The sequence below is a fragment of the Myzus persicae genome, unplaced genomic scaffold (genome assembly GCF_001856785.1).
Source record: "Myzus persicae strain clone G006 unplaced genomic scaffold, MPER_G0061.0, whole genome shotgun sequence".
Lineage (NCBI taxonomy): Eukaryota > Metazoa > Arthropoda > Insecta > Hemiptera > Aphididae > Myzus > Myzus persicae.
The window spans coordinates 56,744-119,191 of NW_019104198.1; the positions used below are offsets into that span (position 1 = coordinate 56,744).

The following is a 62,448-nucleotide window of genomic DNA, read 5'->3' on the forward strand; positions in this document are numbered from 1 at the left end:
ATATTTAAGATGTACAATACTGTTGGAAAAATATTAAATTTTTAGTTATAATATTTTATTTTTTTCAAATTATATGATCCATCGGATACCGAATACTATAACATTTTGTTAATTTATGTTACCTAATAAAGTGGCCGATAAAGTCTAAAACTGTAAGCCACCATTACAGTATTTATAATTACCTATATGATTATAATGTGCATATATTATACATCAATATTTATTCAACATAAATTGTGGGGACACCGAGCATGCGGGTATTTTATTTATTCTATAATACAGTGGTCCCCATGTTTTTTTTTGGAGGTGCCCTTTTTTGCACTAATTTTGTATACGGTAGCCTGCCGAAAATAACTCGAAAAATATACATAGAAAACACTTATTTTCATTGATAATCAGTTTTTATAATTTTACTGAATATAAAGCATATACAGCCGACGAAAAATTAATACATCTTCGTACTTAAAAAAAATAATGAAAAATTTAGAAAAAAATGGAAACATTATTATAAACTCGAATAAAATAACATAACTAAAGAGATGTGTGTGGCTGTTTATGCTGGAAAAGTCTGACGATGTCCGGTTTTTTTTTGGGGATAACTGGAGTCGAAGATCAGGTTCTGCGTTTAGGGGGTCACGGTATTTTGTTTTGGTTTCGGTATAAGTCGAAAATCCTGATTCGCATAAATGTGTTGTGCCAAATGGTAACAGTAATGTTTTCGCTTAAAACCTTATAGCTATATCGTTTTTCAAACTTCGCCAGAATACGACTGGCATGATTAGGTTATGAAAGGACATGAAAGGTACGATCCGCAAGACTGTAAACATCACTTTATCCGTATGGCTGTATCTATTAATTTTCCAAGAAGATTATATAATATTATAAGATTCCGAGAAAATGTGTGTATTATATGGTATCGGAATTCGCTTGGTTATTATATGGAGTCTGAATCGGAATATACGAAATACATTTTTTTTTACAAGGTTCAATTTGAAGTCAATAAAATGAGCCGCTTATTTGTGACGCTTACGCCATATTTAAACTTAATAATATCTTGTAAAATATGTTGTCTATACTTGTTATGTTTTTTCTTGTAATTTTATGCAAACGTTTACGTCTATTTTGTATTTGTTCCAATTTTCGCGTACTTTGTAATTTCTTTAAACGGCCTTGGCCTGTTTATAATAATAAAATTAAAATAATAAAAGTAAATAAATAATAATTTAAAATTTCTCAAAAAAAGATCAAAATTATTATTACAACAGTTATCAACGTAATAATAAATTATATTATCAGTTTACATAAGTGTCATCGGTGGGTGGCTTCTTAGCTCATAATTTCATGTTTTTTATTGTCTCAGCTCATACTCGTATTGTGCCGATTGTGTACAGATTGTGTATTACAAATTTACAAATAAAGAAAAAAAAAAAAAAAAATTATCAGTTTGTATAGTAGTTAATATTATTATACGACGTACAATAATCATTCATACTGCATATTACTATTAAAAAGAAAAACAATAGAATTAGGCAACTTTATACTACCAACATTAGGCCCTGTACCTAACTTAATTAATTTGCTTTGGTGACAAAAAAAAATAATCAAGAATATTATTAGGGCATATATCATAGGGACCATATGGATCAAAAACAAGTACAAGATTGTTTTACCTTTTATAAAGATGTAAAGTTACCTATAACATTTTTAAATACTATCCTTACTAGGTATTGCGACATTATATTCACCAAGATAAGAACAAAAACATTCCTTTTTTCCCCAATTATTAATAAAATAACCGAGAATGTAATACGTTTGAATCTTCAAGGCTCCAGAGCACCAACTAAAGTTTCGTACTAGAAAATATATTCAAGTTAAAGATATTGAAGCATTCTTACATTCCGAAAAACAATAACAGACAAAAAACACACGCACACGCATCACTGTAAAATCAATACAATATTATATGTTTGGCTCCGTTTAGAACTCAAAATAGTCCTTTAAAAACATATCAATATTATGTATCCACTAGACGCTTATATTATAGTTGATTCTAAGATGTCAGATATGTTTTTTTTTTTTTACTAAAAATCTAGTCTGGTTCCCGCCACAGGTGCCGTTGTTTAGGTGTTGGCGTAACACATGCGATAAAAATAACACGCTAAGGATACGATGAATACCAATTATCACCAAAATCGTCAGCCATGGATCCGTTCATTATTTGTGTGTTTACTACACGGAATCGAGAAGCTCGGGCGTTGTTATTATAACATTCCGATCATGCGGCTTGTTGAGTGACGGCGCGTGTACGAAGGACCCAATTAACGATGGGAATAATATTATCTTGGACGGAATAGCATGTAGAAAGAAAACTGGTTTTACAAAATTATGAAAACTGACCTCTGAACACTAGCCCTCTAGAAAATGGTTGTTTGGTGGTTTACACGGCTACAACACGATTGAGTAATTTGCCGGCGTGTCAAAGGATATAGAAATACACAAGAAAACCTATACGATTGAGCGTAAAATCTCTGAGGTGTTTCTATCTTCAATTTTGAACTATATCATATAAAAAGTATGTACTTCAATAGTTATAATAATTGATAATTCAAAATATGGTACCTAGGTAAAAGATTATTTGTATTATTTATATCCATATTAAAGAAATAAACTGCGACTTTTTTAAACGCACAATGTGACACAAGTACACAACTGTAGATTGTCACAAACAATACATTAACTGAATTATTTTTATAATAATTTTGAAGTTGTTGCTTATTTTAATTATCTTCTATTTTCCCAAAAATACTAAATTACGTAAAACGTCGTATGTACCTATAGTGGTCAGTATATTACAGATAAAACTAATATTTATTGACTTGGAACTAATTAGTTAGGTAATTGATAACATTTTCGATAAAGCTGGGCTCGGCTTACGACTCGTTTAAGTTTGGTTTCATAATGCATGGTAATAATACTTGAAAATAAAAAATTACAAAATTTGGCAACATCGCATAACATTTTCTGTGCTCAATCGTGCTGCTAAAAAGGTACATGCTTAATCGTGCTCTACGAGTTGTGTTTCAAAAGGAGATTTTAAAAACCATAATCATCCTCTTTAGTAGGTGCTAATGCACAACCTATATTTATTAAAAACAGCCAAATACGAATTTCAGATACGTATAGGGACGCATGTAAACTCTGCCACAAGTAAGTACCTCTCTTAGTGTAAACTCCGCCAGGAAAAAAGAACAGATAAAATTAAGTTCATATAAACTTTGTCAGTGAAGAAAATCAAGTCACGGCATGAAATTAATATATAGGACAGATATCATTGATGTATACATTATTATAATATCCCAAAAAATATACAAAAATTAATAAAAATAATAATTGTCAGAACAAATCATCCATATTGTCATGTGTTGGTATTAATGTATTATCATGATGAATAATTGTAATAACCATAAAATATGTATCTAGCAACCTAGGTATGTTATGTTATGTTATACTGTGAACTAACATGATGAGATACAATTTGTAGATATTCTGACATCTCGGTGTAATATAAATCCATTATCACAACTATTTATAACGTTCTCTATAACACTATCATTTTGGATTTTTGAGCTTCTTTAGTTGAGATACATTATTAAGTTTTATATAAGCACTAGCAGAGTTTATATCACTATATTAGACCTTTTCATGACCTTTTTATCTAACCTGTATTCTGAGTTTACAATCGCCTACGCATAGTATAGTAATAATTTTACATTTATTTTATTGATACATAATATACATTAAATAAGAAATACTTTTAAATAGTAATAATGTATATGTATCTTATTAAATTATGTCATTATAGATTAAGAATTACATAAAAAAAACGAGTTTTTCAAAAATTTCTTTTGCGTACAAATTGCCATTTTATTCCCCGATGCTTTCGAAAACTACTAGGCATTTTCAAAAGTTTCTATTGAAAGTACCTACAAGTATTACTTTCCTATCAGAAAATAGGTTGAGGTCGAAAATAGGAGCATTTTTAGTTTTTACTACCACAAATGACAAACAAAAAAAAAACCACTCAATATCGTAAATACGATACTCTCAGAATCTAAAATACAATTTTTGAATTATTTAAGTAATCAAATTTAAAAATACACAAAATATTCAGCAATTTGTCATAGAAAACCACATTGAGCACATCAGTTAAAACATTTAACCCCCTTCCACACCCATTCCAGAAGAATAAGGGGTGCTCGATAAAATATATTTTTCTTCTTTCTGTTAGTTAATATATTTTATTTAACAAATCATATAAATTGTTACTAATTTATGTAGCTTAAATGAAAAATAATATACAATTTGTATAATAAACATTTAGTGACATATTTTTATTTAAACTATACAGAAGAGTTTACAGGTACTTTTACATTTTATTATTTCGGTTAATTACTTAAAGCACCTTTCCTTTATATACCTACCTATTGGCAGTAATTATAATAACATCAAAACTAAAAGTTTCTGTTATCATAGTTTTATACTTTTATTCATAGTAACTAAAAATCAAACTTGCAGAAACTATGGAATAAATAAAGTAAATGAGTACGTGAAAGTATTATTCATATAAATAATTATTTTTAGCTTAAACATTTAGATTTTGAGTTGCATAACCCCCCCCCCCCCTCTAATGGAAACTAAACCCACTGGATTTATCATCGTATTAATAACATTTTTGTAAAGAAAAGGCTGAAGCCCACCCCCTCCCCCTCCATTGACATTTCCTATTTGCGCATATATTGAGTTGTTACAATTAACAAATATTCCTATTCTATGAACTTATTTTTCACAAAATACATATTATTACACTCGGTAAATACCAGCTAAAGATTATGTGCACTTTTTTTTTATAAGCTTAGATAACTTGAGGTTGAAGAATATAATAACCATCAACTATGATATTGCAGGTGTTAATTTAAGATACACAAGCAAATAGAGAAAATCAATTTCAGTAAATATTTTTTGTGTGCCAAACAATAAATTTAGCTAAATATTTACCAACACTGTTGCCATGAAATGCATTCCATTACACACGATGCCGATAATCAAGCTTCAGCATCATTACCCAAACAATCCATTATATTACATACATTTATTAAACCCTAAAAATAATTTGAACGGTGAATTATATTAAATGCAATATTTTAAGAACAATTTTTTTTTATAATTTCTTACTGTGGATGCTATTTCCAACCATCTTTAATAGTTGGTCGTAGATTTTTATGTACTTCATATTCTAAAATGTCCTCCAATTATGGGTGTTTTCCAACTTCTTCTTGTAAACGTAGCCTGTAATCTGATATAACTACCTGCTTGTTGTGCTTTACATTGTCAGCATTGCAAACACAGGTTCGTCGTCGTAAACTCGTATAGTGAGCCAACGATCCCACTGTCCTTATCTTCTTCGTAACAAGCTGTAGTCGCACGTTGAGCAGTGAAAGTTGTACAAACATGTACACATGACACCTCAACCAAACGTTTGAAAAAATCAGACTGGACAAAATAAAAATAAAATTGTAAATCATTTTCAAACCCTCCATTGAAACATCCTGCATGTGCCGCTGAGGAAAGGATGCCTCAAGTAATTAATAACAGAAATAAATAATAATAAAATGTAAGCGTACCTGTAAACTCCTCTGTATAGTTAAAATAAGCCTATGCTATAAGTAGTTACGTAAACAAATTGTATGATGTTTTTTATTAGAACTACTTAAGTAAGTTGCGACTTGCGACTGATATGAATTGTTAAATATAATGTAGGTCTTAATTAACAGAACGAAGAAATAACTATTTTATGGAGCACCCCTTTTCTTGGAAAGGGTTCGGATGAAAGGTTAAATGTTTTTAGCATAAACTGAATGAGTTTTTTCTACAACAAATTACTTAATATTTTTTAAATTTGACGATCACTTAAATAATTCACAAATTATATTTTAGATTTTGCAATGAGCGATGAATGTATTGATTTTACAAAACTGTGTGTTATTTTTTTTGTCTGTGTACACTGTACATACGTGATATGTAGTCGAAATAATGCTTCGAATGCTTCGATTTTCTACTCAGTACATTTTCCGGTGGAAAAGTGAATCTAGTTGGTGTATCCGGGTGGTAAAAATTTTAAATTCTTATATAGTAGTTTTAAAAGTGCCAGGAAAAACAAAACAAAAATTAAGGAAAGAGGAAATTTCAACTTTAAATTGGTTTTCACTAAAATCGATTTTGGTTTTTGGTGTAACTCTTAAAAAAATTACTATAGATACATACAATTTTCACTGAATGTTTTTATTAGCATTTATTATACAACAAACAATTATAGAAATATTTTGACTCATATGCAGTGGCGTCAGAGATGGAGGGGGCTGAGGGGGCAATTGACCCCTCGGATATAATCCAAGGGGGAAAAAGTATACTTTTGCCCCTCCCCCTACTACATTAAAATTAAAGGGCATACAATCGTAAATTACGTTATACGTTTTACTTATTGAAAATTACTCTCATTTTCATGAATGTGCGCAATAATATTATCATTATTATTATTATCATCGATTTATTATTTATTATTATAACATAATACATGATAAACATTTTGAGTAAATCTTATAGACATTTTTGTCGGGTTGTTTTATCAACTTACATCGGGAAATTCTTCGACTCGCCACAATAGTGTTCTCACAACATACCATATCGTTTATTATTGGAATATCATTAAACTACGACTACCTATTTATAGGTTTTTACAGCTTACATAGGTCGTTTATGATTAGGTTCCGATTGGCGATTAGTGATTACTGATTACCACTATTAAATGAGTAAGTTGTCGACTGCCGTAGTGTCACCACAGTAATACAGTATAATAATTGTTTGTTGTAACTAAGTTTAATTGTTTAAATACGTTCCACTAACCTGCATTCTGCAATGGCTGTTCCCAATCCCCCGAAAATTATCAAAGATTTTTCAAACCGAAAACACCTGGGAATATTCAGGAACTTACGTCTTACACCTAACAAGGTAAGTTTAAGATATAGGTACTTTCAAATAAATTTGTTTTATTAATTACAACTAAGACGGGCAGTAAAATAAATTGTTATGAATATTAGTATAAGTAATAATGTAATAAATAATGATTACCTACAATCTACATATATACCTATAATATATTAATATTATGTTATTATGTATTTACATTATATAAACACACCCAAGATTATTAGGTATGCTTTTTTGATGATATTTTGTACCTAGTTGTCTAAATTTAAATAATTTCCAGTGCAATGTTTATTTTTTTCTGCTAAAATTAAAAAGAAGAAATATATACTTAACTAATAAAATTTATATTTTGAGTAGATTTCTGAGGAATTTCCCTGTTTTTTAAAAATATATTTCACTTACAATAGGTTTTTTCTTGTATAAAAAGGTATAGTAATGGTTACGTACATGGTATTATGGTATTGTAATTGATGGTTAAATTAAATTTAAATAAAAGTAAATTATCACTTTTAAATATTTTTAAGTCATATAATAATTACGACTGTTTTTTCATAGTTTCATTCTACTAACTATTGTGTATAAATTATAGACTAGAGTTAAATAAACAACGACAGACTACAGTATTAGTATTATAATGAATGCATGCATTTAAGTACTGTGTAAAAAGTACATTATATTGAAAAAGGCACTATTTTTTCCAGGAGTCAGAGATAAAACAAGATTTACAAAATAATGTCAGTGATGTTACACCAATAACTTCAATTTTAAAAAAAAGTAATCAACCCATTCTTGAATTCTTCCTATAATTGAAACAAAAAATCAACCATCAAATTATTCTATTTTTCCAAGATACAAAAAAAGATCATTTTGTATAAAGTGGTTTGAAACATTTACTTTTTTTTACTTCATGATGATGAATCTAAAGATCGAACATTTTGTTTTGATTATATTTCATATTATCATAAGACAAATATTAAATTAAATAACCATACAGAGTTATCTTTTATATTAGATGGTTTTAATAATTGGAAAAAAGCCTCTGAAAAATGCCGATTCAAATTTTGAAGTTCATGAAGTATTAACTGCTTTGTATAATACACCTGATAATAAAACATTAACATTTCTGGACACAATGAAAGATGTATTTACACGGTTTACTTTATCTACATCAAATTAAAGAGGCCACTGTTTTGATGGAATTGAAAATACGTCTGGGAAATTGAATGGGGTGAAAAAATTAATTGAAGATATTCAACCAAAAAGTTGTTTTGTACACTGTAATAATCATTCGTTGGATTTGGCATTACAAGAAGTTGCACGAAAAAATAATGCTATGTGTGATACCTCCACAATAGTCAGAGATATATCAAATGATATTCTTGAATCTGCTAAGAGAAAAAGTATTAACGAAAATAAAGTATAAAAGCTATGTTACAATTCCTCTGAATTGGGAAGTATAAAACAAAATCTACTTCCTTTTTATCCAACTAGATGGTCTGCCAGGGTTAAAAGTTAAACAAGATTTTTAGATAACTATAACAGAGTTCAAAAAACATTGGATGAAATGCTTTCAGAGAGTGTTTGTATTGCAGATGATAGAAAATCAACACTAAGAGGATATATGAAAAAATTTAAAAAATTAAAAACCATGTTTTTTTTTACTATTGCAATACATATCTTTGGTCAAGTAGAACAATTTTCAAAAGTGTTACAAAATCCTAAATTTTGTGCATCTGATTCAATTAAAGCTGCGGCTACATTGAAGAAAACATTACTATCATTCAGAACTAATAACAATTTTGAAAGATATTAAATACCGTGCATTTACATGCTGAAATATGTGTATTAGAACCACTTGACGACACTAGGCGCATCTAAAAATCACCAAAATGACTTCAATACACAAATAATCCTCCTACAAAATTATCACCAGTATGTGAATTGAAGAGAGATATGTTTGAAATAATTGACTATTTGATAAATGAAATTGATAAACGTTTTAATCAACAAGGTCTAAAAAACTTGGTCAAGTTAGAAAACCTACTTGTAGATCAAAACACAAAAACTCACCAAGAACTTACTAATTGTTTAAATAATATGAGTGAGGATTTTGACATAAATAAGCTTCATGCTTCATGTTCCATCTATAGTATTTATCACTAGTATTTCAGATATTATTAATAATTTAAGAAATTAATATTTAAATTTAAAAGATTCTTTATTTTCTGAAATCACAAAACTTATTAAATTAATTTTAACAATACCAACATCTTTCAGTGCTTTTAGTGCATTGAGAGGACTATAAACATATTTAAGGTTCACAATGACCCAAAAGAGATTAACTCCTATGATGATTTTACACGTTCATAAGTCTATGACAGCAAACAATGATTTGAAAGAATTTGTTTCCAGAACTTCACTAAGAAAATCAACATTTGGAAATTTTTACTAATCTTGGCAGTAACAATTAAAAAAATATATATATATTTCCAAATGTTTTTGTTAAGTTTATTTTATTGTATTTATATTTATACATATTTATTAAATATTTATTCATATACTGTTACTTAAGATTATAATTTAAGGTATAAAGTAGATACATTTTTTTATATTTCATTTAATATATTTATTTATATATTGTTAGGTACTTTTAAATTTAATTTTAGGTCTTAATTTATACATTTTTGTGGTTTGTTTCAATATATAAATGGATAATTATACAAGTAATCCATTCATATTTATATTATACTATAACTATATCAATATAATTGAATAATTCTTAAAATGTTTAATTGAAATAATCACAAGTTTCCTCGTAAGTAACTATTAGTCGAATTTACAAAAAAAGTTGAGCTTAAATCCACAATAATTTATTATGAGGGTCTAAATATCAAATTTTGACAAAATACATAAAAATCACTAAACTTTACAAAATTATTATGAATTAAAAATTTATAAAAATGTTTCTTTTTAAATCTAAGATTTTAAAATTCAATATAAGATTCCTTATAAGTTTTCTATCTTTATTAAAAAAAAAATGTCTACCGAAAAGTCTTATTAAGTGCTTATGAGCGTTTAAAGTTCAAATGTTTATAACATTGTATATTCACTTGATTTCTCATGAAACAATTTTCCTATTTTGTTGTTATTCAAAAACAAACAACTGTAGATTCATGAATTTTACAATAAATGTTTATTTTATTTTTTCCTATACTTAAATCAATTTTTAAAATCTTCTAACTCATTTCGAGCTGTTTACGAACGTTTTCAAAATGTTCAGTTTTTTTTCTTTTTTTTTTCTTGGGTGAAAAAGCTTAGAAATGTAATACAAGGCACCTGATATATTGTTACAATTGTGTCAATATATTTAATAAAATTATTACAAATATATAGTCACAAATTTTTTTATAAGGATTTAATGTTCAAATGTTGATAACATTTATCAAATTGAAAAATGAAAATGATTTTGTAGTTAAAAGTTTATAAAACTTTCAATTTTTATAGCTAAGGATTGAAATTTTAAAACAGGGTTCCTTTTAAGTAGTTAATTCTGTAAGCAAAAATTAAAAGAATATACAAACAGTTTTTTTATAGTTATTTTAAGTTCAATTTGGACAGAATCACAATATATTCAAACCAAGAATAATGATTTTAGTTATTTTGTTGTAATTTCAAAATATTATACGTGAGTACTTGAAACTTTTAAAGTATATTATGACATTATACAAATAAGATAATATACAAATATGCAAATATTACCTACCGGCTATAGTAGTAATAAGAACAATATAAATATAACTATTATAAAAATATATCCTTTGCCCACAAACCGCCTTCGTGCTGCTCAGAATCATTTTTCACGTACACTATACAATGACATTATATTGTTGAATTCAAATTCAACAAAATCCTTACTCAGTAGCAGATCCAATGACCTGATCTTCAAATATAATTCAAAAAAAGTATAGATGTAGTATAATTTTCAAGAAACATAACAAAAAATGCTACAGTTTTAATTAAGAAATTGTCTAGGTATGCCATGACTGTCATAACTCATAAGTTAGTATGATTAATATTAATCCAGAAAATATGTTTTTAAAAATTGTATTCTTGTGCACTGTATTAGATTCATGATTATACATATAATATTTGTCACAGTTTAAGTTTGAAACATATTTGTATAAATTTCTTTGGTTGAAAAGGATACTTTTTTATTCAACTTCCCGCAAAAAAGTATTGGTTTATTTAACCTTTACACTGCTACTAGTTATGCTCTGCAACCACCTGTGTATGCTACATAAAATAAAATATTTCAATTTTTAATAAAATAAATATATATTTTAATTTTTAGTTAAATAAGATAAAACTATTTAAATTTAAAATAATGTGAGCCAGGGTTTAGGGTTTCCTAAAATTATATCTTTACTGACTAATGATAATATTACCAAGTACCTACAAGAATGTAATAGTATGTCTGGAGCAGTGATGATTGGTGTAAATGTTTTGGACATAGTAGTACGTTTGAAGAAGTGAAAGAGTTAAGTAAAATATTTTTGGAATTTAGTTTAAGTATATATGTAGACTTGTAAATCAAAATTAGTTAACAACATATTTATTATGCCTCAGTTCACTAATTTTCTTTTTCAGATGTAATCCAACTAAATGGCTAACAGTTCAAAATTACATGTAAGATACAGATTGTTTCTTTTATATATTGTGGCCGTAAAATTGTAATCAAATGTTTTAAGTTGGTTTGTACAGTTCAATTGTAAGGACTTGTACCTTGACTTTTTCCATCTTGCTGAAGTTGTGTATGGCCGTAGACAATGATGACAATTATCCATCTTACACAATTGTTGAACTTACAGAATTAATTATTTTGGTTTAAAAGTTTCACTTAAGGCCACTTTAGGAACAATTGAGTATTAATTTTTAATGATAACTAAATTAAACTAAGATAATTTAGAAGGATTTATTTTAATTAAAATACCTAAACTAAAATCTAAATTTATTGTCTTGGACATAAACTCTTGTTTTCAAGATCATGATATCATATTATATAAAGCTATTTGCAACATATTTTTTAGAGATTCTTTTCAGTGGTGTTGAGTTAATGTAGATTTCAATAACTATCCAAATTTGGTTCAAACATTCAAATTAATTTGCTCTTATTCTTAAGAAAAATTACTTAAAAGATCAAATAAACAGGGGTTAAATTGTTGTCATCATTATTTAGTTTTAAAGACTTGAACACCCAAGAAGATAAATGTAACGATTTTGTCAAGCTATAGATAAAATAATAGGTCAGGGTCTCAGATCACCCTGATATAATGGATCTTTTGTCTTCCTATTATAAATTATAATCATGATTATGGTGGTTTAAGTATAGTCACAAATTATCCAATGACCAAGGCTAGACAAGTTAACAATTGTTTTAAACTGTTAAGTTAAGTTAATATAAGAAGAAGTAAGTTAAATTAAACTAAAAGTGAACTAATATTGTTTTTATAACTTTGTTGAGTCAAAAATGAATGGATAAAACAAATTAACATAACTAAAAATTTTAATATTTTCAATGTGGAAATCGCTTCAGTGCGTAACAGCCGGGGAATGTAGTTATGTTGGGGGGGGGGAATGAATATATTTATATAAATTATAATAATATGCCCAATGTCTTCATTAGAACTATGTTCATAATATATGGCTACGATTATAATATATCAATAGAAATTTATCATTAATCACAAACCAACAATTCTAAATTTCCTATGTATTATAAGTGTTAAGTTAAAAATTAGTTTAAAAAAAAAGTAACTGGTTATTAACGTAACATTTTAATTTTTTTTAACTTTTTAATGCACACCTTTTCAATGACCAGTATTATCAAATATTAAATGGAATGTAACTAGGGAGCAACTCAATTTACAGAGTGTCTAAATTGCCTCTCGTCCCTAATACCAAAAATATCTTATCCAAGAAAAATTTAATTTATAACAAAAATAATAACAGATGAAAATTTAATGAAAGACTATAGGTAAATATTGAAAATTTTATATGAAAATAAATATCAGATTGAATTAATTTTAAGTAGTCCTAGATACACCATTATTTTAAATAATCAATATTCAATTTTATTAAAATAGATTTTTGTATAAATCTGTAGTTTCCATAAAAAAAATTTGGGTATAAAATTATATGGCATAGTATTAATTGTTTATAAATTTAATTTAGAATAAAATAAGGAAAAAAATCACAAAATGCTTCTTATGTTACAATATGCACCACAATCCAACATATGCTACATATATGTGTCCACTTTTACATGCATACATCGGAGTTCTTACTCTCATGTTGTGGCATGTATCTTACAAAGTATAATACTCAATATTCTACAAATTGAAAGGGAAATAGAGGTAGACTTAATATTTTATCATATTAAAATAAAATAGATGAAACATTTCTACACATCTACATTTCTTTTATTAAAATTCAAAACAATTTATTTAGAATTAAGTTTTATGAAAAATATAGTATTTTACAACTTAAAAGATGGTAAATTAAAATAATAATAATTATTAAATGTTTATAAGTATAAGTTATATTATTTTATTTATGAATAGTTTGTTATTATATATTGTGACAAAGATTAAGTTGTTTGTATTATAAAGATTATTAAAATTTGATGAAGTGTAGAAAGTGTTGTATTTTTTTATTAAAGTAGGTACATCAGTAACCATTGTCATTTCATCTTTTTCTGGTTACCTTTTTGGTCTTTTCAACAGATTTATTGACATCATTTTTGGATATTGGTTGCTCATCACATTTGTGTGGTACTACTCTCAAGTTTTTTCTAGGTTTCATTCTAAACATAAAAAATTATATTACTAATTATACATTATATATTACCAATTTTTTTAATATTTAACTAAAATCAACGAAATTTGATACCTGGCAGAATTAATGACATCACTTTTGGGTATTGGTTGCTCGTCACATAGCTGTAGTACTATTCTCAAGTTCCAGTATCTTCTACATCTCATTCTAAACATAAAAAATAATTTTACCAATTATACATTATATATTACTAATAACCAATTTTTTTTTTTTAATATTTAACTAAAATCAACTAAACTTGATACCTGCCAGGTACCTTCCACACTCTCTCTCTAGTTATCAACTACCTAACGATTACCAAACAAGATATAACCAGATTCAAGGAATTGCTGTAAATGGATCTTATGAACAATTTTATTTTTTCATTCAACTGTGAAATGTGGGCAACCATTCTTTAAAACCTATTCAACTAATTCAACAAATTTTACTAGAACATCATCCATGATCCATACCGGTTTCTTGTTCAGTGGTTTTGAATGTTGTTAACTTATCCTGAAATAATGATATAACGGAGTACAGACACTAAAAAACATACTTTCTCAACTGACTTCTGAGACTGTAAAGGTAAATGTGAGAGACCTTCAGCATAAGAATTGCATTCAGCCATTTTTAAAACTTAATAGACCAACAGTGTATATGTACCGCAGACAATTGTAGAATACTTATTGGCAGATTAAATAATTGTTTTAATCGTTCAGATCTGTCACTAACTGAAAACTTAAAAAACAACCATAAATAAACTTATGAAATTTAAAAACACCAAAAATAATAGCCACCGCCTCTTCAGCCAACCTATTTCTCTGTATCTGATAAAGGATGCTTGCAAACATAATACTTGGATGTTCATCACTATCTATGATACCTAAGACTTAAAACTGCACCAATACCATATAAGCTTCTATAGGTTGCCACAAACAATGGAAAATCACTATTATAAAATACAAGACTAGACTTTTTTACTATTAAAGCCTTCGTATAAATAAATGCGATTTCACATTCCATGGTACACACACAGTTGGAGATGCTCATTGACTATGTGACATTTTTGTGATGTACTTTAACTTTCTAGTGCATTTAATTCTATTGTTACCTTATCTCTGATAGCATAGGGAACATCATACGTTTTACGAAAACAACAGTACTGCATTTTCTTTCATTACAACAAAAGCTTCAACAATTTCTAGCTCAATATTATAAGAAAATACTTAACTTTAAATTTTTCAACTAAATGATCATTCAACATCATACAACTAAAAACTTCTACTTGACTAGTACTAACAATCTGACTCCCCACTATAGATTAATTATGACTAATCAACTCTACCGAACAAAGGTTTTTTAAGACTTTCCATTTGCAGTGGTCCACTTTACTTCACAAGACTGAAGTGGAACATTAGACAATTTAATATTATAGACAATAATAGGTAGCAGAATGACAGCTGCTCCAGAATCAACCTCATAATCTAAAAAAGTATTATTATTAGCACTGTACTAGCATTAACTCATTACTAACAACATTATTAATACCTAAATTACTCACAGTCTTTTTATTTAATCTACACACACGAGAAGTGTGTCTCCTTTTAAAACAAACTCACGTATTTGTAATGCTGGATTTTTCATCAGCCACATCCTTCTTTTCCTGACGTTTGGCTTCCCTCGACATTTTCCTGATTGTTTTGGATGGAGGATTGGATTTGTTCTTACTCGAGGATTCCGATTTATCACGATTGCGTGAAGCGGCTTTACTTCTGGTTTCCATAGTAATTTTCAATGCAGACTCAAGCAATATTAAACGGTGAACTTACGTTAATCGGCGCTTATGAGTTATGCAAAGGCTTTCAAGACGAACGCACGAGGTCTATCAACAATCGACATACGACAACACTCAACAGTGCTGCCATACACAACAGTTTTAAATTGACCTTGTACCTACATTCGGGGCCACGGGTAAGCTCATTGACCTATAAACTAGTTTATAGGTCAATGGGTAAGCCGCTCTGAGCGTGGCGAGTGCCTGACCGGGGGTGACAGGGTGGTGAAGTCACAAAAATTTGTTACATGTAATATTATGTTTTATATTATAGTATACACTGTACAGTTGTAGTATACAGGTTATTCTAATATTTAATGCGCATGAGCTATATAATTCGGTACCACTCGAACAACGCACTCACGTCCAAGGTCGTAAGTAGGGGGAGGGACCAAAGGGGCCATTGTCGTTCCTGATAATTTTCAAGTTTTCAACTGCATGAATCTACGTGTGTATATCAATATCACTACAATTAATATTCAAATTATAATTGAACGAATTTGAGAAACGACGTAAGTCACAAAATATCAGAATTTGAGTTACTGAGGGCAATGTGTTATCGAATGATAAACGGATCATGTGTGAACATTTGCAAAAAAAATATTAAATTTTACCCCCGTAAATAATCAGTATGAAAAAGAAATACCCATGTATCACTGATAGCGTACAAACAGTTTTTTTCTTGTTTTTACTCAGAATTACCTTTTATGGACTTACGTCGTTTCTCAAACTGGTGGTTCAGACTTCAGTTTATAAGTAGGTGGTTATTTTCATCCTGCATTCCTGCCCCAAGTGGGAGTTTATCCTGCAGGCGCGCTCACTCACGTCTGACCGCCGGAACTACATCCACACTTCGTCTATTAGTATAAGGACACTATGTTCTCAGTCCATTATATCTTGGTCTGTGGTACATTGTAATCAGGAATTAAGATATTATAGGTATATCTGACAGTAAATAACTTTTTATCAAGGGGAGCGATTGCTGAGAACTCAGTTTGGTAGTCACCTTATCATATCCCGATCGCATCCCTCAAATCATCAGTGAAACCACGGATGTTAATACTATGATTGCCTATCGGCCTATGTTCAGTAATACCCACAAGCGGCTCCCAAGTTTCTCACTAAATCATAATAGCACTGATTAAATATTAATATAATTATTTAATACTATGCATATTTAATCAATGATAACACCACCTAGCGCTAGGTACCTAATAAATAGTTATTGAAACATCACAATTTATTAAAAACAGAAAACTCAGAATGATGATTAGGTGTCGGGTCATGAATATAGTGTAGTACACTTACTGATTCTGTGAACTCTATTTGAGACTCTGTTGTGATAATGTGAGCAGTATGTTAACAGGCAGACAATCCACCTGTTGTGGTTACCATCATAAAATGCAAATATAGTACATATGTATATTGTATAGGTATACTATATATTATAATTATATACATCTAGTAAATTCCATATGAACAACTTATATAAATAAAATAAAATTATGACTTTGATCATAAATTTAAATTATAATAGGTATATGCAACTTAAAAAATTAACAATTAGGAATACAAGACTAATATTTATTATTCAGTCTTACTTTAACTATGATCATAGATTTAAATTATAATATATGAAACTTAAAAATTAATAAAATTGTTTGAACTCATATAGGTTATGTAGGTACTTATATATATATTAATATAAATATAAACACTGTACCTTAACAACTTATGGAAAACAAATTATATTTTTTTTCTTATTACCTATTATTTAAAGAAACATGTCAATCTTACATTCTTACTTTGACTCTGACTACATTTAAATTATAAATAGGTATGTAGGAAAAAATTACCTACTTTATTACCTAGTTTTTCGTTAAAAGGATCGTCCCATTTTGCCATAATTAATAATTAAATTGATTAAAATATCATTGTTGTACGATATAACTAACATAATGCAATGAGATATGTGTCTCACTGAACACCAAAAATGTTGTCTCATTGAAGCCCATTTGATATTTTTACATTCTCATGGACAACTACATACACTAACGTTAACATAAAGATTCGTTTAATACATATTTAAAAATTAGACAAGTTACCAAATTAGAAAATATAGTTGATTTGTTTGTACACTATAATTGATTCTACAAAAAACTATGAACAATAAACAATTTACTTCAAGTCATCAAATACCGATTTCTATCGTTATTTCGACCTGTTATAATCAGAGGCCAATAAAAACACATTTATCCGTCGGAAGTAATAATTTAAAGAATAACCTCTAGATATCAAGCGTTATCTTTTAACAATAACAAAATTATATTTCACTTGTCTCATAATAAGCCGAACTGCCCCGCCAGCTACATATTCCATATTTCCATATTAGGTATACTACATATTATGTGCTTTAGGCTGGAAGAAAATATTTGTAGGTACCTATATAATTAGAATAAGTACTAAATGAACATTTCAAACTAACAATTCATTTTAAACAATTTTAGAGGTTTTGTTCATTTATTTTATAGTTAAATTATAAGTGTGTTTGAAATGTTTATATAATGAGCATATGTTAATATATATATGTGTGTGGCATTGTATTATTCTAAAGCCGTCTCAATGGCTTCGACACTATGGCTGTTCATCGTGGGATTATAAGATATATAACATCCAACGAAGTACTGAACGAGTTGGCAAAAAAAAGATTTAATAATATAATACAAATACTGTTATAAATAAAGTACTAATTAAAAAAATTGATATTACGCATAACTATAAATTATATTTTAATAATTATAAGTAATTCGTGTTAAAAAAATCAGCCGTAGCCCCCATGACCTTCACTGTTGCTAGTTCTGCGATTTAAGTTTGTTAGAAATTTTAAGCCCGATTGCTTAAACTAACCATGATGAACAAATACTTATCAAAAAACTCACTGTACAATTTTTCATTAATTTTCCGAACGAATCGAATTTGATCAAACACATAATTAGATGTACAAAAAGTTATGCGGTTGCATTAGCTATAGAAACCAGCGGGCTGCCGTGCTGTAAAACATGTTTGTAGATATATAGTTTAATTTTACTGATTTCAACCCTTTAAAATTTCGAAAAATTTGGAACTTGACATTATTATATTGATCTATCCTCAAAATTTCAATTCAGTAACTCGAAATGGGTTCGGCTCTGCGTTGATTATAGCAAAAGTACACTTTCTTTTATAGATAGAGAAGATCATACTAGTTATAAGTTTATAATTGTATAACACAAATATTCATATTTCATAATGTAATCTGATTCCCAGTACCAACGAATTTGAAATGTATGTATACATTTGTAGTTACTAGAAATTAGATACTTCCCGACAGCGAGGTATATCTTTCGGATGACATGACAACTTGGATGCTGTATCCCACTCAAACGCGGCGAGTGCGATTTCTATCGTGACCAATGATCATGCTGTTCCGTCGAAATATGATGCGTCCGATGCGACGAAATACAAACATGTATTTTGTTTTTCGTTGCATTATTGTTGGTTTCGAGTAGGACAAGATGTGAAGTATCTCTAATGAATCTCCGCCGATGGGCAACCATCGTGTATATAGCCGTGACCGGACCTATAGCTGCAGATAATTATTCTTTTATAATTTACCTCCAGTCTCGTGGCAATCATGTTGTCATACAATTTTGATTTTAAGTGTTTTTTTTTCAAATTTATACTTTAAATATGTTATGTATTTATAAATTTATAGTAAATAATTTTATATTTTATACACTAACACTCATCAATTATTTTAACTAGGACATTATTATTACAGAAATGTTACACTTGAACACCACAGTAACTAAGACACATTGTATTGATCAAATTTAAATTTTTATTTTTTTACAAAATGCATATTACCTACAATAAAATTAAATTTTTAAAGACAAAAACGATATATAACTGCAATATTAGGTAAGTATGTGATAATTTCACAAATTAAAATTTTTCGACAAAAATGAATGAAACTACTACATTTTATTAGTATATTGATGCCTATATTATACAGTAAAATAAATTATATTAATCACAAAATTATCATCAAGTATTGCAGAGTATACCTATACTTAGAAATATAATTGGTTGACAGACCTATCGATGTATATTAAACGGTCTACCTTCTCTCAGAATCGTTTTCTGTATACATTGAATTTATATCATTGAATTCAAATTTAACACCTCCATTTCAGACACTCCCTAGACGCCTAATGTACAGCAGAGCGTTGTACCAACTTACCCCTTTTTTTATTTTAAAAATACCAACAGGCTAGTGACATATTTTACTGAGAACAAATTTTAAATTACAACCAGTTTAGTAATAAAAATACAGTTTTTCCCATATTCTGAACAATAATTTATTTAAATTTATAAATAATTGTAGTAAGTACCTAACTGTTTCACATAATTTTCAATTTCTTTCCCTTGAGAGTCGAGAGGTTAGGTTAGGATGGGTTATAATATTAACTATTACAGAGTTGACAGGAAAAAATTTAAACGGATTTAAACTACCTACTAATCGGTATTATAATATTAATCCGAATTACAAAGCGTTTTGAAACAATTATTATTTTATTGACAATTTTATAAATCTATTCCATAATAGATCCCGGTATTGTATATTCATATTATACAGATAATAATGACAAAATAACTGATTATTTCAAAACCAGTGCAGTCGGATTAGATCCGAAATCCTAATCGATGGACTGAATCCGAAATTTGGACTAAATAATTGTAATCAATTATCCGGATTGAATTAAAATAATGCTTAGCACTGCTTTCAATAGTTCAAGCTTCAGATGTTGCACTGTTCAAGGTTCAACTAAATTAATACACAAAATATAATTGTGGACGCACCATAGCTCCGCATGAATAAAAATATTTTGTGAATCCGTAACTCCGCATGCACCGTATCTCCGCACGGTCGAAAATACAAACGCACCGTAACTCCGCATTCTAAAAATATTTTAACCCAAAGATGCACGAATTAAAAAAATTATTACATACTTAGAAAAAACATACATAACAAACGATGCAACATTTCCACCCAGTATTTGGGCCAAAAAAGAAGCGACGTTGGAGAGAACTACAAACAATAATATACAATTTATAAATAAAAAAAATCGAATTATATAATAACAACCAAATAGATAGATATAGTTTTGTAAAAAGTTTGGCTTCGTTTAATAATATTTTATTTTAACTTATTTTAACTTACATTATAATTTTAACGATTTTTCGTTGTATGCATTAATTATTATAATTTTTGTTAGATACATTTTATACCGACAATGACGATTTTTTTTGTATGCATTAATTATTATTAATTTTATATTTTATAATTACGTAGTATTACCTGCAGTCTAATATTATTTTTATTTAACTTTAATAATATGTATTGTATTTTGTATATTTTAAACATTAAAAAAAATATGTGCGGAGTTACAGTGTCAAAAAAAATCTTTTATGCGGAGTTAGGGTGTTTAAAAAAAACTTCGTATGCGGAGTTAAGGTGTCGAAAAAAAACCTTGTATGCGGAGTTAAGGTGATATATTATAAAATGGCGACGATCCGTGCGGAGTTACGGCGCACCGATAATTGTAGGTATCTTCTTTTTAATATTATAGTACCTATGCAGTTTTTGTTTATTAATGAAGAGTTATCTATTACGTGGATCCTAAATTGTGCCCGTTTTATCTATTGGTGTAAATTTATTATAGATACGACTACCTTTATACAATCTTACATGTTCTTATAGTTATTTTCCTATTTTCTCGGACGCCCCATTGGCCATTGATGCTTCTAAATTATCTAAATGGCACTGTACACATAATACAGTAGGTACACACCCTAACATTACAGTAATGCACGATTCATATGGACATTATATTCTATCATTTATTATAAATAAATCATTGGGTATGATTGGGTATACAGTCCATACAATAAATAAATAACCCATAATATAATAGGTAATTATGTTGGTTAGTTTAGCCTTTTTATTCAATGTTTATAATTTTCGACGTGTATAATAATATCATAGTATTGGGTTTTGGGCACCATCTTAAGCCCTTAAACATTGAGCAGCAATTGAGCTATAACTATTTACTAATGACTATCGTAACTACTAACCACTTAAACCGACTATCGACCTACTATCGTTGATGTGTATATTGTATTGTTTTTATTATGATGCATGTTTTTTTTCAGTCTATTATCAACTGTTGAGGTAGTAAAAATGATTCGATTTATGACCTAAGCATCAATCCTGATAGGGAAATGAATCTAGTTAGCAATTTAGTGTATTCGGAAGGTTTAAATTGAAATTTCTCAGTAATTATTGAAGCGTCGGAAAAAACCATTAAAAAAAAAAAAATTAATTTAGTTTTTGGTGTAACAAAAAAGCTAAAAACCGTAGGCAGTTGAAATTTCCACAAATGTTTTGCTTGAGAATTGAATGGAAGGTAATAGTAATAATAATAATATGATAATAATATCCGTAAGTATCCTTGATAACAGTTCATAAACATTTAAGATAGGTACATAGACACGGTTATTTTTCATAATATTATGGATTTAAAGATCAAATTTTAACAACATTTTAGAAGTTAAAAATTATTAACTGTGTTTCTTTTTTAGATTTAACATGAGGAATGTTAATAGAAAATTCCGCACAAGTTTTTTCACCTTGAACAAAAATAAAGTTAATAGAAAAGTGAGGCTATTTATATCCATGAGATGTTTTTGATTTTAAATTCTGAGCGGAGCGATGAATGTATTGATTTTACAATGATAATGTGTGTTTATTTATTTATTTATTTATTTTTGTATCTGTCATTACGGGTTAGGACAGTAAAAGTGCTTAAATTTTCTTCAATAGCAATTTTTCTGGTAGGAAAGTGAATCTAGTTGTTGCATTCGGGAGGTCAAAATTTAAAATTTCCAAGAAACAAACAAAAAATTAAGGAAAAACAGGAATATTTACGCAAAATTAGTTTTCGAAAAAATCGACTTTGGTTTTTAGTGTATATCTAAAAAAAATTACGGCAAATACATGATGAAATCTTGACTGAATGTTTGTGTTAGCATTTTCTATACACCATACAATTTTCAAAATATTTTGACTGATGTTGAACTATTTATAGGCATATTAAATATTCGATTATTATTAGTTTTTTTTCGTCAGCTTGGTCAAAAAACTTGAAAATATAACACAAGGTTGATCATAAGTTGTTGTAAATTAAAAAAAAGTTGAACTTAAGTCCACAATAATTATTTGTGAGGGTCTGAATTTCAAATTTCGACAAAATACGTAAACATCACGGTACCTATTCTTAGTAATAAATTCATAGCAAATTTTCTTTTCATATTTAAGATTTAACAATGTAGTACAAGATTCCACAAAGGTTTGTCTACATAAAATAAAAATCTACCAGAAAGTCAAATTACACTTTTATGAGTGTTTTAAGTTTAAATGTTTACAACATTGTACATTCACTCGATTTATCATGTAGCGATTTTCTTATTTTGCTGTAGTACAAAAATAAATAATTATTGTAGACACTTGCAATTTACACCATATGTTAATTTTATCTATTCGTACGCTTGAAACATTTTTCAAAATATTTTTACTCGTTTTAAGCTTTAGACGGACATTTTTGATTTTCATTTTTTTCCATTTTTTTTTCTATAAATGTCAATAAAATTTTATTGGTTGGGTCAAAAAGCATAAAAATTTAATACAAGACTCTTGATATATTGTTACAATAGCAGTTGAAAAATATTAAAGATACTTAAGTACGATTTTTTTTTATAAAGATTTAAATTTCAAATTTTGACAATATTTATCAAATTGAAAATTAAAAATGATTTTGCAGTTAAAAATTTATTAAATGTTCAATTTTATCGCTAAAGATTGAAAGTTTAAAACAAGGTTCCTTTTAAGCAGTTTTTTTCGTAACTAAATATATAAAACATATATAAATACTGCAGTTATTTATAATAATCGTATTATTTTATAATTTATAATAATAATATAAAATATACTGGACTGACATACCACTACCGCCTCCGCTCAGAATCTTTTTTAGTATAGAAATAGAATGATATATCATTGAATTCAAATTTAATACGATCCATTACAGCGACATTCTAGACAGCAGAGCAACAAAGTGTTGATCTGTTAAGTTAGGTTGTTGAGTGTTATAAAATGTACACAAATCAAAAGGAATTTAATTCGGATAAAAAATGGATATATTTTATTATTTCAAAATTTGCATATGATTTTTTTGTATTATGCTATTTTAAAAATGTTAGTGCATTTGAATGCATATTTCCGAATATTTTGGAGTATGCATGCTAATTTATACATTTTTTAGTGCTTGAACTTATGTGCCCTGGTACAAAATTAACCAACTATTAGTACAGTACCTTACACCACTGCAACAGTCCCTACTCTCTAGATTCCATAAAGACGCTAACGAAATAAGAATTAATAAATAATTAATTGTAAATGTATGAATATTATATTATATGTTGTATGATGGATGATCATAATTATTACTTTAAAAATAGTCCAATAATACTAATTAATAATACCCATAAAGCTTGTTCTGTTCCACAGTGTTCAAATAGGTAGGCAAATATTACAATTATTTACACTTAATTTTTGGCCAAGTATTTATTTTGTAGTATTTATTTTTAAAATTGTTTTTTTAGATACAAAGGATAATATATAAATTCATTTATTTCCTAAATACACGCGTTAAGGAAAACATGGGAGGTATCTACTATAAAAGATTACAAAAAATCTATAAATATGACTGTTGTTTATAGTGAACATTTCCCTTCATCAGGTCATTCTTAGAGTGGAACATTTTTCAACGTTGAATCTAATATAACGCCAAGTACCTATTAATTTCTTATTCAAACATGTAAAAGAAATAGATTATCAAGCCATCACTATACTGTTGAATTGTCTAAACATAATAGAATTACTATAAATATACAATATGTCTGTATTATTTGGTAATATAATATTTTTGAGGTCAACTACTTAAAAAGATTTCTGAAATAGGCAACCACCACGATTGGGGGGAGGGGGGGATACCAATGACAACAACCATTTTAGCATTGACTGTCGCGTAATGATATCTAATATAATTTATAAACAAACTGATACATATTTTATTTATTTGTGTGTTATTTTCAAATATTGGCAATACAACTTGCTTAATAGATAACATTCTATACTTGGTATAAGGATAAATATTATAAATATATAATTATTCAATGTAATACTATTAAGGTAATTTTAAGAAATAGGTTGGTGTCATCATTTTATATTGAAGGGACTACAGTCATGGATACCATTGGACATCATAACACTTGTACAAATATATTTGTAATTTAATAATGATCACCCTCATCAGGTGAAGTATACAATTTGATATTACATTGGTAGATTACATTAATACTTATTGTTATTTTATACATTTGTAAATAAATACATTTCTTCATATATTTATATAATATAGGTGTAAAAGGACTATATTTTTTGTGAGACAGTGTTGACAGCAATTTAATTATAAAATATATTATTAAAATCCTAATTCTAAGGATTGCTTGTAAAACACAATACTACAATAAGGTTAATCAATATTATGCTGAATTGTAATTGTATGAGCTTAATACAAAATGAGGTATATTTATGAATAATTGTGGGCACATAATATTTTAATAGGAATTCCATAACAAATGGTTTTTATTCATTTTGTATTATGTATATATAAATTCAACTTATCAAATGTTAGTTTATACAATTAAAAAATAATTTATTAGGATAAATACATTTAAATTAGTAATAATAATTAATTTACATATTTTTCCTAATTTTAAAAATGCTGCTTAGATTTCTAAAATATACTACTGTTTTTAAGTTAACAATAAGAACTAATTTTGTAAATATCCTCTAAAATTAAAACTAGGAACTAATTTTTTTTCCTGTTAATAAAAACAGAAATGTTTACCACGATACTGCCACAGTGCCACCAGGTCCCGTATTGAAACTATACTACATAAAATCGCATCATTCATGACGCGGAAAAAGCGATTGTTCTCTTTTGGGACAGAGTATAATAACTACCTATAATTTCTTCTATAAAGTAACCTTAAAATTGTTTTTTAAATTTTTCTCTGATTAAAATTTAGCATATTATTATAAAACTTAATTTTATACTCTGGCTTTTTACTAATGCCATTCTATTAACTGTTTAATTGCAGGTACTGATCCAGGGAAGGGTGACTAAGGTTAGGTTTACTAAGTGACTACATCCCTATTTGGATATGTTATATAAAAAATATATTTTTTTGTATAATAAATATTTCAAATGTCTTAAAGTCCAACAATTTAAGTTATAAATCAAATTGTTAATATTGTCATTACTTCTAATTTTTATAGTTATCTATAATCTATTATGAAATTATCTACTTACCAAAATTATTATTGTATTTTTTCTGATAAAAAGTGTAGCCCCCTGTTTTCAGTTTTGTGAATGATTAATTATCATTGTTCAGAAATTGATACTTTTGTATAAAACCTACTTGGCTATTTAACTGCAAATCATATAGATGAAGAAAATGATGAAAAATCACTTTTTAATAAGTTGTGATTACAAATTACAAGCCTCTCATTTTTTTCCCAATATAATCAAACATATCCTCTGGAGAATCTAAATATTCTGATAGAATAACAACTCCAGTACAAAGGTAAGTGTTAAGATCAAGATCCGTCAGATCTTTCACTGCGTCTCTTATACATTCTTCCATGTCGACGAGTTCTCTTGCTGTAAATTTTTCAGGTACTCTGCCATTCACATTATTCAAATGTTCTGTTAAAGTTATGTACACTTTGCCCGGTTTATCATTTGAATAATGAATATCTTCTTGGATATCTTTTAGAAGTTCATAAAAGAAGAATTGCTCCTTGTTGTATCTGTGAATGTTCTCCATGATATCTGTAACATTTGAAACATTCAATATCATTAATCACAAATGTATTTATTTGGCATGAGATAACTGCCTATAAAGTATCAGTTTGACTGAAAATAAACTCATGGGTTACTAAAATGTGATATAAATATTTTATATTTCTCAACTGTTATTATGTAGTCATATTAATCTATATTTGATATCAATTATATGTAGATAAATACGTCCATAAATAAAATATTTCTATCGTCAATAGAAAACAAGAATGCCCATAAATGTTATTTTGTTATTTTTTTGAAAAAGATCTAATATATTCTATAATTAATTATTTATTATACATTTTTACTAGATATATTACAAAGCACTGTTATGAAAGTGAAGGGTACGTTTTGTAGAAATTTGATACTACAAAACTAATAATGGATATAAATATAATAAGAAAGATTTAAGTAATATGTACATTTAGTTCTGAGTAGTTATTAGTTAAGACATCAATCAAATATTTATTCTTACCTAGTTTCAATTTCTTAAAGAAATATCAATAATACAAATTGGCGATGTATCTGTACTTCTGGTTGGCAGAAATGAAACAATATCTTCTACGCTTGAACTACATGAAAAAATAAAACACCATTATTATTTTTAATTTAAAACTATTATATTCACCAAGGTTATACATCAAATGTTAGACCTTCCAATTGTGTTAATGTGTTATTGTTAGTCTCCCGTATCGGTAGTAACCTCTTAGTTATTAATTAGTTTTGCAGAATGTAAGACAACACTGTCAGAAAATTAGCCATGTCTTGCTCAATTGTTAACAAGATCATGTTTGGATTAAACATTATGTATGTGTTTTGCATAAAAACATGAAAAACTGGTACTACTGTGTTACAATGTTTTCAGGATTGAGCAAGGTACTTAGATACCACAATAATAGTATCTCGTTATAAAGTATAGAGTACATTAAGTATCTAAATACAACTTTCAAGATACTAACCGTACAAAGATATTTGAAATGTTTAATGAGCTTGTTTAAGTTAGGCTATACTTAAAAACAACTTATTGTTTAATATATAGTCAGGGTTTGGCAGTATCTTACAAGTATTTTAGGTAAAATTGAATCTTGTGTCTTGAGTCCCGGTACAGTTATAAGTAGTAACTAGTATTTTGTATTGCAATACATTAAAGCTATAGTTTGAAAAATAAATTTTTTAACAACTATTGCACCTATACTCGGGTAAGGTATATAATGCTTCTATAGCCACGCTACTTTAGAGGTTTAGCCTACATGGGGGGTATTTAATTGTATATGATAAAATTAATTTTTTAAATATACATGGTAATTATCACATTGTTAAATTATTTTTTTTTTCGATTCATTATTCGGTTATATAAATAATCCTACAATGAACAGATTGCATGATATTACTTTTGTAAAAGTATAATTATTAAAAGAAAATGTGTTATATACAAAATAAAGTAAATGGATAACCTAGACTATTATTATTGTTCATTGTAATTGAACATTATAAAATACCAAAATTACTATAATTCAATATCCATTACCTAAAGTAGTATTATAATAAATCTTGTAAAAGATACTTTTTAAAGGTATTCAAGTATGGATACTTATTTTGTAAAATATTTTTTACCTCCTCTTAAAGTAATCAACTATTTAAAATAATTATATAATATATATAAATATAAGTTTTAGAAAACTCATGGTTAATTTTCTTGATGACTAGGTATCAAGTATTGTGTACCTACTACCTAGTATCATAATACTCTATAGACAAGTATCTAGTACCGTAATACTTCAAAGACAAATATCTAGTTTCTAGTATTATAATTTGCAATACTGCTTTTTAAGTATCTTGCCCATCACTGAATATAGTAATATATTACACAAGTAACTAGTAAGTAAAAGCTACCCAGTTAATAGCTACACAATTAATCAAGCATACATTTAAGTCAAACACTGTTAACACTTTTAAATTGATCACCTGTGATCAATTCATACTTCATAGAAAGTAAGTTAAAATCAAACAATACATACCAACTCTTAACCATCAATGTTTATTCATTATGGAAATTGAACAACATTATTATGATACTGAAAATAATAATCAGTTTTAAATTATATTTTTGTTTTAATATCATAATATCTATTCTGTTTACATAATTATAATTTATAGGTATAAGAACATTTTATTTACATATTATTTTCAAAAATATATTTGATTTCCATAGGCTGTATTTGTTTATAAATAAAGTTTGAATCTTATAGCTCTATAAAACAATAAAAAAAGCACCTAAACTATTTTTAATAAGCACACTAAAGTTGTATAATAGACTCGTACCTATTAATCTTGTTTTTTTATTATTTAATAATATATGAGTTTATAACTATACCTATAACAAGTTATAGTTAATTTAATATTCTGAATTGTAATTAAATACATAAAAATATATGTAAAAAATATTAAAAAGTTGATGGACACGGCCAGCAGACCTAGGGGGACAATGGATAAATGAAAATCACTGTTAATCAAACTATATATGTACATTTCCAAGATACACATGGGTACATTGTTGTATTAAAAATGTCATTAATACATTTGTGGATGACTTATATGTAATATAACATGTTTGTTTGGCCCTAATTAAACTATTTATAATATGTGCAGTCCACACATTATTTATTTTTTTATTATTACATATAATAACATTTTTGGAAGAGTGCTTATGATTGATTGTGAATACAGATACTTTAAGTTCCACTGTAATATAAAATTGTGATTTAAATTCTGCTTCAAGCCTAAATATTCTTACCAATGATAACTGAGTTGCTATAACTTTACTTTTAAGTATACCATTGTCTATGATATTTTGTACCTCACTTTGTACAAAATTCAATAGTACATGCGATTAAAATTGATACAATCTTTTTATAAGCTAAGAAATTGTATACTAAGTATTTATTATATTTGTTGACAGTCGTATATTAAATTTAAAATTTTCGTTGTCCCTTACATTATTTTTTATTTAAGTTTTATAGTAATCTAAAATGTTCATCATTCCTAATAATCATACATTTAAATTTAGTACTTTACCTATTTTGCAACAAAAATATACAGAATACATTCTTTGAAATTTTAAAATCTACTTGCCCACTATTTTTAAATTTATTATAATTGTTTATTTATTTAAATTTTATATTCTCAAGCATGTCTATCGTGTATGTTTTTTTTTTATATTTGAAGTCTGTAGAAAAAAAACGATGGATTGGTATTACACTTGTAAACATAAAATAGGTATTCAACACAACTTATTTAATTGAACAATAACATATTCGTATTCTCCCGGTCGTCAATAAGGTTAGGTTAAAAATGACAACATAGTATTATAAGACCTAGGGTTATAATTAAAGACTGGATTTTGCATAAAATGCATGTTGCTATTTTCAACATCATAGACATGCAGTCAATGAGTCTCCATAAATCATTACTTGATTGATTAAATATCAAAATGTTATAGTGCATATTTTTGCATATTCTGACGTTAGTGCATGTTTTGCATATTTTTGCATATTATATCAAAAAACCGTACAAATATACACCTAACAATCAAAAAATGTGTTGAACAAACATAGAAAACAGATTATAGGTACTTTTATTCAATATTAATATGAAATATTTTACATCTCAAAGAATAGTCGGGCGCTAAAAATAGGTTAGGTTGTTGTTTTTCCAATTAACATCCTACATTAAATTTTTCGTACTTTTTTTCTATTTATATCACTATATCACCAATGTATCTATTATTTAATTTTTTAACAATGTATCAATGATAAAAAATTAAATTACAATTTAACAAATTATATTGTTGTATTACATATTTGTTATATTATACATCTTACTTTTTGTTTATGAAAATGTTAATAAAACTAATAAATAATTATTACTTCAAAACTAAAATCAAATATAACATGTAATAAAAACTGAAATTTAATTTTGCATATTTTGCATCTTTTTCTTTTTTTAGTGCATGTTTGCATGCATATTTCAAAATTTTAAATGCATATAAATCCGGTCTTTAGTTATAATTATACCAATACATAAAAAAACATTGTTGGGGGGTAAGAAATATTTTTATTATGCATAGGTTACATATACTTATGATAAGGCATTTTAAAATTGAATTGAAAAAGCATAGAGTATTGTACATAAGTAAATTACATGGCAGGCCAATACAACACAGAAAAAGATAAGAGTACGATTGTTAACCCTGGCTTAAAAATGAACATGTTCCATAATGATCCAAATGCTCCATCAGAATTAAAGGTAAATACAATTTATTATTTTAAATTAGGTTGATAATAAATATATAAAACATGTATGTACATTAATGCAATAATTATAAAACAAAGGGCAATTTTATTTATTTCTGTAGAATTGCATTTTTATTTTGTTTAAAAATGAATATTTTTTTCTTAAATGTTATGTAAATTTTGATAGATTTTTAACTAGAGGTTTATATAAATATGATTTCATCGTTATTTATTATTGTAGACTTAAAAAGTGAAAATGCATGTTTCATTAATCCTGGTATTATCACTCATATCAAAGTTTGTTTAGATGATTATAATATAACTATTGATTTTGAATAAATATATCATAATACAGTGAAACCTGACTTAACAGATACCTCTCTGATCAACAGAATGATTAAGTCTCGGAGAAACTACCTGTCTGTAACGAACAATTTATACTTCAGACACAGACACTTAAATTTTTCCTTGATACCTTGATAACGGAAATCAATCATACCTCAAAGTCAACTATGTATTATGCAACAGCATAGCGTGAGGTGCAATGACCTGTCGTTAAAACTGGATGATGAAGGCACGGATTAGGACTGATCACAATTTACTCTTACATCCCTGATAACAATATTACTTTTATTTATAATTATGTATACATGTTTAGTTAACAATGAATGTATGCGTGTACCTATATGTAATATTTATTAATACCTAGTTACTATCTGATAATTTTCAAAAAAAAAACATTTTAAATAAATAGATACATGCCAATGGCCTACATGAGTTTAACTAAAAAGATAGAAGAACCTGCCTGAAATAGACAACTATATATAATGGATACCATTGATGACCCCAAGACTGTCAGTTAAATACAGATTTCAGATGAAATTATAGGAATAGAGACAACAGAAAAGTGTTTGCATCTACAGAAAATACACACACTTTTGACATTATTTTGTACACGCACACATAACACAAGTGACATAGGCTTCAACTCTATCCAGTATTTATAGTTTATGATCTAAAGTTGATGGTATACAAAGTTTGTTTCAAATTCCAACATTACCGTGTACCGACCGCGGACAGCTGATACAGAGTTGAAGAGTCTGAGTAGATATAAAACTGGTCGCACTACTAATTTGTTAAACAAAAGATTTTGCACCAGTGGTCTCCTTTGAAAATCTAAACGATTTATAGATTTTGTATAACGAATATCAAATAACTTTTTATGGAAACAAATTTATATTAAGCAAAACACATTGACAACGTGAGAAATGTTGTACGACTGAGATGGCATAAAACAGCGTTGATACTTTGATAGAAGATTGGAATAATTTGAAATTTGGATCTAAACAAAACAGTATGAATATTCCATATATTTAAATTGTACACAAACAAAATGATGATAAAAATGATAGCAAAGTATTTTCAACTTAATCAGTGTAAGCAAATATATAATGATAACAGTTATCCAATCAATAAAATATCATATACAAAACTTTACTGATAATTAATACATACCATTACTAAAATACCTATTATGGAAGAGAATAAATAAGTAATTATTTTATATTTAGTCTTGCTGCATACGATGACTTTACTATTTAAAAACATCAGTAAAGATTCGTAAGGTTGTTGAGGTGCTTCGTTGCAGAAATCAAATTGTCACTATTTACGTAAAATTACACAATTACTGAGATTGATATGGAGTCTAAGGTTTCTATCAAAGTTAAGTGGTAAATACTAAATAGACAAGTAAACTACGATTATTATAATATTTATCTTACTTATATCATTCGACACAAAATAATAATGTCATACACTTTTCATTTTGTATCCTTAAAATGTTCGTGCCACCGAAAACGATTCATCAAGGTATTTTTTATTCAGTTGAAAATGTTTAACAAATACAGATGAGATATTCAAACTTATCGACTTATTACTGTATGCTGATGAAGGAAATACACCTAGAAGGTAATTGGGTAAGTTTAATTAAGAAAACCAAATTTTATTAATGAGAATTATTTTCTCCTACAATTTACTATGGTTTACCTAATATAGAAATTATTTAAACTTCTGTAACTTTCCAATTATGGTTTACAGCAACAAAAATAAATCCAGTTGCTTGAAAAATAGATAAAAAAAAACCGTTCAATTAAAAAAACAGAGGAGACTTCATAAACATGGTCGGAATATAAACTCGGTGTCCTTACTAAATGTTATGTAAGTATAAGAAATGATACGCATTACCTAATAAGTAGAAAAATTGTATCAATTCATGAGAATTCTAATTGAAATAAACTACATAAAACTGATGAACAAAAACATTTTATCTGTTTATGTTATGTTCTTATTATTGAAAACACAATACTGATTATTGTTCAAATTTTTTTTTATATTTCATTTAAATAATCCATTAATATTTACCTAAATAACTAACCCAATAGTTTCAATATCGCTAGTTATATTCATATGCTGTAGACAAAATAGTTAATCATTTATTGATGTTATGAGAAATTTTTTTATTTATTATCGTTATAGAATCCCTTGGCAGTAAAACTATAAAACTATTTTAATGTTGAACAAATATGATTCCTTACTGAATTGCTAATTGCGTCAGAAGTTATCATATGATATATGGGATTTACAATAATTGGTATCATTATTTGGTATTTAAAAATTCTAATTTAATTAACTCATATTTCTTTTTCATTTAACAGCGTAGAAGTTCTCTTAAAATTGGCCCAGTCTTCCAAAAAAAAAAAAAATAAATATAAAAAATAACTACTTTAAAAATGTATAATATAAAAAGTCAAAAGACAATTTTTGGATCAAATAAAAATGTAAATCCTGTACAAACAGTTATTGATACATTCACTTTAGAATTACTCGAAATGAAAATGTATTTCTCCATATTATTGTAATTCAAGAGTGCATATACAGTGTAAACAATTGACACAACAAAAACAAGATTTAATTATCAGACATAAATTAAACAAACTTATTTTATTTAATAATGTTCAATCTGACTTGTATAATATTGGTAATATATGGGATTTACAATAATTGGTATCATTATTTGGTATTTATAAATTCAATAAACTTAACTGACATTTCTTTTTCAGTTAACAGCGTAGAAGACCTTTCAAAATTGGCCCAGAGTCTTCAGAAAAAACAAAACGGATTTCATTTGAATTCAAAACACAAAAGAAACTACAGGGGTGGATAATACAGAACGAAATGTCCCTGTTCGATGTTAATCTCATAAATGTAAGTAAAAACTATACACTGCAAGAAGATATATAAAATAATAAAATACAATACTGCAATTCAAGTTCTGTAAATATATCTTATTAGATTAACATTAGATCATGCTCGTCAGTGTGAAATGTAAATGCGCTAAAGTCATGCACTCAGGAACAGCATATATTTTTAATTATTTGAAGTTTGTAAATAAATGTATCGTGTTACTTTTAAAAACTATATGAAATCATTGTTACAATTTATTTTCCACTGATATGTTAAATTAAAATTAAGAAATAACATTTTTGAAGCAATCAAAACAGATTTTGTATTTTTGCAAATTTAATTGTTTAATGTATGTTTGTTGTGCTCCAATGATAAGCATCACTTAATTAGTATAGGCATAGTGTAATAATTTATATGAATTCTAATTTTAATAATCTACAAATAAAAGATTAATAACAACTTTTTCTCCTTCTATGTTATGTTTTTGTTATTGAAACACAATACTGATTATTTTTCAAATTAATTTTAATAATCTCAATTGTTAATTATATTCATATGTTGCTGACAAAAAAGTCAACCGTTTATTATTGTTATAGTAGCCCGCAGAGAGTAAATCTTAATAACTTAAATCGTTATGAAATGTTAAGCAAATAAGATTTATTACTGAAACACTAAATTTGTACACATAATTATGGTAAATTATGTATGGGTTTATGACTCGTTTTATGATGACTATCATCATTAATTCATATTTATAAATTCAACAAAACTTAACTGTTTATTCTTTTTCAGGTACAAGACAAATTGGCCAAACAAAATGGCCCAGTCGGTGTCTTCTTAATTAAAAACATTTCATTTGAATTCAAAATACAAAACATACTACACCAATGTGGTTTGAATAGAACCAAATGTCAATGTTCTATGTTTATCTCATAAACATATGAAAAAATCATCCACTTTATGAAAAGAAATTAAGTAATTTAATACAATGTCAACTCACAGTTAAACAGCTACAATAGTAAGCGATTGTCAATAACTTTTTTTTTTTTATTAAAAATTAACTTTGAATACCAAAGAAGTTACATGAAGTCCTAAGAAGCAGCAAAGTATTGTTAATTATTGCCTAAGGTCCGGCCAAACTACAGACTGACATTGTTGATTGACAATTTACTCATATCCAGATTCAATCGTTTTTTATATTATAGCTGGGACAATAAATTAACTAACTTGTTGCATCAACATACGACCGCTGACTACCGTTAATACATTATTGTTTTTGATTTATAAACCTCTAAATTCGCAATACTATATGCTGTTGTATATACCAATATTACTTTATGCTAAATAGTTAAATTGTTCATATTCTGTATTCATAATAATAGGCCAACAAAGCAAATGAACTGAGGCTTTATTTTTTACTTTTTAATTTTTTATTTATCTTCGACTACATTTCTTTTATGCACCTCGGATATTCAAATTGCGTTATAAGAACTTTATTGTTAGGTATACTATGGTCATTTATAGCAATTTTTGTAATTTATTATTTTGGTATTAGCATATTAGTTAGGCATCTATAACTTAAGTGTTTAAATTCTTATTTGAATGTTTCATTGTTAAATCAATACTAGTTCTAAAAAATATCTTATTTGTTTATCATTGGACCATGTTGGTCAGTGTAAAATATTAATGCTATTATGTCATGCACTCATGAAGTTATGAACCATTAGCAATACCTTATTATTATTACCTAACCTAACCTAAATTTTATCAATTCGTAATAACTCTAGTATAAATAAACTACTTAAATCTGAAGAATTAAAACTTTTTATCAGTTTACATTATGTTTTTATTATTGAAACACAATACTGATTATTGTTCAAATTATTTTTTAATAATCTCAATTGTTAATTATATTAACATGTTGCTGACAAAAAAGTCAAATGTTTGATGCTGTTATGAGCAATGTTCGTGGCTTATTATTGCAAAAGTAGCCAATAGACAGTTAAACTATATAACTATTTAACCATTAAACAAATATGATTCCACTCTAAATCGCTAAATATGTACATACAGCTATGTCATAATGGTGTGGTGTGCGTTTATTGATGACTTTTAGTATTATTTTTTAGTTGTAAATTCATTATAACTGAACTGGCAATTCTTTTTCAGGTTGTTCTGTCTAGCAGTCCATGCAAAAGTAGTCCAATCAGTCTTCCAAAAAAATAAGCATTTCATTTGAATTCCAAGAATAAAATAAATTATACGGGCGTGCCTTATACAGAACGAGACGTCACTGTTTACTGTATATCTCTTAAACATATGGAGAAATCATACACTGTAAGCAAATTAATTAAGTAATTTCCCCCGGGGTCATTTCACAATTAAGCAGCTACAATAATAGACAATTGTAAAAATGATTTTCTCCTAATCAACTTGGAATAATCAAATTAGATGGTGAAATCTTTGCGTTTTGAGAACTTTATTATTAATTGTTAAACATACTATTGTTGTACTAAGCAATAATAATATACTACAATCATTTGTAATTTGTATTATTTTGGTTTAGCTTATTAATTTGAAATGTATTACTTAAATGTTATGACTCTTATTGAGCGTTTCATTGTTAAATCTTACAAGTTCTACAATAATATCTTATTAGATTATCATTACTATGCTTGGCACTGTACAATTTTATTGTCATAGTCACGAACTCTTAAATAATATACATTTTAAATTTTTTTAAGTTAATGAATAAAATGTATCATTGTACTTTTAAAAAACTACATACAAATGATTGTTACATTCTATTTTTCACTAAAATCATGTTTTTTATTAAAATTATATTTTAACGAGATTTTAACAGACACTACTTAATTTAATTTAAAATGCGCTGACATTAAATCATAAGATTTTCTTATATTTTTGATGATTTTTAGTGTTATAAACTATATAACAAAGTTGAGAACTTACCAGTGTCTTCAGCCATGGTAATTAGTATTGCGCTATAGCGCATAGTGTTCTGTTGTTGTATTTTACTCACACAATTTTTATCAAATCTTAACACTCATTCTTTAGACAAATATAATAAGAATTATAATATAAATATGATATAGGTAATAGTCATGTAAATAATAATAATAAATGTACAGATATGACATACCAGTATAATAATCACATATACAATAAGATTACAATTTAAAATTAATAATACTAATATAATTAACATAGTCATAAGCAACATAACATACGTTTACAAATTAATTTACATGCCCAAAAGAGGTCAGGCGTTGTCATCCAAGTTCAATTCATCGGAGTTCACATTCAAAATACATGGTTCTCATCGGTCATAAACTCATCAATCATGAAGTCCATGTTCCATAATTTTTCTTCCTCGCCAACTGCATATTCGATACAATTTTTCCACAAGTCCGAATTTACTCTTTGGACGCCTTCAATTGATAGTCGTTTGACATCACGAATCTTTAAAGTTGAATTATCCATTCTGACAAAATTTTTTATGGCAGACCATATAAGCTCAATTGGATTGAGCTCGCGATGATATGGTGGTAAACTAAGTATATGTATATTATGTGTCTTGACTGTTTCATCTGCATATTTTTCGTAAATTGGCTTCAGTGTATTGACAATTTGAAATAGCTCTTCAGTAACCATAGAAGTATCTACAATGTCTCCTTTACTTTCAAACCAATTAATAATATCAGCTTTCGTTGTATTTTTTGTTGAGTATTTGTCCTTTTGCATGGACCGATAAAGAGTGTTGTCCATGACAATAACTGCATTGTGTTTGAGTCTAGGTAAAACATTTTCAAACCATTCACGAAAACATTTACCATACATTTTACCCTTTTTATCCTTATAGCCTTTAGTTTTTTCTTAGACTCTAAGCACAACAGACCGTCAGTGACAAATCCATCTTCAGAACCTAAATGGCAAACAATTAGAAGTTTCCCCTTCCAATTTGGTTTATCGCACCCAAATCTATTTGGAACGTCACCAGCACCGATCTTAGTCTTGCCCAAATAGTATATTTGGCGACCCTCTTCTNAAACAAAATGGCCCAGTCGGTGTCTTCTTAATTAAAAACATTTCATTTGAATTCAAAATACAAAACATACTACACCAATGTGGTTTGAATAGAACCAAATGTCAATGTTCAATGTTTATCTCATAAACATATGAAAAAATCATCCACTTTATGAAAAGAAATTAAGTAATTTAATACAATGTCAACTCACAGTTAAACAGCTACAATAGTAAGCGATTGTCAATAACTTTTTTTTTTTTATTAAAAATTAACTTTGAATACCAAAGAAGTTACATGAAGTCCTAAGAAGCAGCAAAGTATTGTTAATTATTGCCTAAGGTCCGGCCAAACTACAGACTGACATTGTTGATTGACAATTTACTCATATCCAGATTCAATCGTTTTTTATATTATAGCTGGGACAATAAATTAACTAACTTGTTGCATCAACATACGACCGCTGACTACCGTTAATACATTATTGTTTTTGATTTATAAACCTCTAAATTCGCAATACTATTTGCTGTTTATTTAAAGCAAAATACAAATTATTTATAAAATCGTTTATTTTTTTAATGAACATTTTAACCATAGTATCTACTTTATTTAAGTCCAAATACTTATGCCAATTTTCAGTGTTGATTAATAATTTTAAATGATTTTAAATAAATGTTTTATATCAAAATATCAAAATCTAAAGGTAGTGCTAATCAATCTAATTGCTATTGCTATGGCTATTACATTCTTTTGAATAATTGTAATTTACAATATACAATTAAAACATAACAAATACATTAATTAATATGTAGGTGTAATCAAATATTTTTAAATTAGTATCTTTCAATATTTGTATTAATAGATATAATGTTAATATGCTAAACAACCATATGTCATTACTTATAAAATAAAACCTTTATAGTTATTATTATTTATTAAGCATTTTTTTGTCTTTCTAATTTTAATTTTAATTAATTACAAGACTCAATTGCTGGATTATTCCGTTATTTTTTATTTTTTAATAAAACTTATGAAAGACATTATGCAATTTTTATATTACATGATCAATTTATAGTTTTTGAGTATTTACTCATTATAAGTAACCTTGTATGATTTTTGTTTTACTTCTATTTTTTTAGATAGCTTATCTTTTGAGTTACCTATATACATATATTGTAACAAGATAGTTAAATTGTTATATTTAATACTAATTATAATACAAGATTTACATTTATTTCTTTGTTTATTCATAACAAAAAATTGTTCTTAGCTGATACACTTTAATCTATTTTGCTTTTAATATATCTATTCATAACTGAAAAAGTATAAGTTAAGAATGACTAGTAATATATGCAATATATATCTTATGTATTATACAGCAGATAAGTTGAAAAGTGTCAATTTATAGATATTACATGTGTTGTTGTAGGGATATAAAAATTATGTTCAAGAGAAGTTGTATTTTGAACTCCCCTCAAACATAACTATTATGTTTTCATAGTATTATGATATCATAATTATTCAGATTCCGTTAAAATGTTGAAATTAATTTTCTCTTTTTCTTTAGTAAAATTATCTAAAAGATCAAATATAGCAGGGAGTAAATTGTTGTCATCAATATTTAGTTTTAAAGATTTGAACATCCAAGAAGATAAATGTAACAATTTTGCCAAGTTATAGATAGTTCAATAGGTCAAGGTCTCAGATCACCCCGATATAATACATTTTTTTTCTTCTTATTCTAATCATGGGTATAGAGTATTTTATCATATATTGGAGGGCATGTCGCTAGTAAGCAACTTGATTTACAGAGTGTCTAAATTGTCTTTCATCAATAACAAAAATGACTAATCCAAGAGTTGTTTTATTAATAAAAAAATAATACCAGTTGAAAACTAAATAAAACTAAATGTAAATATAGAAAATTTTATATTAAAATAAAAATTAGATTAAATTAAATCTATGTAGTCCTAGATACGACATTATTGTTTTAAATAATCAACATACAATTTTATTAAAACAGATTTCTGTAGGTACTAATCTATAGTTTCTATGAAAAAATGTGTGTTTAAAATTATATGTTATACGTTAATTGTGTATAAGTTTAATTTAGAGTTAAATAAGAAAAAAAATCACAAAATGCTTCTAGTGTTACAAGAGTATCACTAGATTTTGCACCACAATCTAACAGATGTAACATATATGTCCTCACTTTTAGAACTTTAGAAGCATAGATCGATGTTCTCCATCAGCATGAATCTTAAAAAGTATAATAATGAATATTATGCAAATTGAAAGGGAAATAGAGATAGACTCATATCTTATCATATTAAATTCAAATAGATGCAACAGATAAAGTAGTTGGCTGCTATTGCTTTATTACAATTCAAAACAGATAAATTAAAACAATAATAATTATTAAATATTTACAAGTTTTAAGTCATTACAAAGGTAAATTAAGTTTTTTTCAACAGAATCATCAATGACAGCATTTTTGGGTACCAGTTGCTTGCTAAATTTGCGTAGTAATGTATTCAAGGGTCCTATTTTCATCCTAAAAATAAAAATTATATTATCAATTATACACTATATATTACTGATTACCATTTTTTTTAAATATTTAACAAAAATCAACTATGCTTGATCCTCATATCTTATCATATTAAATTCAAATAGATGTAACAGATAAAGTAGTAAGCTACTATACCTTTATTACAATTTGAAACAGATAAATTAAAATAATAATAATTATTGAATATTTACAAGTCTAAGTTATTACTTATTATAAAGGTAAATAAAGTTTTTTTCAACAGAATCATTAATGACAGCATTGTTGGGTACCAGTTGCTTGCTAAATTTGCGTAGTAATGTTTTCAAGGATCTTATTTTCATCCTAAACATAAAAATTATATTATCAATTATACATTATATATTAATAATCACCAATTTTTTTAAAATATTTAACTAAAATCAACTAAGCTTGATACCTGCCAAGTACCTTTCACACTCTATCTGGGTATCAATTACCTAACGATTACCAAACAAGATATAACCAGATTCAAGGGACAACTGAAGACGGATCTTATAAAAAATTTTTAATTTTCATTCAACTGTGAAAAATGTGGCCAACACTTGGTTTTTAAAGGGCCACATAGTGGGGAACGTAACCACTGTCGTAGATAGTAAAGGTAGACGTAAGATACCTTCAGTATTATAACTACATTCACATTTTTTTAAAACCATTTCACAACTGTAGGCACATCAGATAAAGATTATATAAGATTTTATCCATGTCCCAGATACTTGTGGTTTACTTTTTGAGAGTTTAAATAATTGTTTTAATGGTTCATGATCTGTCACAAACAAACGACTATACATAAACTAATGACATTTACAAACACCAAAGATAATAGCTAATACCTCTGTATCTAACTGATCCACTGTTCCCCTGTATCTGAGAAAGGTCCCTTGCAAGCATAATACTAGGCTGTTCATCGCCATCTATGAAACCTATGGCTTAAAACTGAAATAATACCAAATCTAAAAGTTGCCACAACCAATGGCAAATCATTATTGTATAATACATGACAAGAATTTTCAGCGACTTTTACTAGTAAAACTTAATAACAGTTCCGTAACTTTTGAAAGAGAAAGCAATTAAAATTAATGGTAACAATTTAATAAACCTAAATATGATTTAAATTGTGCCACATTCAATGAAACAGGAGCATTTCAATAGCAATAACTGTACTTGGATTATGCTGCAAATCACTACCATTAACCGGTAAATAAGATAGTTAATAGACTCTTTACTTCACAAGGCTGAAGTGGAAAATGAGATAATTGAATATTATAGACAATAATAGGTAGCAGTGACAGCTGTGTCAGAATCAACCTCATAATCTAAAAAAGTATTATTATTAACAAAAACAGTGAATTGCATTACTAACAACATTATCAATCCCTAAATGATTCAAGAATTTTTATTTAATCTACACACATGGGAATTTTGTGTTTTTTTCAACAGTTAAAACAAACTTACGATTTAACAGCATTTTTACGTTTGGTTTTTCTATCCAAAACATTTGTCTTCTTCTTACATTCGTTTTTTTTCGACTTCTTACACACGAGTTTTTTCGACTTCTTACATTTTGGTTTTTTCGAATTTCTCCAAGGTGATTTGGATACAGGTTTGGACTGGCTCTCACTTGTGGATTCCGATTCATCACGTTCTTGAGAAGCGGCTGTACTTTCAATATCAATATCCATTACAATTTTGAATGCAGACTCAGACATTATTACACAGTGTAAATAGTGTAATTAACTATACTATACTCTGTTCAAAGGACAGTATCACTTTTGTCACCCGATTTTCGACAGTGCTGTCCCGCCAATGGCCGGTAAGTGAGCGGTCATTATCGCCTGATCCTTTGTGCTCGGGTTCGAGAGTGTAACACTACAATGTCCTTGGGCTGCGTTCATTGCGAGCGTAAACATATGGTTCTTATGCGTGGGTGTGTCGAGCTTAACTATATAGTTACGGAGGGAAAAATAAATCACCCCTATTTATTTATTCCATGATTTATTCACTTGTTTTTTTTTCGTGATACCATGTCTGTGCCAGGTGCAAAGCACATGGAAATTTCAAATTAGTTCAAATTACTCTTTGTGAGCTGCAGTGTAAGAGTGTAACCTACGTATTGTTTTTCTACCTCTATGACTGTGAAAAGCATTTTCTGTTTTCTTCATTCATTATTTTTTATTAAACAATGGAAGACATCAATTTCCACTAAGACGAAATCCTGAGGTAAATATAAATTATTCAATTAATATTTAATAATTTTATTATGATGATACCGTGTTGTCTCCATCTTAGAAAAACGTACATTGTACAACATAACAACTGGTTCAGCAGAACCAATTTTGTATTGTTAGCTTTAATATTATAGTGAATTTATCTATGATAAAAATTAAAGGTTCTAATAGTATCTGTAACATTTAGTCGTTTAATTACTGTATTTGAATTTTTAAATTACAGTTCTGCAACTTAGTTGTTATTTATTTATAAATTAAATTTTTAGGGCTGACATTTTGGGGGTCTTTTTTTATTTTTGATAAGACTAAAAAGTATGATAAATGATTATTATTTAGTATAACTATTGTATTCTTTGTTTCTATGGAAATAATATCTGTGTTTATATAATATTAAATATTTGAATAACTTTAATAAACTTAAAAAATATATCTATATAAAATTCATACTTAATCAAATTTAATTTTTCTTACTTTCATGTTTGAAAAATTTGTTAATAATTTTTCCACATCAATTTCTTTTGTATGATGTTGTATAATATTTAAAACTGAAATGTTGAACAGTTGCTCTTGTCCAGTTGAGTAAATAGTTTTCAAAAAAAGTAAATAGTTACTCAAATAGTTTTTTATTATTTTAAGTTTTGAAAAAGACTATTCTACTGTTTTCTGCTAAATTATACATGCTCCTTATATATCAGGATACCTCGTAGCAAAGTCGTTTTCGAGAATAAATGAGGCAAGCATTAATATACTATTCAAATTCTTATTTTTTATAATTTCTTTGACTGATATCAGTTGACTTGTTAAATCAGAACTTATATCTGATTGATACATTTATATAAAGTCATATGATCCTTTAAAAGTATTTTTATCTGGTCCTAAAAGTGTTTGAGGTTTCAAAAAATTGAAAATGCTCCTAACGTTAAATAAACCTTTAAAGCGATTTTTAAGTTGACATATTATTGTGTCAACAGTTGGTAAAAATACTTTTATTTTAAAATTACCTTATGTGATATTTATCCTTCTGTCACCATCTACTTCATCAAAAAACAATCTTGGTTTTTTTTTGGCAAGTCTCTTTATCATCAGTTGGAATAACCCATTTAATTGCCAGGTTGCTTACATTTTCAACTATACTACATTGTCTACAATAGTAATTCCTTAGTTGCTGCATACAAGTATAACCTAGTTAATCTATCTAATAATTTCTGGTGGTCTTGGTTGCTTCTGAAAAACGCGTTCCCACAAACAAAAAATAAGCAAAAATTTAAAAGATTCTATTTTTTTTTTATCAAAATTGCTATATGTTTTTCATCTACTTTTATTATTTGATAAACTCAAGTATGTTAATAATTGTATGACTCCAATATACCTTTCTTTTAATGCAGATACTGACTTGCCTAGCCTTGTCTCCCTGCGGGTAAGACAAACTTTTTCATACTAGTCTAATATTGTTTTGGCCGTGTCATCAACTAATGCAAGTGACATCCATTTAAGACAACTAGAACTAAAAAAAATTGAATATAGACTGTAATGTTGTAAAATAGTTGGATGCAACTTACTTCGATTTTGCTGCATTGTGTATTCGACACAGTAGAAAATGTTGTCAACTAAAATATTTAAAAAAATACCGCATAATATTATTTACAGTTGTGTGAAGAATGTTTTATTATAACTAGGTAGGTAAATGATATAAATAGTAACCTAAGTAAATTTAAAAAAAACCTTAACCGCCCAGTATTTAATAACAGATATTAACCAACATTATCCAAACTATTTTTCTATAAACATATTTAATGAACCTCTCAATTTCTATATTTGTTCATCTTTTTTTATTTTCAATTTCCTTTTTACCTAAAATGTTTTGACATTGAAAATATTATAAAAATAACTTAAAAGACAGTATTAGATATACATAAGTTAAAGTATTAATACCAATGATAAATATAAGTATTGTGATGAAAACTATTCTATGAAAAATGAAAATAGAAAGTACTGAGTAACTTTGTAATAATGAATGTGTAATAATTTATAATACATAGAGCCATACATAGGTTAGGAAGATAATTGATGAATTATTATTTTGTATGTAAATGTAAACCAAGAGATATTTTAATTCTATTTTATGTTTGTATTTTTGTAGTGGTTACTTTAGTGTCTTAATAATATAAATAGGTATGTTTAGAAGACAAATTGAGTATTCGGTGTAGCCAACGCCAAGCTGATCTATGTTTTTCATCATAAATCTTTTATTATACACTAAATTTATGAAATGAAATTGATTTGCCGCCTTAGACGATAGACCTCAACCTTATACCAGAGAGTTTTCATGTAGTCTGTGCTTACTGCTTATATTAGTACTGAAGCATAAGGACTATGTTTACAGCGTTATCACTAATCAATTTTTAACTCCTTAATATTTATTATTTGAAATATATTTCAATTCAAAATACATTTTTACAAAAACAAGAAAATAATAATATAATCCCCATCATGGGCCACATTTGAAAATAAATTTGGGCCCTCTGGTATGACATTGCCTTGCTTGCCCGGGTGGTGGTTATGGTATTGGAATATTTAAAATATCCAAATAGCTCATGAAAAAATATTTAAGTAATTACACTAGAATTTTTTTTTATAATTTTTGTAAGTGAAACTAAAAAATAATGAACTTGATTTTCTTATTTTGGACAAGAATATTATGAATTTTTGACTACAAAATAACTTCAGTAAAAATGTTAACTTTAAACATTTAAAAAAAAGTGAGTTATCGAATTTTGATTTATTTTAGTTGCAATAAATACTACTTATGAAAAATCTGCCATAAGACAATCATCAATTCGTATGATTAATTTAGTTGTATTTGTCAGTATTTCTAGAAAAAAAATCAAAAAAATTTAAAATTTAAACTGAATATAAATAAATCGAACATACTTAAAGAACTTTGAAAATTATATAGATACCACATGTAATCATAATCCTAATATAAACATTTAGTGAAAATTTCTAACAAACTTTAAGTAAAAATTCCCATTTTACCATAATTGTGTTGTATTTTTTTTCTGATGCTTTTGAAAACTACTAAGGTTTTTTATTTTTATTTTTTTTATTTACAGGCATTTAAAATTTAAAATTTTTTTCTTAAATGTCAATAAAATTTTAATTTTTGCATCAAAAATCTTACACATTTTTTGTAAGATTACTGATATATTGTCACAATAGCAGTTGAAAGAGTCACAATTATTTATTTTGCAACTATTTAAAGTTCAAATTTTTACACAATTTATCAAATACAACATGTACAAATTATTTTGTAGATAAAAATGTATAAAATGTTCAACTCTTATAGCTAAGGATTAAAAATGTAAAACAAAGTTCTACGTAAGTAGGTTATTATGTAACCAAAAAATATAAAAAATATAGAAACACAGCTTTTTTACAGTTATTGTATGTTCAAATTTTGACAAAATGACATATGGAATAACCAAGAAAAATTATTCACAATATTTTGTCGTGTAATTTAAAAATATTATTTGTGGGTACTTGAAACTTTTAGAGTAGACATATTTTTTTAATAATAATTATTATTATTGTTATTAATTTCACCAATAATAGTAATGATTACAATATAAGAAGAAACAATAATAACAGTCTTGGTCTACTCATTATATATAGCCTATGACTGTGATATGAGTAGGAGTTATAAATAAAATATTTAACGGAAAAAATAATGATATAGCAAGATATGATTAACAATTACACAAAATAAACTTAAATAGAAATTTAATCTGACCTTACAACTAATTTAGCTAATAATGTTGATTATAATAGTGTATGTGGGAGATTTACAAAATCAATAGTATTAATTTATTATTAAATAATATACAATTGTTATCAAAAGAAAGTAAATTAATTTTTAAAGTAATACAAATTGTACAAAACACTAATAGAATATAAAATCTATCAATAATAGTTTTAAGTTTAGGAACAATAAAACCAATAGAATTATTGAGCCTTGTATTATAATTATGTGTAGATGTATCAATAATATTTCTGTGATCAAACATAAAAAGGCCTACATTTTTAAAGTATCAAGAATTTAAATTATATAGATTATTTTATTTAATACACATAAAATTGATTTATCAATACCTAGTTTTTATTATTTCAGTTTGTGTTACCTAGACAAAGGGAAATTATACTTAATGCATACAAGAACCAACTTACTCAAAACCCTAATGCTACAATGAATCATGTTAAAAAATCATTATCAAGAGAACTTGGAATTAGAGAGTCAACTATATGTAAAACAATCTTAGACTATAAATGGTCCAAAACAGTTTCGTCTCCTGATTGAACCAAAAACTTTATAACTGTCAAATATGAGGTGGATGATAATGATAAATGTGCTATACAACAGAAGGTACATCAATTTTGGTTTGATCATAAGTTACCGACGTTTAAAGAAATATTCCAAGTTGTTAAAAAAGATGAGAACTTATACTATATCTCTCATACCTCACTAGGTAGATTATTAAAATCTATGAACTTTAGGGGTGTGGAACAAGGTTGTAATAGAATTATGATAGAGAAACCTAAAATTGTTGTTAAGCGGAGGAAATATATAAGAGAAATACGACGATTTCGAGAAGAGGGTCGCCAAATATACTATTTGGGCAAGACTAAGATCGGTGCTGGTGACGTTCCAAATAGATTTGGGTGCGATAAACCAAATTGGAAGGGGAAACTTCTAATTGTTTGCCATTTAGGTTCTGAAGATGGATTTGTCACTGACGGTCTGTTGTGCTTAGAGTCTAAGAAAAAACTAAAGGCTATAAGGATAAAAAGGGTAAAATGTATGGTAAATGTTTTCGTGAATGGTTTGAAAATGTTTTACCTAGACTCAAACACAATGCAGTTATTGTCATGGACAACACTCTTTATCGGTCCATGCAAAAGGACAAATACTCAACAAAAAATACAACGAAAGCTGATATTATTAATTGGTTTGAAAGTAAAGGAGACATTGTAGATACTTCTATGGTTACTGAAGAGCTATTTCAAATTGTCAATACACTGAAGCCAATTTACGAAAAATATGCAGATGAAACAGTCAAGACACATAATATACATATACTTAGTTTACCACCATATCATCGCGAGCTCAATCCAATTGAGCTTATATGGTCTGCCATAAAAAATTTTGTCAGAATGGATAATTCAACTTTAAAGATTCGTGATGTCAAACGACTATCAATTGAAGGCGTCCAAAGAGTAAATTCGGACTTGTGGAAAAATTGTATCGAATATGCAGTTGGCGAGGAAGAAAAATTATGGAACATGGACTTCATGATTGATGAGTTTATGACCGATGAGAACCATGTATTTTGAATGTGAACTCCGATGAATTGAACTTGGATGACAACGCCTGACCTCTTTTGGGCATGTAAATTAATTTGTAAACGTATGTTATGTTGCTTATGACTATGTTAATTATATTAGTATTATTAATTTTAAATTGTAATCTTATTGTATATGTGATTATTATACTGGTATGTCATATCTGTACATTTATTATTATTATTTACATGACTATTACCTATATCATATTTATATTATAATTCTTATTATATTTGTCTAAAGAATGAGTGTTAAGATTTGATAAAAATTGTGTGAGTAAAATACAACAACAGAACACTATGCGCTATAGCGCAATACTAATTACCATGGCTGAAGACACTGGTAAGTTCTCAACTTTGTTATATAGTTTATAACACTAAAAATCATCAAAAATATAAGAAAATCTTATGATTTAATGTCAGCGCATTTTAAATTAAATTAAGTAGTGTCTGTTAAAATCTCGTTAAAATATAATTTTAATAAAAAACATGATTTTAGTGAAAAATAGAATGTAACAATCATTTGTATGTAGTTTTTTAAAAGTACAATGATACATTTTATTCATTAACTTAAAAAAATTTAAAATGTATATTATTTAAGAGTTCGTGACTATGACAATAAAATTGTACAGTGCCAAGCATAGTAATGATAATCTAATAAGATATTATTGTAGAACTTGTAAGATTTAACAATGAAACGCTCAATAAGAGTCATAACATTTAAGTAATACATTTCAAATTAATAAGCTAAACCAAAATAATACAAATTACAAATGATTGTAGTATATTATTATTGCTTAGTACAACAATAGTATGTTTAACAATTAATAATAAAGTTCTCAAAACGCAAAGATTTCACCATCTAATTTGATTATTCCAAGTTGATTAGGAGAAAATCATTTTTACAATTGTCTATTATTGTAGCTGCTTAATTGTGAAATGACCCCGGGGGAAATTACTTAATTAATTTGCTTACAGTGTATGATTTCTCCATATGTTTAAGAGATATACAGTAAACAGTGACGTCTCGTTCTGTATAAGGCACGCCCGTATAATTTATTTTATTCTTGGAATTCAAATGAAATGCTTATTTTTTTGGAAGACTGATTGGACTACTTTTGCATGGACTGCTAGACAGAACAACCTGAAAAAGAATTGCCAGTTCAGTTATAATGAATTTACAACTAAAAAATAATACTAAAAGTCATCAATAAACGCACACCACACCATTATGACATAGCTGTATGTACATATTTAGCGATTTAGAGTGGAATCATATTTGTTTAATGGTTAAATAGTTATATAGTTTAACTGTCTATTGGCTACTTTTGCAATAATAAGCCACGAACATTGCTCATAACAGCATCAAACATTTGACTTTTTTGTCAGCAACATGTTAATATAATTAACAATTGAGATTATTAAAAAATAATTTGAACAATAATCAGTATTGTGTTTCAATAATAAAAACATAATGTAAACTGATAAAAAGTTTTAATTCTTCAGATTTAAGTAGTTTATTTATACTAGAGTTATTACGAATTGATAAAATTTAGGTTAGGTTAGGTAATAATAATAAGGTATTGCTAATGGTTCATAACTTCATGAGTGCATGACATAATAGCATTAATATTTTACACTGACCAACATGGTCCAATGATAAACAAATAAGATATTTTTTAGAACTAGTATTGATTTAACAATGAAACATTCAAATAAGAATTTAAACACTTAAGTTATAGATGCCTAACTAATATGCTAATACCAAAATAATAAATTACAAAAATTGCTATAAATGACCATAGTATACCTAACAATAAAGTTCTTATAACGCAATTTGAATATCCGAGGTGCATAAAAGAAATGTAGTCGAAGATAAATAAAAAATTAAAAAGTAAAAAATAAAGCCTCAGTTCATTTGCTTTGTTGGCCTATTATTATGAATACAGAATATGAACAATTTAACTATTTAGCATAAAGTAATATTGGTATATACAACAGCATATAGTATTGCGAATTTAGAGGTTTATAAATCAAAAACAATAATGTATTAACGGTAGTCAGCGGTCGTATGTTGATGCAACAAGTTAGTTAATTTATTGTCCCAGCTATAATATAAAAAACGATTGAATCTGGATATGAGTAAATTGTCAATCAACAATGTCAGTCTGTAGTTTGGCCGGACCTTAGGCAATAATTAACAATACTTTGCTGCTTCTTAGGACTTCATGTAACTTCTTTGGTATTCAAAGTTAATTTTTAATAAAAAAAAAAAAGTTATTGACAATCGCTTACTATTGTAGCTGTTTAACTGTGAGTTGACATTGTATTAAATTACTTAATTTCTTTTCATAAAGTGGATGATTTTTTCATATGTTTATGAGATAAACATTGAACATTGACATTTGGTTCTATTCAAACCACATTGGTGTAGTATGTTTTGTATTTTGAATTCAAATGAAATGTTTTTAATGAAGAAGACACCGACTGGGCCATTTTGTTTGGCCAATTTTACTTGTACCTGATTACATACCTGTTTTGTTTTTTCTGAAGACTGGGCCAATTTTGAAAGGTCTTCTACGCTGTTAACTGAAAAAGAAATGTCAGTTAGTTATATTGAATTTATAAATACCAAATAATTATTGTAAATCCCATATATTACCAATATTATGTAACTCAGGTTAAACATGATTAATAAATAAAATAAGTTTGTTTTATTTATGTCTGATAATTGAATCTTGTTTTTGTTGTGTCAATTGTTTACACTGTATATGTACTCTTGAAGTACAATAATATGGAGAAATACATTTTCATTTTGAGTAATTCTAAAGCGAATATATCAATAACTGTTTGTACAGGATTTACATTTTTATTTGATCCAAAAATTGTCATTGGAATTTTTATATTATACATTTTTTAAAGCAGTTATTTTTATATTTTAAGAATATGCTTGATTGCATTTTTCAGTGGATAATAAATATTAAAAATAAACATTGATACAAATTTCAATTTACCTCGATTTTATTTTACAAACATAATCTGTTACTGCCATTAATGAATAGTTATGATCCTTACTAAAAATATCTTTATTAAATATTATGTCTTCACTAAATGAGCATGGAAACTTTTCAATAAATTTATAAGCTGCATTAACTGCATATAATAATGAATATTTTTTTGATAATGACTAAATGTATTGTCATCTAGATATGATAATGACAATACTTCTACTTCAACAATAAATTCTTTATCTACATAAATACTTTGTTCGTGTGATAGAGAAAAAATTTCAATAGAAAGAGATTCATCTTTGTCATCCAACTATAAGCAGTTGGCATTTTCACTGGGTAAAACAGAATTATTATACAACATTTTACGAATATTCCATTTGAATTGAAGAGCAGAAGGATTATTGTTCCAACCCCATGCAGATCTAATACATGCAAATGTAATTGCTGCATGATATTGAGATGTTTTATAGGGTAGGAAATATATTAATAGCTTATTTTCTTTTGTTAATAAATCTAATGCTAAATTGTTATAGCTGAAAATATTAATCAAAAAACCTAATGTAACAGTGTTGTAAAATATTCTTTTTCTCTCATTTCAATTGTAAGGTATAACCCTTAGACCTCTCAAATATTTATCCACAAACAAATTGATTACTCAATTGCATAGGAGACTTCAATCCTTTGTTTTTATAAAATATATGTAATGAACTTAATTTATTGCGAAATTCAAATTTTCAATTTGCTGAATTTTATGAAATTGTTTACATTATCAAATGATTTAATATTGCCTGAATGAGGTAAACTTAATTCAGCCTTACAATTTCGATAAATGTTCATAGGATGGCAATGATCAACAATACAATGAATATTTATAAGAGGTTCATCTATATGAGGAACAGATGATTGAATATTTGTATGATCTAAGCTACAATCTAAAACTGCATAAGTCTTCAAATTTGTGGTTGTTCCATCACTTGTCAGAGATCAAACTGTAATTCCAGCTTCGTAGAGAACTGAGATGTCAGAAGGTACTAATTGTCTCTGTACTGCAGAATTTATTTTATTAATACAAAATAGGCAACTGGACACTTATATTTTTTATTTAAACTACAAATTATGAAAACTAGTGCTTCTTTTACGAACTCTTAATTGTCTGTGTGCACAATGCCACCAAGATCACAATTTCCATGCACTATCAGTCCAAAAATCCCTCACTAATTGACATGGCATTATAAATCAAAGCAACATCTTTTACATGCAAAAATTTAGATGAGTCAGACTTCAGTTTTTATTTAAAATAATCAATTACTTCACGTAAATGATTGCAATGTCCAGTTGCTAACCATCAATAAAATATAGTAAAAGGATCTGGTAGAGTACTTTTTTGCCTGAAAAACTCATATGCTCATGGAGAATGAAAATGCAACTTTAAACAAAATTCCCGTACTTCTTCTGAGTATGATTTGTGATTTGAAGCATAGTTTACATTAGCAATTTAATTTTGAAATAAAGCAAAAGGTAGAGAAGAGTCAAATTAGTTCTTAAAAATATCTTTAACAGTATCCCCGATTAAGTGATAGTTATTAAGTTATTTTTTAATAAATGTAACATTTCAAGCATACTACTTACTCGCTTATATCTTATTCTCTAATCATTTAATGTTTTTTCTAATTCTTCTCCAGTTGATCTGTCTGTATGCCAAACACGAAGTTGGTCTATGTTTCACAAGTAGATAATATATTTTCACTATTATGAGCATCTGTTATTGTGGTTGTGTCCTTTAAAATACATTTAAACAACAATTTCAATAAAGAAAACAAAATTCCTAATGATATAAAAGTATATAAATACTTGTTATAGTATGTATAATTTACTTACTTCTAGTTGTGGAATTCTCTTTTCTTTAATTTTTAGAGTTAAATGATTGGGGAAATTAAATACTGTTGGTACAACAGATTTCACCATCATTTGTTTCCCACTTACAACTGCTGAATAGAAGTCAGTTTTACTTAAATGTAAATTATACAAAGTTGAGCTGGAACTAGGTTTAAAATCTTTCCTCCGAACAACATGTACCCATTTTTGAAGCCTCTCTTTCTCTTCAAGAGGGAACCTTAAATATAAAAAAATAAATATACATTTGTTTCAAATGATCAATGAATAAGATCAATAACACTATACTACAACACGTTATACTTTACTTGTGAAATGACAAGCCATTTCTAACATCACTAAAGCTAGTACAATTAAAAGCACTACAACAATTCATCATCCTAAGTCTTAACTGCCCACTATTTTAATTTTTTTTTAAGTTTAAGACTTTTAAAACTTTGAAAACGAAGAACAAAATGTTAAACGAACAACATTGTTAATTCAAATTTATTGGTAAGCAATCATAATTCATATAATTATGTGTGATAAAAAAAAATTAACAGCACTTATCCGCTGTCTTTTTCTAACGCGTTATCTCGATTGTGTTAACAGTGGTCTTGTGGCTGTTGAACATTCTAATTATCATATGGAGTTCAATGGTCATCAATACTCAATAGTCATAAATAATAGTACGAGCGCAGCCTATAGGTAAAATGGATTTCAATAAGAGACTTTATATTTACCCATGGTTTAATTTATGATATTTTATTGTTCGGATGACTGGCGACTGCTATCAATATATTTTTGTTTTATAGTGATTAGGTGGAAAATCCTTTGTTATCATTTCAATTTACCTTTTTGTTGTGTAAAATTATTTTAAATGGGTATAATATTAAAATTGTTGTATTATAGCTTGTTTATTTTGTTTATGGATTTATATCCACAGACCTATAAACTAGCAGACAACGCTTAGAGAGAGAAACCAGTAGACGAGCTAGCCGAGAGAGAACGAACTATGCGTTTGAGAATAATATACAAAGATACTAACGGAACCGAGAGAGAAAGAGCTAATGGATACGTTTGGGACGTTACAATATCATATCTCACTCACCCCATCTCGTCACCCACGAATTGTTGTCAAGACGGTGAGGTGGACGTTGTCCACTAATTAATAAGTCTATGATTATATCCGAATCTCATATTGTTCTCTATAAGTATCAACCATGACTAAATAAATTAGTTATGTTCACAATAAACTAGTAGCTATTCCGCATTCGACGGATTTGATTATACCGTCCATTTCTTCTACACACAAAACTATCGATAGCGGTTCTCCGCATTTCATTGGGCTATAGTATCAATGGGATATACGGAGACTGCGCGATAGACGAAGCGAGGGTGGTTTCGTATCAGCGTATCACAGGATGGTGGTCGTTCACCTATTGATTTTGTGTCTTTGTGATGGTATCAGAGTTGTTGTATGCCATCTCAGTTATACAGCATTTATTTTATTTTCTTATGTTGACAATGTGTCTTGCTTAATATAAATTTGTTCGTACAAAAATTATCCGACTCAGACTCCTCAACTCTGTATCAGCTGTCCGCGGTCGGTACCTACACGGTAACATTGGAATTTGAAGCCAACTTGTTGTGCTATAAACTTTAAATCATAAACTATGGATACTGGATAGAGTTATAGTCTATATATCACTTGTGTGTGTGTCCAAAATAAAATCAAACTGTGTGTGTATTTTTTGTAGATGTGAACACTTTTCTGTTTTGTCTTTTCCTGTTATTTCTTGAAATTTCTAAAAATTTGGGAAACCTGTGTGTAACTGAAAGTTGTGGGATCATCAATTATATCCATTATAGATGGGTGTTTGTTGTGGCCATGTTCAACTACATTTTTAGTCTAACTCACAAGGGTAATGGGTATGTACCTATCTATTTAATGAAAATGTTGTTTTTTGTGAAAAAAATTCTATAGTAACTAGGTGTTAATAAATATTACCTACTGGTACATTCATAGTAAATTATACTTTGAGACTTAAAAATTTTCTTTTATATCATATTATTATGATGTGGTCAAAAGACATGGCTTGTTGATTTTATCTCCTTATATGTTTAATGTAATCAATATAACTCGGGTGACTTTCTGCTTACATTTCTTATTTGAGATATTATAAACATATTAATCGTTCAATGCAACTCAGTTATCACTAGTAAAAATAGTTGTTTGGGAAACAGAAATTAAAATTAAAATTAAAATTGTATATTATTTTCTAAATTAATAAAACATTCTTCAGCTGGCTGTGTCCATAAACATATCTAACATTTTTTACATTTATATTCATAATTAATTTTTATTTATTTTTTATTATATTTTCATGTATTTAATTACAGTTCAGAGTATTCAATTAACTGTAACCTGTTATAAGTATAGTTACAAACTCGCATATTATTAAATAATAATAAAACAAAATGAATTGGTTTGAATTAATTGTACATCTTTTGTGGGTTCATTAAAAATAGTTAAGAGGCATTTTTTAAAGGATTATTAGTGCGTTTTAGCTTAATTTGAAGTGCTTTTTTTTATTCTTTTAGAGAGCCACAAAATCCAAGCTCTATAAGTCAATGGGATTTAAAATTTGAAATTATAATATGTAAAAAATGTTTTTATACTCATAAATTAAAAAATAAAGTTTATTTTATTGAAAAAAAATTTAATTTTAGCCATATTATAAACACAGTAGATTTTATGATATTGAAATTATAATTGCTTAGAAACAAAAATATAATTTAAAACTGATTGTTGTGTTGAGTATCATAATTAATTTTTCAATTTCCATACTGAATAAACCATAAAAATTGATGGTTAAAAGTTGGTACGTATTGTTTGATTTTAATTTATAACCTATAAAATATGAATTAATCACAGGTGATCAATTTATAATTGTAATCATTGTTTGTCTTAAATTTTTGCTTGATTAATTGTTTAGCTACTAACTGGGATAGCTTTAAGTTTTTACTGGCTGAAAATAACCTTTCATAATTTATATCATTCTCATATATTACTTAAACAGTCCCACAAATTAGTGCAGGGATGAAAAATGTAATACTATAAAAAGTGAAGGGATTTCATCCCACTATATCCCTTAAACTTTGAATATTGGTTACTAGTTACTTATGTAATATAAGTAACTATATACAGTGGTGGGCAAGATATGTAAAAATTAGTATCATAAATTACAATACTTGGTACTTGTTTTTGGAGTATCATGGTAAGAACAAATAAAATAAATCAAACAGATGCAATATATCCAGGGATAAAATAACTAATGTATAGAACAAAATATCCAAGTAAAAAACAAATACTAAAAGCCAGTTTAAAAAGAGAATATTAATAAAAATTTATTTTATTTTTGTCATTAGATACATAATTATTCAATCACCGTTTAAAAACATGTACAAACATTTTAATAAAATAATAATACTAATATGTTGGGCAGCTTTGAAGTTTTATAAATTAATAATAACATCTTTAGTTAGTGTCTAGTTAGTATGTGTCAGTTGAACATAATATTCTAAATTATTTTAAATAGATATGGACTGTTAAAATTAATTATACAAATATTTATATTATTAATATATTTTTTTTAAATATTATAATAATAAAAGATAAAGTGTATTAAAAATTGTATAGTACAAAAACTGTTTAAAAGAGATAATAAACTAATGAATCATATTAAGTTAAGAAGCACAAGCTGTTGTTGAAATGAAAAATTTTGTTAAACAATATTATAAGTACCAAGCATATTTAAAATTGTAATTATACCTCTAAAGTAGGGTGGCTATACAACTATTATATACATACCTAAACCAAGTACAATAATAGTTGTTAAAAAATTGGTATTTCAAACTATACTTTTAATGTACCTATTGTAATACAAAATACTAGCTACTACTTATAACTGAATAGAATAATAACAATAACGCAAGACACAAGATTCAATTTTACCTAAGATACTTGTAAGATACTGACCAACCTGAAAAAAATTTCAAGTATCTTTGTATGGTTAGTATCTTGAAAGTTGTATTTAGATACTACAATTAATGTACTCTATACTTTATAAACATGAACTTCTAAAAGATATCTAAGAAGATATTCATTATTCAAATGATAAACCGAGCAAAGTTTACATAAATTTAACAGAACATTTGAATAATGTGTAACGAGATACTATTATTGTAGTATCTAAGTACCTTGCTCAATCCTGAAAACATTGTAACACAGTAGTACCGGTTTTTCATGTTTTTATGCAAAACACATACATAATGATGTTTAATCTAAACTTGATTTTGTTAGCAATTGAGCAAGACATGGCTAATTTTCTGACAGTGTTGTCTTACATTCTGCGAAACTAATTAATAACTAAGAGGTTACTACCGACACGGGAGACTAACAATAATACATTAACACAATTGGAAGGTCTGACATTTGATGTATTTTCTTGGTGAATATAATAGTTTTAAATTAAAAATAATAATGGTGTTTTATTTTTTTTCATGTAGTTCAACAGTTCAAGTGTAGAAGATATTGTTTCATTTTTGCCAACCAGAAGTACAGATACATCGCCAATTTGTATTATTGATATTTCTTTAAGAAATTGAAACTAGGTAAGAATAAATATTTGATTGATGTCTTAACTAATAACTACTCAGAACTAAATGTACATATTACTTAAATCTTTCTTATTATATTTATATCCATTATTAGTTTTGCAGTATCAAATTTCTACAAAACGTACCCCTCACTTTCATAATAGTGCTCTGTAATATATCTAGTAAAAAGTTATTGTGTTTATATGTTAAAAAATTTAGTTAAGACTATACTATTAATTAAGACATAGCACTACAGCAGTAGATTTTATAATATTTCTTTTGTTATATATATATATTACCAATAAGCTATTATGTTTAATTATGCTTATAAAATATAATAATATAATTGTATGACGGTGTTTAACAGTACTTGTATATACTATTAAGACTTTTTTTTGTAAAAGACTCCCTACTTCCGCCACAAGCTTCGCTTACAGGGAGTAGGTATCAACTTATGTAAATATGTAAATATTATGTGATAATATGTAGTATGTTGTTGTTGTAAGTTGAAATTGATATTATTATTATTATTATTATATAAATACGGAAAAAAAATGTATTATTAATTATAGAATCTATTAGATCTTTTTCAAAAAAATAACAAAATAACATTTATGGGCATTCTTGTTTTCTATTGACGATAGAAATATTTTATGTATGGACGTATTTACCAACATATAATTGATATCAAATATAGATTAATATGACTACATAATAACAGTTCAGAAATATAAAATATTTATATCACATTTTAGTAACCCATGAGTTTATTTTCAGTCAAACTGATACTTTATAGGCAGTTATCCCATGCCAAATAAATACATTTGTGATTAATGATATTGAATGTTTCAAATGTTACAGATATCATGGAGAACATTCACAGATACAACAAGGAGCAATTCTTCTTTTATGAACTTCTAAAAGATATCCAAGAAGATATTCATTATTCAAATGATAAACCGGGCAAAGTGTACATAACTTTAACAGAACATTTGAATAATGTGAATGGCAGAGTACCTGAAAAATTTACAGCAAGAGAACTCGTCGACATGGAAGAATGTATAAGAGACGCAGTGAAAGATCTGACGGATCTTGATCTTAACACTTACCTTTGTACTGGAGTTGTTATTCTATCAGAATATTTAGATTCTCCAGAGGATATGTTTGATTATATTGGGAAAAAAAAGAGAGGCTTGTAATTTGTAATCACAACTTATTAAAAAGTGATTTTTCATCATTTTCTTCATCTATATGATTTGCAGTTAAATAGCCAAGTAGTTTTTATACAAATGAATCAATTTCTGAACATTGATAATTAATCATTCACAAAACTGAAAACAGGGGGCTACACTTTTTATCAGAAAAAACAATAATAATTTTGGTAGGTAGATAATTTCATAATAGATTATAGATAACTATAAAAATTAGAAGTAATAACAATATTAAGAATTTGATTTATAACTTAAATTGTTGGACTTTAAGACATTTGAACTATTAATTATATAAAAAAATACTAACTATTTAACATATCCAAATAGGGATGTAGTCACTTAATAGCTTAGAATGGCATAGTAAAAAGCCAGAATATAAAATTAATTTCCATGATAATAAGCTAAATTTTAAGCAGCAAATATTTAGAAAAAAATGTTAAGGTTACTTTGTGGAAGATATTATAGGTAGTTATTATACTCTGTCCCAAAAGAGCACAATCACATTTTCCTCACGTAGTTGACATTTTTCACACATTCCATATTTTTTGAACAGAAAAAAATTAATTCCTAGTTTTAGTTTTAGAGGATATTTACAAAAATAGTTCTTATTATTAGCTTAAAAACAGTAGTAAATATCATAAATCTAAGCAGCATATTTAAAACTAGGATTTATATATACTAATATTAATTATTATTACTAATTTAAATGTATTTATCCTATTTAATGATTTTTTCAATTTTATAATCAACAATTGACAATTTAAATTTGTATATATGTATAATGCAAAATGAAAGAAAACCATTTATTGTGGATTTCCTGTTAAAATTCTATGTGCCCATAATTCATATATTCATTAATATACCTCATTATTTTTTAAGCTCTTACAATTCCAATTCAGAATTATAACAATGAACCGTATTTTAGTACTGTGTTTTACTTACAATAATCCTTAGATATAAGATTTTAATTATGTAATTAAAAATTAAATTGCTGTCAACACTTCTCACTATAAATAAAATTCTTATATACCTATGTTTATGTTATATATATTGTAACACACCATTACAGTTTTCATATTTTTATAATTATAATATTACGTATAGTATTATATACTATACAATATACATATATCAATATAAGATGCGCGTGTCATCTTTTATCCATTCTGTAATATCACGGATTAAAGGTATATATTATATGTATAACTATTAAGTGTATAGCTAACAAAATTTATAATAATCGTTCGGCCTGCTTGACATTCGTCAGCCGAACGAAGTTAGTCTCGCCTCACCACTTGCTCCGTGTATTGTTGCTGCCAGGTCATCGGTAAAGTAAAATATTTTATATTACATTTTATTTTACATTTTAAAATATAAGTTAAATCATACTCGGTATAACTACTTGTCTTGTCGAACATCCAAATCCTCTCACATTCCCCCGTTTGGTACATGATCTATCAGTACGGATACACCATTACACACCGTATACCAGTAGTGATAGACTATAATTTAATTGTTACCACGTAACAATATATTTAAGAATAAGTGTATTTATTTATAAAGCTATAAAAGATGAATCATTATAAAATCTAACATCAAATTGTATACCTCACCTGATGAGGATATTGTCAATTTGAATTAAATTACAAATATATTTGTAGTTGTATTATAAGCAGTGATGAAGAGGTCCAAAAAGTTTAACCATTACATTAGACACCGACCTTATCAATATAAAATTATAACACCCACCTATTTCTTATGATAACCATGCCATTATTATAATGAATAGCTATATATTTATAATATTTATCCTATACTAAGTATAGTTTTATGTATTTCCATCAATTGAAAGTAACACACAAATAAGTGAAATATATTAATTTCTTTATAAATTATAGTATGCTATTTTAATAATATATAATATAATATCTCACTTTAGAAGATTCTATATGATGTTTGTTCCAATTGTCTTTGATTATATCCCTCTGACGTGTTAGATTTATACCCCCTAAATCGAGATGGTTGCCTATTTGAGAAACCTTTTTGTTTAGTCACCTCAAAAATTATGCTACCAATTAACACAGACATGGATTTATAGAAATTCTCTTACGGTTAGATAATTTAACAACCTAGTAATGGGTTGATAATCTATTTCTTATACATCTTTGAATCAGAAATGAATAGGTACTTGGCGTTATATTGGATTCAACGCCGTAAAATGTTTTATGTAGGCAACCCCATGTATTTGGTTGTTAGGTTTCTAGTTTCACCAATAATGGTGATTAAATGTAATAAAATATATTACAATTTAATACAATATGTAATAATAGGCTAATTTAACAATCTGTATATACATACACTTTTTCATACAATTTATAATATTATCTGTGGCAAGAAGCAATTTATAATAATAATATCTAATATTTGAGCGCCTTCACGACTTCGAGGTAGGCATTCAATAATACACTAATGCCGTTTTGCTTGCACAATCACAAAACATTTAACGAATCAATAGTGAGCTAATGGTCCTTTAAAGTTTAAAAATGATTTAGTGGCCCTTGATTTTTCCATTAAATTGTATTGGGCCGTCAAGTTAATACATTTTTCGTGCAATTGTTAAGTCTTTAATAATTCAAATGATATTGATAGTACTTTGGTTAGTGCCAGCTGGTTTTATTCGAATAATAAATCATAGTATAGAAAAATGATAATAATTATACCATATATAATGTACAATAGCTACCACAATACAGGGCATATCAAGGCATATTAAGGTTCAATGAGTCAAATATTATATGATATTGAGTAAAATAAAAAGATAATAACCCGTTGGCTGTTAGCGCAACACAATATAGATAATAATAGAAATAATATCAATATCTACCTGCAGTAGGACTTAAATCGGGCATCAGGTACTTCTCCCGAAATTTCATGGAAAAAAAAAAAAAAAAAAAAATTAAAAAAAAACCAGCAAATCTCAAACAATTGTACCAACATAGAATCCAAAATTCCCTACAAATTATACGAATGGATATACCAACATAAAAAATTAATTTATATATTTTATGAAAAAATGTATTT

The 62,448-nt window shown here is 27.1% G+C and overlaps 5 protein-coding genes, 4 long non-coding RNA genes and 2 pseudogenes across 17 annotated transcripts; 4 read left to right on the forward strand and 7 right to left on the reverse strand.

The window, feature by feature from the left end:
- Positions 1–13,700: 13,700 nt before the first annotated feature.
- On the reverse strand, positions 13,701–15,822 carry LOC111039862. The gene is made up of 3 exons (XM_022323508.1): positions 15,537–15,822; positions 13,993–14,085; positions 13,701–13,906 (listed from the first exon to the last, which is right to left on the reverse strand). The coding sequence occupies exons 1-3, from the start codon at positions 15,698–15,700 to the stop codon at positions 13,789–13,791; spliced, it is 375 nt and encodes a 124-aa protein (XP_022179200.1). The 5' UTR covers positions 15,701–15,822; the 3' UTR covers positions 13,701–13,788.
- Positions 15,823–25,980: 10,158 nt separating this feature from the next.
- On the reverse strand, positions 25,981–32,510 carry LOC111039853. Of its 4 annotated transcripts, XM_022323504.1 has the most exons (5): positions 32,176–32,510; positions 31,615–31,727; positions 28,842–28,898; positions 27,299–27,395; positions 25,981–26,811 (listed from the first exon to the last, which is right to left on the reverse strand). In XM_022323504.1, exon 5 carries the CDS (start codon positions 26,804–26,806, stop codon positions 26,474–26,476), a length of 333 nt encoding a protein of 110 aa, XP_022179196.1. In that variant the 5' UTR covers positions 26,807–26,811; positions 27,299–27,395; positions 28,842–28,898; positions 31,615–31,727; positions 32,176–32,510; the 3' UTR covers positions 25,981–26,473. The 4 variants fall into 4 exon arrangements, with proteins under 4 accessions (XP_022179196.1, XP_022179195.1, XP_022179193.1 ...); XM_022323503.1 differs by lacking the exon at positions 31,615–31,727; XM_022323501.1 differs by lacking the exons at positions 28,842–28,898; positions 31,615–31,727.
- An 89-nt stretch (positions 32,511–32,599) lies between these two features.
- On the forward strand, positions 32,600–35,554 carry LOC111039860. Of its 5 annotated transcripts, none has more exons than XR_002605149.1 (5): positions 32,600–33,091; positions 33,213–33,332; positions 34,235–34,379; positions 35,151–35,376; positions 35,435–35,554. It is a non-coding gene; the product is annotated as an uncharacterized LOC111039860 (long non-coding RNA). The 5 variants fall into 5 exon arrangements; XR_002605147.1 differs by having other exon boundaries at positions 32,600–32,845; positions 32,985–33,091; positions 35,151–35,464; XR_002605148.1 differs by having other exon boundaries at positions 32,600–32,845; positions 33,000–33,091; positions 35,151–35,464.
- Positions 35,555–37,679: 2,125 nt separating this feature from the next.
- LOC111039851 lies at positions 37,680–38,216 on the reverse strand. The gene has a single exon (XM_022323500.1). It carries the CDS (start codon positions 38,214–38,216, stop codon positions 37,680–37,682), a length of 537 nt encoding a protein of 178 aa, XP_022179192.1.
- Positions 38,217–38,431: 215 nt separating this feature from the next.
- LOC111039861 lies at positions 38,432–38,810 on the forward strand. 2 transcript variants are annotated; one of them, XR_002605150.1, is made up of 2 exons: positions 38,432–38,632; positions 38,691–38,810. It is a non-coding gene; the product is annotated as an uncharacterized LOC111039861 (long non-coding RNA). The 2 variants fall into 2 exon arrangements; XR_002605151.1 differs by having other exon boundaries at positions 38,432–38,589.
- A 1,943-nt stretch (positions 38,811–40,753) lies between these two features.
- On the reverse strand, positions 40,754–42,819 carry LOC111039856. Its single transcript, XM_022323506.1, has 3 exons — positions 42,443–42,819; positions 41,180–41,293; positions 40,754–40,954 (listed from the first exon to the last, which is right to left on the reverse strand). The coding sequence occupies exons 1-3, from the start codon at positions 42,694–42,696 to the stop codon at positions 40,819–40,821; spliced, it is 504 nt and encodes a 167-aa protein (XP_022179198.1). The 5' UTR covers positions 42,697–42,819; the 3' UTR covers positions 40,754–40,818.
- A 219-nt stretch (positions 42,820–43,038) lies between these two features.
- On the forward strand, positions 43,039–48,721 carry LOC111039855. Its single transcript, XM_022323505.1, has 2 exons — positions 43,039–43,207; positions 47,384–48,721. The coding sequence occupies exon 2, from the start codon at positions 48,067–48,069 to the stop codon at positions 48,601–48,603; it is 537 nt and encodes a 178-aa protein (XP_022179197.1). The 5' UTR covers positions 43,039–43,207; positions 47,384–48,066; the 3' UTR covers positions 48,604–48,721.
- On the reverse strand, positions 43,791–50,048 carry LOC111039859. Its single transcript, XR_002605144.1, has 4 exons — positions 49,588–50,048; positions 44,775–44,822; positions 44,585–44,719; positions 43,791–44,439 (listed from the first exon to the last, which is right to left on the reverse strand). It is a non-coding gene; the product is annotated as an uncharacterized LOC111039859 (long non-coding RNA).
- Positions 50,049–50,607: 559 nt separating this feature from the next.
- Positions 50,608–51,249, reverse strand: LOC111039858. The gene is made up of 2 exons (XR_002605143.1): positions 50,907–51,249; positions 50,608–50,848 (listed from the first exon to the last, which is right to left on the reverse strand). It is a non-coding gene; the product is annotated as an uncharacterized LOC111039858 (long non-coding RNA).
- A 1,357-nt stretch (positions 51,250–52,606) lies between these two features.
- LOC111039852 lies at positions 52,607–53,894 on the reverse strand (annotated as a pseudogene).
- Positions 53,895–55,407: 1,513 nt separating this feature from the next.
- Positions 55,408–59,580, forward strand: LOC111039857 (annotated as a pseudogene).
- Positions 59,581–62,448: the final 2,868 nt, after the last annotated feature.

What these genes read in the sequence shown, in the direction of transcription:
- LOC111039862 (XM_022323508.1), bottom strand. Translation starts at nt 15,700, where the DNA reads ATGGAAACCAGAAGTAAAGCCGCTTCACGCAATCGTGATAAATCGGAA. An exon ending in AAATCCAGCATTACAAATAC is followed by an intron (nt 14,086 to 15,536) that starts GTGAGTTTGTTT and finishes TTTTATGTTTAG; the next exon opens with AATGAGATGTAGAAGATACT. An exon ending in GATGTCATTAATTCTGCCAG is followed by an intron (nt 13,907 to 13,992) that starts GTATCAAATTTC and finishes TTTTATGTTTAG; the next exon opens with AATGAAACCTAGAAAAAACT.
- LOC111039853 (XM_022323501.1), bottom strand. Translation starts at nt 26,806, where the DNA reads ATGGAGAACATTCACAGATACAACAAGGAGCAATTCTTCTTTTATGAA.
- LOC111039851 (XM_022323500.1), bottom strand. Translation starts at nt 38,216, where the DNA reads ATGTATGGTAAATGTTTTCGTGAATGGTTTGAAAATGTTTTACCTAGA.
- LOC111039856 (XM_022323506.1), bottom strand. Translation starts at nt 42,696, where the DNA reads ATGTCTGAGTCTGCATTCAAAATTGTAATGGATATTGATATTGAAAGT. An exon ending in CGTAAAAATGCTGTTAAATC is followed by an intron (nt 41,294 to 42,442) that starts GTAAGTTTGTTT and finishes TTTTATGTTTAG; the next exon opens with GATGAAAATAAGATCCTTGA. An exon ending in TTTATTTACCTTTATAATAA is followed by an intron (nt 40,955 to 41,179) that starts GTAATAACTTAG and finishes TTTTATTTTTAG; the next exon opens with GATGAAAATAGGACCCTTGA.
- LOC111039855 (XM_022323505.1), top strand. Translation starts at nt 48,067, where the DNA reads ATGTATGGTAAATGTTTTCGTGAATGGTTTGAAAATGTTTTACCTAGA.